At 40.1% G+C, this 72,089-nt stretch overlaps 1 pseudogene; it reads left to right on the top strand.

Annotated features, from left to right (window-relative positions):
* Nucleotides 1-51,934: 51,934 nt before the first annotated feature.
* On the top strand, nucleotides 51,935-71,789 carry LOC101831881 (annotated as a pseudogene).
* Nucleotides 71,790-72,089: the final 300 nt, after the last annotated feature.

The following is a 72,089-nucleotide window of genomic DNA, read 5'->3' as shown; positions in this document are numbered from 1 at the left end:
AGCTATATAGAATAAATGCCAGACCTCCAATGGGCCAATGAACTGACCAGTTGTTCACAAAATAAGAAATATAAATAATCAATAAACACTTGAAAAAGTGTTTAACATCCATAGTGATCAGAGAAATGCAAATTAAAACTACTTTGAGAGTTCATCTCATCCTTGACAGAAGGCTTAGCAAAAGGAAAACAAAAGCAGGTGAGGATATATGGAAATAAGAGTACTTTTTCACTGCTGGTGAGAGTGAAAACTGTTGCAGTCACTATGGAAACCAGCACAAAAGTTTCTCTAAAAACTAAAACATAACTTATCACATGATGGGCTGTCCCTGTATCTGAATATACCCCAAAGTTGCATTGATGTCAATGTTTATTGCTATACAGTTCACTAGATGTTTATTAATTGTCGAATGGATAAGGAAAACATTTTACTTATACACTGGAACATTCTTCAGCTGTAAAACAAAATCATGACATGTAAATGGGAAATAGATGACAGTGGAAGTTATGTTAAGTGGAGCATCCCAGATTCAAGACACAAAATCACATGCTTTCTCTCCTATGCAGATCCTAGAATTTAAATTTCATGTGTTTGTGTATATGCATGTGAATGTTACAAAAGGTTATGTTACTAAAAAGGGGATCCTGCGAGAGGAAAATGAGGTTATAATGGTGGGCTATGAAGGAGACAAAAGGGGTTAGTAGAATACATGAAAGCAGTGAGGCTAACGCCTGAAGAATGGGATCCAGCATGAGAGAGCAAGGGGGTTGGAGAGCATGAAATGCCAGATTGAAATCTATTACTTTGTATACTAATTTAAATATGTTAAATTAAAAACCAAAAACTATATACATTTTCTATATAGCAGAGAAAACAACTGTCACAATGAAGAGATAGCATAGAGACTGGAAGAAAATCTTTGCTAGCTGTACATATGAAAGGAAATTTCTATAATCTCTCTAATTGTGGAGAACATATGTTTCTGTTTATTTGTTTGTTTAGTTGGTTGCTTTTTTGTTTGGGGTTTGGTTTTGATTTTTGTGACAGGGTTTCTCTGTGTAGCCCTGGCTGTCCTGGAACTCGCTCTGTAGACCAGACTGGCCTCAAACTCACAGATCCTCCTTCCTATACCTTCCAAATGCTAGTATTAAAGGAGAATGGCACTATGCCTGGCTTGAAGAACATATCTGAAAGGCAAATTAAGAGAAATGCAGAGTCATACAGACTGACCAACAGGGGTCTAGACACACAAGTTGCAGCATACACTGCTCAATTCCTGATTTACTTGTTGAATAGCAAGGTCTCAAACAATTCTGGAGGTACAGTGCCTTCCAAGGACTGTTTCCTAGCCAGTGAGAGCTATTATCCACCAGAAGCCCTGCAGAGATAACTTTACGTTTTTTATTCCGTAGAAAATGTATTACTGTCTCCCTCAGATGTGGCATTGATTTTTCTGTAAATATCTGGAGTGAATAGAAACCAAAAAAAAAAAGAAGAAAAGAAAGAAAAAGGAAAAAAGAAAAAGCTGCCACAATGTATTGCATCCAAAGTTCTGTGGCTTAATAGAGAATGAGAAGGAGAGTGGGGGCAAGAACGGGAAATAAAGAACACAAATAAAGAAATTGATTAAACACTGACTGGAAGAAGAATAAACCTCAGAGCGTCGAATTCTTTCACAGGTATGCTGAGGGGTCACTCTCAATGATATTTGTGGCTAACTCAAGATGGGAAGGAGGGCACTCTAATTATTGGTCTTTGGTTGAGAATTGTCATGAAGGGGTGCTCTAAACAATTCCAGAGACTCTAGTACCTTTCTCTCTGTGTGTGTCTCTGTCTCTGTCTCTGTCTCTCTGTCTCTGTCTCTCTCTCTCTCCCTCCTCCATCTCTCTCCCTCCCTTCCTTTAATTAGGAAAATTATGGGAATTTTACTTTCAGTTTTCTTCGAATTTGTCTTAGGGTTTCTATTGCTATTATAAAACACACCAACCAAAAAGCAACTTGGGGAGGAGAGGATTTATTTTGACTTATAGCTTGTAGTATAGGAAGTCAGGGCAAGAACTCAAAGTAGGAACCTGAATGTAAAAAGTGGAGCAGAGGCCTTGAGGGATGCTGTTTACTGGCTTGCTTCTTATGGGTTGCTCAACCTGCTTTCTTATGCCATCCAGGACCACCAGTGCAGTGGGACACCACTCACAGAAGATGGAGCCCTTCCACATCAATCATTAATCAAGAAAACATCCTACAAACTCGCTTAAGAGCAATCTTATGGAGGAATTTTCTCAATTAAGGTTCTCCTTTCACATATATATCTAGGATTATGTCAAATTGATAAGAACTAACTAGCACAGACTTATTGCTATGATGTAACCTCAAAAGAGTTATGATAATGCCAGGCAGTGGTGGTGCACACCTCTAATCCCAGCACTTGGGAGGCAGAGGCAGGTGGATCTCTGTGAGTTTGAAGCCAGCCTGGACTACAGAGTGAGTTCCAGGGCATCCAGAGCTACACAGAGACAAACCTTGTCTCAGAAAGAGAGAGAGAGAGAGAGAGAGAGAGAGAGAGAGAGAGAGAGAGAGAGAGAGAGAGAGAGAGAGAGTTAGGGTAAGTCTGGTCCTTAGAACCTAAAGAAAAAGAGGCTAATGTATTACTGCAATGGTCTCTGGCCTCAATTCAAGCTGGGTGGGTGGGGCGGGGGACTGGCCAAATAAAATCTTAAAATATAACCCTATCCTATAGATGAACCTGTTTTGTATATATGAATCAAGGGAAATGACCTAAAGTGCCTTATGTACAGATCTTCATTGTTCTATATCAGGGAAAATGGCTTCACAGATCACAATATGTAGATTCGGCCCCACAGGATGCATTAAGAGTAAAACTATTTTAATAGAGGGAGCCATTAGGGGCTTACCAAGAAACCTGGCACTAGGGAAATTTCCAGGAATCCACAAGGATGACCCCAACTAAAAATCTAAGCAATAGTGGAGAGGCTACCTTAAATGCCCTTCCCCTATGATGAGATTGATGACTACCTTAAATGCCATCCTAGAGCCTTCATCTAGTAGCTGATGGAAGCAGAAGCAGAGATTCACCGCTAAGCACTGAGCTGAACTCCTGGAATCCAGTTGTACAAAGGGAGGAGTGATGAGCAAAGGGGTCAAGACCATACTGAGGAAACCCACAGAAACAGCTGACCTGAGCAAGGGGGACTCAGGGACTCCAGATTGACAGCTGGGGAGCCTTCATAAGACTATACCAGGTCCCTAGAACGTGGGTGTTAGTTGGGGGGCCTGGGCAGTCTATGGGACCTCTGGCAGTGAAACCAGTATTAATCCCTAGTTCATGAATGGGCTTTGGGATCCCATTCCCTATGGAGGGCTACTCTCTCAGCCTAGACCCAGCCCCAAATGATGTGTCAGACTTTGATGATCCTCCATGAGAGGCCTCACCCTCCCTGGGGAGTGTTTGGGGATGGGATAGGGAGATAGTGAGGGGAAAGGGAGGGCAGGAGGGAGAGGGAACTGGGATTGGTGTGTTTTTTATTTAAGTAAAAATTAATAAAAAAGTAAAACTTCCCATTGCCTTCCCACTCCCATGCTTGCAACTCCAAAGGGAAATGCCTAGACCCTCAGGAACAATTAGAGTCCATGTTCATTTTCAATCACAGACCTTCAGCAATAAGAAAAAGAAAGTACAAAAAGACAAACATGGTATGTACTCACTCATATATGGGTTTTAGACATGGATTAGGGGAGTACCAGCCTACATTCCCACTGCCAGAGAGTCTGGGAAACAGAACCTTCATCCAGTGACTGATGAAAGCAGAAGCAGACACCCACAGATAAACACTGAACTCAAGGAACCCAGTGACTGAGAGGGAGGACTGATGAGCATAGGGATCAAGATTGGGCTTGTTTAACCCACAGAAACAGTTGACCTGAACAAAGAGGAGCTCTTGAACCCCAGACTGATGACTGAGAGGCCAGCATGAGACTGATCCACACCCCCCTGAATGTGGTTGTCAGTGAGGAGGCCTAGGCAATCTATGGGGTCTTGGGTAGTAGATCAGTATTTATCCCTGGCATACACGTAGACTTTGGGTGCCCATCCCACAATGAGAGATGCTATTTCAGCCTGGACTCTTGGGGGAGAGCCTAGGCCCTGTCCTGGATGAAATAACAGACTATGGATACCCCCCTTGGAGGGCCTCACCCTCCCTTGGTAAAGGAGTGGGATTGCTGGAGAGGGGATGGGGGGGTTGGTGGGAGGGCATGGGAGGAGGGGAGGGAAAAGGAGCTGGGATTGACATGTGAAGCAACCTTGTTTCTAATTTAAATTTAAAAATAAAATAAAAAATTTAAAAAAAGAAGACAAAGAAAGTTAGGAAGCTGCTGTGGAGACACAAAACAACACTAGCCAAGTAGTAACCACTGGCTACAGCTAAAGGTGTTTCCTTTGTTGATTATCACTTGTCTTAGGGGGGAAATCTCCCTCCTCCACTCACATCAGCATTTCTCTCTCTTGCTATCTCCACCACTCTCTCCCACTTCCCAGTTTTCCTAGCCCTGGCATGTCCAACCTAGTTCTTTCTCTCCTCTGGACTCTTCAAGTTGCCTCTGGATATTTTTTCTCTTATTCACAATAAAAAACCTTCCGCCTATTCACAAAAGTAGACATAGGTACTTTTTACTTCATTAGTATAATTTGGTCATATGTGTTCATATGTTCCCATATAGTTGTAGGTTATTCCATGTTTTGACATCATGAACTATAACTCAGTCTACACTCTAGAAGTGCCCAAAATTACTTAGTTAACAGTGGTCCCTAAGATTTTTTCTTTAATTTTATTCTACATGCTGGATTAAGTTTTTTTTATTTTGCTTACCTTAAAAATATGTATGTATATGCTTAAATGTTACTGTTTTAGATATAAGTTAAAAAACCTTATAACTACATAACTACAAATTAAGGTACTCATTTACCTTCTTAAAACCCATTAAATTATACTTTGTAATCTATTAAATGTTTCATAAAATATTAAAATGTTATTTGCTTCTATAACACATTAACCATTATCATAAAAATACAATTTTAAACTTAACATTTGATACAGAGATTTTAGTAATTATTTTTGCAAAACAAACTCCTTAAAAGCTATTAATTTCAGAGCTAGAGAGATGGCCCAGAAGTCAAGAGCACTGGCTGCTCTTCTGGAGGACATGGGCTTATTTCCCAGAACCCACATGGTATCTCACTGTAGGTCCAGTTTCAGGGAATTTGACACCCTCTTTAAGCCTCCATGAGTGCCAAACATGCACATGGTGCACAGGCAGACATGCAGGCAAAACTCCCCCACACAGAAAAAAAGCTATTAATTTCATTTTGTTTTTGTGATTGTCATGGGTAAAAAAAATAAGACACAAAATTGCTTTATGTTGGTTAGGATGCCTCTGGGTAATGTACACTGTAATAACTATAGACTTCATTTTCAAAAATATTCTTAATATACAAATATTAGATGTATTAGATTTAAGCTGTATTACGTATAAAATGACAAATATACATACACATTGTTCCAATGTGTTTATTCAGTTTCCTTTGTGTGGTAAGGATTATAGCAGATTCAACAATGAATAGTAACATTCAAGACCTAGCTAAGCTTATTTTGTATATGATAAAAATGGCTGTTATTAAAAGATAAGGTAATAATATTTAGTATCCCATTTTTCTAAGATAGAATTTAACTTAAATTTATAATATTATGAAGTAAAAACTGTGGGTTGTTTAACCACATTCTTTTTAAAAATAAATTTTTCCAAGATTCTTATCTTGCTCAATTTAAACTAAAGGAAAAAAGCTAATCTGTTGGTCCTGCTCAACCTGTTTAAAACCTTACCAATAAGATTAATTCTATGTCTTTACTATTAAAGGTCTGGGGGCTAGAAAGTTGACTCAGTGGTTAAGAGAACTTCTGCTCTTACAGAGGACCTGAATTTGAGTTCCAGCACCTAAATGGGTGCTCACAATTGTCTGTAATTCCAGTTCCAGAGGATCCAGTCCTGTGTGAATGTCTGTAGGAGAGTGTTTCAGTGACATTACTGAATGTGGAAAGGCCTGACCCACTGTGGGTAGCACCATTCCCTGAGTTTGGCTTCTGGACTGTATAAAAGTAGAGAGAATTAACTGAGTAATAAACATACAGCATTTATTTCTCTGTTAAGGGCTGTAAATGTGATATCACAAAATATTTTAACTTCTTGCAGCCCTGACTTCCCTATTATGATGGACTATAATTAGAAGCCATAAGCTAAAATAGACCCTTTGTCCCTTAAGTTGATTTTGTCAGGGTATTTTGTCGTAACAGTAGAAAGGAAACTGAGTTCATATCAAGAAGTGGGGCCATTGCCATGATACAATAAATGATATGATTTTTAGATCCTTGTTTTGTGGGAGGAATGTAGAAGTTTTACAAATTTTGGGCTAGAAGAGCCCTTAACTAGTGTTAGGATAATGTAATGGGATGTTCTAGTGAGAGTCTGGAAGACATGAATACTGAGAGAAACTTGAAGAGGGAGACTTTGCTTATGAGGTTTCAGAGGAGCAAGGACTCTACTAAAAACTGGAATAGAGGCCATTCATGTGATATTTCAGTTCAGTCCATGATGCTGGATGATTTGGCTCATCTTCGGTATATGCTGAAATCCTACAGAAGTACTCTTTAATGCCAGTGAAGGAACAAACTTGCTAGCAAGGTATAAGCAAAGAGGCAAAGAGAAAAGGCTTCCTTCTTCATGTTTTTATATAGGATTCTACAGAAAACATGACCTAGATTAGAGGTAGGTTTTTCCAGCTCAAAAGATCTGAAAAAAGTGTGTCTTCCAGGATTGGAGAGATGGTTCAATGGCTAAGAGCACTCATTTCTCTTCTGCAGGATATTTGTATACTGTGGGAAGTTATGTTGCTGATTGGTTTAATGAAGAGCTGAATGGCCAGTAGCTAGGTGGGAGGTATAGGCAGTACTTCTGGTACTTCTGGGCAACTAGAGGAAGTATGAGGAGATGAATTGAGGCTCATAAGTCACCATCAAGATGCAGACTGAGGAGGACACACAAAATGAGAGAGAGGGAAAAGCCACATAGTAGAACTTAGATTAATTAAAAATATGGGTTAAATTATAAGAGCTTGTAGGATAAACCTAAGCTAAGACTGAGCTTTTATAATTAATAGTAAGTCTCCATGTCATTATTTATGAGCTGGCGACCCAAAGGAAAGTCCTATTGCATAACCATCTGATGTTGCCTTCTGGTGTACAGATGTACATATAGATGAAGTATCCACACACATAAAATACATAAGTAAATAAATCTAAAAGTCTGTCTTTCTACCCCATAGATCCAGTTTAGAAATAAGCCTTCTTATTTCAAATTAAGTAAAAGTCCCTCACAGTCATGCCCTCCATTTTGGGATTTTAGTTAATTCCAGATGTAGTCAAGTTGACAACCAAGAATAGCCATCACAATCCACCCTTTGTCAACTTGAACCACAATCATCTCTCTTTATGTTGTGACTAATTTCCAATGTGAACAATTTCCCATTGACTTTAATTGCAGGACATGGTAGGACCAAGTGACACCATAAAGGATCATGTGCACTCCAGACATAAAATTCTTATCTCCATTGTGGAAAACCAATCCAATTTTCCCATGGTAATCTGGATCAATCTTCCCTCCTAACACTGTTATTCATTTCATAGCCTGTTGTCTCAAGGGAAACAGAATCCCAGGCACAAATCTGAGTTTCCAGTTCAATGGAACGTTTGCTATGGGAGAAACTGTACAATATATTGTACACTGATTCAAAGTATATACAGCATTCTGGAAAACCCTTCCCTGAGCCCTTAAGGCTGCTGCCACTTAACTGATATTGTACTGTGTCTTCAAAAGGCCATTCGGTCTTTCTATAAGGCCAGCCACTTCAGGATGGTAGGAACATGGTTAAGACCAGTGGCCATGACCATAGACCCACTGTCACACTTCTCTGGTTATTATGGGGTATTGATGTGACAGATATGACCATTTTGCTTTGTGAAGGATTGTGGGAAGACTTTGGAATGTTGGCCTAGAAAAGCCATTGAGTGCTCAGAGCTTGCTGAGCTGTTCTGTAGGAGCTTGGAAGATAAGAATGTCGCAGGCAGTGCACAGTGATGGAGGCCTGGCTTGTGAAGCTTCAGAGGGAAATTTAAATATTCTACTAGGGCTGTTTGTTATTTTGAATTAAGATTATGTGATTACCCAGAAACAGCTGACCTGACAAGGGTTAACTCTTGAATCCCAGGCTGATACCTGGGAATCCAGCATGGGACTGATCAAGACCCCCTGAATGTCGGTGTCAGTGAGGAGGCCTAGGTAATCTATTGAGCCTTGGGCAGTAGATCAGTATTTATCCCAGGTATACAAATGGACTTTGGACTCCCATCCAACAATGTGAGATGCACTCTCACCCTGAACTCTTGGGGGAGGGTCTAGGCCCTGCCCTGGATGAAATGACAGACTATGGACACCCCCATGGAGGACCTCACCCTCCCTGGGGAAATGAGGGGATATTGGGGGGGGGTTGGGGGGAGGGCACGGGAGGAGGGGAGGGAAACAGAGAGGGACCTGGAACTGACTTGTGAAGCAACCTTGTTTCTAATCTAAATTTAAACTTAAAAATAAAAATAAAAAAGATTATGTGGTTAGCGGAGGCTAAAGAATCAGCTGTGATTAACAAGAGACCAGAACTACTAAAGTGAAACCTTTGCTTTGCTGAAATACTTGATTCTCGTCAGCTGGAGCCGAGAAATTAGCGCTGATTAAGAGGAGACCAGCCTTGTTAGGTGAAATCTTCTGAGAGTCGGTGCCCAGAGGCTGTGTTCCAGAGGTGCCAAGGTTGTACCTTGTGCTGGGAGCTGAACTTGGTGATGCGTAAGAGTCAGCCAGGTGGTACTGGCTTTGAAGGCATGAAGGGGTGATAGACAGCACCTGAGGCTTGGCTCTGTGAGAGGCCAGGAGAGGTCACTGGTGAAGCTGCAGCCTCAGCAGCAGTTGAAGGTCCAGGAATGAAGTGGTCATGCATAGAAGTTGAAGCTTGGCACCATGAAGGGAACAAGCTAGTAAGCAGCACCCTTCCATGGCTTCGGCATTAGCTCCGGACTCCAGGTTCCTGTCCTGCATTGAGTTCCTGCTCTCACTACTTTTGATGATGAACTTTGATATAAAGGTGTGAGAAAAATAAACCCTTTCCTTCCCACAATGATTTGGGTCATGGTGTTTCATAACAACAATAATAACACTGACTAAGACAATATGGCAGGGTAAGAGTCCCCGAAAGGAAGCTCTTCTAGGCCATTGTGTGAAGCAGTGAAGGTGAAGCCTGGCTTGCAATGGAGATTCTCCAACCCCAAGGTGTTGGAGATGCCAGAGCCCTGGGATATCTGTCCAGAAGAGTGAGTGGAATCAGAGGGGGAGCTAGGTAGTAATGCTAGAGGAGCAGAGCCACCTAAGACATTTAAAACTGGAGCTCCAGATATTGGACATGGAACTACAGAATTCAGGGTTTTCTGTGCTTGGTTTTGGTCTTTCTTTGGTCCAGTCTTTTCTCACTACACCCTTCAATCCTTCCTCCATTTTAGAATGAGACTGTATACTATATGACATAGTATATTGAAAGTAAGTCATTTTTAACTTTAAAGGGAGAAGGGCTCGCAGTTCAGAGACTACCTTGAGGCTCAGAAAACTCTTTGAAGGTTTTAAAAGTGTTGAGACCATTAAGGACTATGAGAACGTTTGGAATATGAGAACTATTGGAGTAGGACAAAAAGCTTCTGCATTTCTCATGAGATAGCTATGAGCCTACGGGACCAGAAGTGGAATGTTGTGATTGAATATGACATGACCCTTATAAGATCATGTATGTGAACTCTTGGATCTCAGATGGTGGTTCTGTTTGTGAAGATTATGGAATATTTAGAAGATACAGCCTTGCTGGAAGAAGTGTGCCACTGTGGGAAGGCTTTGACACTTTATAACCTGACCCCACGTGCTACTCTCTCCCTGTTTTTCAGTGCAGAACTCATATGATCTGCTGGATTCCTGCTCTCGCCACCATACTTTTCTGTCTGTTACCATGCCTTCCTCACCATGATGGATTATATCCTTCTGTAATTGTAAACCAAGATAAAACTTTCCCGTCTTAAGTATATTTGTGGGGAGGGAAATCAGGGTATTTTATCATAGCAACAGAAAATAAACAAACACATACTCAATTCTCTTGATCCTTAGAAAGGTACAAATTATGTCAAATGAAGCCTTTCATTGTCAATGTGTGTGTCTTCATCACTGACTTTAGGTCTGTTTTGTTTTCTAACCTCATTATTCCTCTCTGTATATCTATGCTTCTTTATCTGTAACATAAGAAAAATTCCTTCAGAGGTTTCTTAGTGACTTTCTGTAATAAAACTGTAGCATTTCGAGTTTACTTAGAAGCTGCTACAACTACATATGGCTGTCTCATAGCAAATAATATTTTCATCTAAAACTTTTCCTAAAATCAGGAGAAGACTGGTGCAGTTCTCCTTTTCAAAAAAGGTGTGGTATTTTGAATAATTGCTCCCCTGTAGACTCGAGCATTTGACTACTTGGCCCCCAGGTGGCAAAACTGTTTGCAAAGGATTAGGAGGTGTGACCTTGTTGGAGCAGGTGTGCCACTGGAGTGTGCTTTGAGTTTGCCTCATGCTTGCCAATCAAGATGAAACCAAAAAAAAAAAAAAAAGATGTTCACTCTCAGATACTACCTGCCGCTGTGCTCCTTGCCATGGGTGTCATGCGCTTACCTCTGACACTGGAAGTCCCCTTTCTTAAATGAAAAGAAATGAACCCTTTCTTCTTTAAGTCCCCTTGTTCATGCTGTCTTAACACAACAGTAGAAAAGTAACTAAGAAACTAGGACAACAGGCCCAGAGTGATAGCTGCCTTCTTTCTTCAGGAGATTTATGTTCACCTAGAACCAGTTCTGAGATAAAACAAAACTAGACAAGACACTGGTTCTGGGGAGGGACCTCTAATAGAAATCTTCCTGGTGGTTTTAGAGTTATTCTTCAGTGGGAAGAGGAGGGTCTTTATATGAGTATTCCAGCCAATGTGTATGGGGGGAGCCTTTCATGAACTCAGAGATACTAAGATTTTTGCATGCTTTTCAAAAATTAGAAATAGGCAGAAGGTGGGGTCTTTCATGGAATTCATTCATTGGGGTGCCTGAGATGCCAGTAGCTAGAAAAGAAAAGAACCTCCTATGTCAGGGAGTGGTGACGGGAGCTCATATCCTACACTGGGATAACGTTATGATGAAATAGAATATAAAAAGTCGATACCAGCTCAGTGTTACATTTTGATGATGACAATAGCTGAACACAGGCTGATAAGTACGTACACCATCCCTAACTATATTCTGGGGGAGAACAATCTATACATAATACTCCCAGCTTAGAGCTCTTTGGCGATAGCTGTTCCACGTGCCGATAATCCCCATTTTCAAAGCACTCCGAGAATGTTTAATATTACTAGTTAGTGTGTTTTTAGCACCCTCTAGAGACCACATTTCATCAATCCCGTTCCAGCCAGCCAGGCTTTTGTGTCAAATTGATAGATTTTCCCCAGGTGCCTTTCCCCAGGTGCTTTAACTAGCCTTTCTGACACCTTCCAAGCAGGAGATACAGAATCCAAACAATAGAACTTGATTACCTGGTACTTTCTGATTGAGGTTCAGACAAATAGTGACTGAATGAAGCTTATCAATCCTGAGCAAATATGCTATTGTCACTGGAGCTTGATGTCTAAGCAGTAGTCAAAGTGATCAGTTAAGAAAGCATGAACAATGTTTTTAATCAGTAAAATGGCAAGTAATAATTCACATACCCTAGTGTTTCCTATGTCCGGAGTACTATTCTCTCTAGTTAACATCTTATTTAATTATCACAGTACTCTGTTACCTTAACTGTCATCCTCATTTTGCATATGAACAAACTGAAACACAGAGAGGTTACACGACTTACACGTTTGCATGTTAGCTAGGCTGAATCCGATTTAGATGCAGGTGTTTTGACTCATGAGCTCAGTCTAACTGCTATATATAAATCGTACGGAACTGTTACTTAAATGTCTCACTGAATTACTTAAAGAGTCTAATTTTTATTCTGGATTTCCATAACTATCACTAAACTATGCCTTTCTCATTCTGTGTTTGCATAATTAGTTTCTTTTTAAATCCAGGCCCTCCCAATGGCCCGTGGCCTGGGTGGGCACTACCAGGATGTAGTAGAGAAATGGGAGAGAAGGAGAGGCGAGACAGAGTAGCTCATGCACATGGAGAAAAGCAGAGCTAAAGAAAGACATATCATAATGATGAAGAAAGAGCTGAGATAGGTGGCCTAAGCTGCCACCTGGGGCCATGTGATATCCAGGCCTGTACTGCCCTAGAGGACACTACTGAAGCTTGGGCCTATGTTGATATCTGCGGCCTGTGTTATCACTGAAGACCAGCATAAATGTTTGGTGTCCGGGTCACCACCTGAGGCCATGTTGATGTTTGAGGGTCATGCTGCCCCCAGGGCCATACTAATCTGAGTTCCCTGCACTGCCACCCAAGGTGACATCTGAGCCCAAGCTGTATTAAAGGGCCACACCTGGGTTCATGCTCCTACCACAGCTGGGATCTGTGTTGATGTCTGTGGCCCATATTAACATCAGAGGCCATGGGAGAGCTGGCCCCAGTGGCCTGGGCCACAGAGAACTTGTTCTACCCTTTGCCAGCAGCCTCGGTGGGAGAGCTGAACCCCTTCACAGGAAAACTGATCCCAGTGGTGTGGGCATGAGAAAACTGGCTCTGAACATTGCCAGCCCTTGGAGAACTGGCTCCCCCCTCACCAGCCACTGTAACAGGAGAGCTGACCCTGTATGCAAGAGAGCTGGATCCACCCCTCACCATATGTCTGGGAGAGCTGACTCCAATGGTGTGGGCACAGAAGAGATTACCCTTACCCTCACCTGAGTGGGGGTGGTCCTGGTGGAGGCCCAAACTGACCTACTCAACTAGCACCCAGGCCCACCTCCAGACCTTTGAGTTGGCCCACCCCAACATCTACCCCATCTATGAACTTCTGGAGAGTGTGAAGGGACCTGGCGGGCAGAACCATAGTTTCAAGATCTCCATGACTCAGGAAAACATCAGAATAACTGAGAGAAGTTTCAATGAGTGTCCAGTATTGATAAAGTTAGGTCCTTGAACCAGACCAACAACTCATTGCAATGAGCATTTACAAGTAAGCTCTTTGGGCACAAAAATATACTGTGTGACACACCGTAGCTCCCAAGGCTGGTACAACAAAAGAATATATGATGGAGAAGCAGGATAGATAGAGGAGTAAAATGTTTTTCTTTTCAATTTTCTTTTGTCAGGACGGGCGAGGCTATGAAGGTGGAGAACAGACATGGAAGGGCTGGGAAATGAGTGGCCTTTGGGTGTATGATGTGAAACTCCTGAGAATCGGTAAGAAAAATTACATTTAAAAAAGATACATAATAAAAGAAAACCTCGACTTTTATATACACTTTTAGTGGTTTGAAGGAAAATGGCCACCATAGGAAGTGGCACTATTATGAGGTGTGACTTTTTTGGAGTAGGTATGGCTTTGTTGGAGGAAGTGTGTCTCATATATGTTCAAGCTACATGCAATGCGACATGCAGTTACTTCTGCTGACAGTGTATCAAGATGTAGAACTCTCAGTGCCTTCTCCAACACCATGTCTGCCTGTATGCAACCTGCCATAATGATAAAGGACCAAACCTCTGAAACTGTAAGCTAACCCCAATTAAATGTTTTCCTTTATAAGAGTTGCCATGGTCATGGTGTCTTTTCACAGCATCAAAAACCATCACTAAGACACTTCATAATGTATCTAGGTTACAAAATTATTTATAGTAAAGTATTATAAATAAATGATATGCTTAAATGCATGTAAAACACCTTTAAATGATTTCATGTGTAGGAGAGAGACACTCTCAACTTGCATTTGCTCGAAGAATCAGAGCAGCTGTGACTATGGACACACCCTGGAATGCTCACATTTTTTAAAGAATAAAATGTCATTCCAAAAGAATTCTAGACATGAAACAATCTTTATTTAAAAATAAAACAAATTTTAATATACTTAAGACTGGCACAAGCTCAAGTCAGACAAAATTCCAGCAAGGAGGGGGGTGGAAGGTGTCTCCCTTCAGTAAAGAAGTTAGTCACAATTAGCAGGTGCTCGGAGAGAAAGAATCAGTTTTCTTCAATGGAGTGACCCTGGATATATCCATTACACTCCAGGGCAGGCCCCAGGCTCAGGAGTAGCTAACTGCCCAACACAAACCCAACTCCATGTTTGTCTGTTCGTTGTTTTAAGAGAAAGATCATAAAGTTGGGTGGGGAGAAAGGTGGTAGAGAATCTGTGAGAAGTTGGGTGAAAGGAAAGAATATGATTAAAATATATTGTATAATGTTCTCAAAGAATAAATAAAAATTTTAAAAGAAAATAAAAGATTTTACTATACGTCCTTTGGATATCTAATTGCTGGTTTCCATTCTCTTATTGGTCTACTGAACTCTGTTTAGGTACGGTTGTTTGACCAGCTAAATCCAATAGACTTTTGTTTTATCCAGTTAAAGTTTGTTTTCATAGAATTCACAAATATTTTCTGAGAATCATTTGAAAATAAGTAGCAGATATTGTGACAGTTTACTCTAAATAATTTAGTATGAAACTGTTAAAGGTGTGTACATTCTGATATATCATAATCTTGTGACTACAACATAGAAAATTAATTTTCATTAAGTCATATACAGTCTACATTAAATGTTCCCCAAAAGGACCATCCCCAAAGGAAAAAAATTAAGTAGAATACAATGTAAGTTCTCAGGCTATATTTGTTGTGTCTTTTTTATTTAGAAGTGTCCTTTTAATGTTTCTACATTTTCCTGATATTTTGAAGTTTAAATCAGTTGTGTTATAAGGACACTTTATGGGTTTGCTTCATTATTCTCTAAGACTGTCATTTCATTTGTCAAAGGTAATGAAGGAACGTTTTATTTTAGTTTAGTTCAGTAATACAGTTTCCCCTGACTCTGCTCCTCCTAGTTCCTGTCTGCCTCCTCTCATCTCCGGATCCAGGCCCTTTCTATCTGTCATCAGAAAAGAACAGGCTTCCAAGAGATAACAAGCAAACATGACAAAATAAAATATAATAATGAAATAATATAAAACTATAATATTAAAGTTGGATACGTCAACCCAACTGGAGGAAAAGATTCCTAAGAACAGTGTCTTAGTTAGTGTTCCAATTGATGTGAAGGACACCACAACCACAGAAACTCTTATAAAGGAAAACATTTAATTGAGGTTAGCTTACAGTTTCAGAGGTTTAGTCCATTATCATCATCACTGTAGGAATCATGGTGACATGCAGGCAGTCACTGATCTATGACTATAGCAGAACATCATTAGGAATCATTTTATTGATTTTGGCTTTTTTAGACTAGTTGTGTTTGGTATTACTCTAGGTCTCTGTGCTATCTAGTCTCCAGTTCTTGGTTATCCGAGCAGTGTTGGGTATGGATTCCTTCTCATGGAGTTGTCCTTAAGTCAAATCACATATTGGTTGGCTACTCCCACAAGTTCTGTGTTATCATTGCCATAGCATATTTTGCAGGCAGGACAGTTTATATGGGAAAGATTTTGTGGCTAGGTTGATGAGCATGGTTCTCTTTCAGTAGCCTACAGAGTACCTCCCTGCACCAAAGAGACCAGAACAGAAGAGTGAAGGCTCCATGTAGGTACCAGGTTGACTTCTCCATATTCAAAGGGTTGTGGAAATGTCTCTGCAGTGGGGCCCCATTCTCAGTTTGTGGAGAGCAACTCTATCTTGTCACCACCCTGGTTTGTATGAGGATTCCCATGGGATGCCATTGGACAATAACTCAAATGAACTCAGCCTATTCCTGCCACTGGAGCCCTTGCCTTGCTGTAAGAGATGGCCAGTTAAAATTTCATATCCCCAATTACTAGAAGTCCTCATTAAGATCACCTTCATATGTGTACTACTATATCATCTGCAAATATGGAAAGTTTGACTTCTTCCTTTCCAATTTGTATCCTCCTGATCTCCTGTTGTTGTCTTTTTGCTCTAGCTAGAACTTTGAGTACTATATTGAATAGATATGGAGAAAGTGGACAGACATGTATTGTTCCTTATTTTAGTGGAATCACTTTGAGTTTCTCTCCATTTAGTTTGATGTTGGCTGTTGGCTTGTTGTATACTGCCTTTATTATGTTTAGGTATGCTCCTTGTATCCCTGATCCCTCCAAGACATTCATCATGAAAGGGTGTTGGATTTTGTCAAAGTCTTTTTCAGCATCTAGTGAAATGATCATGTGGTTTTTTTTCAGTTTGTTAATATGATGGATTGCATTGACAGATTTTCATATGTTGAATCATCCCTGCATCTCTGGGATGAAGCGTACTTGAGCATGGTGGATGATTTTTTTTTGGTTGTTGGGTTTGGTTTGCCAGTATTCTATTGAGTTTTTTGCATAAACGTTTATGAGAATGACTGGACTGTATTTTTCTTTGTTGCATCTTTGTGTGGATTGGATATCAGGGTAGATGTTGCCTCATAAAAAGAGCTTGCCAGTATTTCTTCTAATTCTATTGTGTGGGACAATTTGAGGAGTATTGATATTAGCTCTTCTTTGAACTGCTGAAATTCCCAAAACTTCTACCAGGGAACTCTGACAGCTGATAAACACCTTCAGTAATGTCCGGGATACAAGATTAGCTCAAAAATATCAGTAGCCTTCTTATATACAAATTAAAAGTAGGCTAAGAAAGAAATCAGAGAAATAGCATCCTTTACAATAGTCACAAATAACATAAAATATCTTGGGGGTGACTCTAGCCAAACAAGTGAAAGACCCGTATGACAAGAACTTTAAGTCCCTAGAGAAAGAAAATGAAAAAGACATCAAACATTGGAAAGATCTCCCATGCTCTTGGAAAGGTAGGATCAATATAGTAAAAATGGCAATCCTACCAAAAGCAATCTACAGATTCAATGCAATCCCCTTCAAAATCCCACCACAATTCTTTACAGACCTCGAGAGAAAAAATACTCAATTTTATACGGAAAAAAAAGGATAGCCCAAACAATCCTGTAAAATAAAGGAACTTCTGGAGGTATCAACATCCCTGACTTCAAGCTCTACTATAGAGCTATAGTAATAAGATCAGCTTGGCATTGTCATAAAAACAGACACATGGATCAATGGAATCAAATTGAAGATGCTGACATTAATCCATACAATATAAACATCTGAATTTTGACAAAGAAGCCAAAATTGTACAATGGGGAAAAAGCATTTTCAACAAATGGTGCTGACATAACTGGATGTCAACATGTAGAAGCATGCAAATAGATCCGTATCTATCACCCTGTACAAAATTTAAGTCCAAGTGGATCAAAGATCTCAATATAAATCCAATTTTACTGATGCTGATAGAAGAGAAAGTAAGAAGTAGCCTCGAAAGCATTGGCACAAGAGACCACTTCCTAAATATAACAGCAGTAGCATAAACACTGAGTACAATAATTAATAAATGGGACTTCCTCCTGAAACAGAGAAGCTTCTGTAAGGGAAAGGACACAGTAAATAAGACAAAATGGCAGCCTTCAGAATGGGAAAAGGTCATCACCAATCCCACATCCTACAAAGGACTGATCTCCAAAATATATATAAAGAACTCAAGAAACTAGACATCAAAATACCAAATAACACAATTAAAAATGGGGAACAGATCTAAACAGAGAATTCCTAACAGAAGAGTCTCAAATGGCCAAAAGACATTTGGGAATTGCTCAACATCCTTAGTCATCAGGGAAATGCAAATCAAAACAACTCTGAGATACCGTCTTACACCTGTCAAAATGACTAAAAAAAACCACCAATGACAGCTTATGCTGGAGAAGATGTGGAGTCAGGGGAACACTCCTCCACTGCTGGTGGGAGTCCAAACTTGTACAGCCACTTTGGAAATCAGTGTGGCATTTTCTCAGAAAATTGGAATCAATCTACTTCAAGACCCAGCAATACCACTCTTGGATATATACCCAAAGGATGCCCAATTATACCACAAGGACACGGGTTCATAGCAGCATTATTCATAAAAGCTGAATGTGGAAACAACCTAGATGCCCCCTCAACTAAAGAATGGGTGAGGAAAATGTGATGCATTTACACAATGGAGTACTACTCAGCTGTAAAAAATGATGATCCCAGCTGGGCGGTGGTGGCACACACCTTTAATCCCAGCACTCGGGAGGCAGAGGCAGGCAGATCTCTGTGAGTCCGAGGCCAGGCTGGACCGACAGCCTCCAAAACAATACAGAGATACCCTGTCTCATAAAGACCAAAAAAAAAAAAATGATGATCTCGTGAAATTTGCAGACAAACGGTTGGAACTAGAAAAAAAAATATCCTGAGTGAGGTAATCCAGACTCAGAAGACAAACATGATGTATTAACTCATAAGTGGGTATTATCTCTGAAGCAAAAAATAACCAGATTACAATCCACAGCTCCAGAGAAGCTAGGTAACAAAGAGGACCCTAACAGGGTCACATGGATCTCCCTGGAAACTGGGGATGTGATAGGTGGTAAGGCAGAGGGAAGGGGAATGAGGGCACAGGATGGTCAAGGGAAGAGGGATGCAGTGGAAGAGCAATGAAAGAGATATCTTGATATTGAGGGTCACTATGGTTTAGCGAGAAACCAGGATAATTCCCAAGAATCTACAAGGAGGACCCCAGCTAAAACTCCTAACAATAGGAGAGAGGGTGCCTGAACAGGGATACTCCTGTAATCAGATTGATGAATACCCCATCTATCATCATAGAGCCTTCATCCAGTAATTGATGAAACCAGATGCAGAGATCCATAAGCAAGAACCAGCCCAAGCTCCAGGAATCCAGTCAAGAGAGGGAGGAGGGAATATATGAGCAATGGTCATCAAAATCATGATGGAGAAATCTACAGAGATAGTTGAACCAAGCTCATGAAAACTCATGAACTCTAGACTGACAACTGTGGAGACTCCAGGGGACCAAACTAGTCCTTCCCTATATGGTGGACATTTGTGAAGCTTGGACTGTGTTAAGAGAAGCTTTTTCTTTGTGAGGAGCCGTTCCGCCCGCCTGGTTCTAGATCCGCATCAGTCCCAAATAAACACACAGGAGGCTATATTAATTATGAAGCTGTTGGCCTTGCTTGTCTCTTACTGGCTAGCTCTGCCTTAAGTAATTACCCCATAATTGTTAATCTAAGTATGTCTCTTACCGGAGAATAGTTCCCGGCTTCCTACCCCTATGGCGTCACATGTCGACTCTCTTGTGTTTCCCCTTCCCAGAATCCTCCTCGACTCCTAGTCCCTCCTATCTAGGTTTTCTATTGGCCAGACAGTACTTTATTGACAAATGCACAGGCAAATAACAGGACTTCCCCAACAGGACTGAATGTCCCCTGACAGTAGAACCATGATATAAACCTGGTACATGCGCTAACTTGTTGAAGCCCGCTTCCTATGGTGAGATCCTATGCTTGGCCTTAAAGAATTGGAGAGGTGCTTAGCCCTGTCCCAACCTATTGTGTCAGGCTTTGTTGACTCCTCATGGGAGCCCTTACCTATGCGGAGCAGTGAACTGGAGGTGGGCTAGGGGGCAGGTCAGAGGAGATGGGTGGAGGGGTGGAATGTGAAATGAAATTTAAAATAATAAATACATTATAAAAAAGAAAATGCACTTGGGAGGCAGAGGCAGAAGGAGTTCGAGGCCAGTCTGATCTACAAAGTGAGTTCCAGAACAGGCTCCAAAGCTTCACAGAGAAACCCTGTCTCAAAAAACAAAGAAAGAAAGAAAATGATCACCATAGGAAGTGGCATTATTAGAGGGTGTGGCATGGTTGGAGTAGATGTGGCCTTATTGTTTGAAGTGCATCACTGCACCTGTGGGTTTTGAAGTCTCCTATACTCAAGCTATATCTAGTGTAGAATATAGTTCACTTCCTGTTGCCTGTGGATCAAGATGTAGAATCCTCATCTCCTTCTCCAGCACCATGTCTACCTGCACACCCCCATGATGATAATGAACTAAACTGAAATTGTAAGCTTACCCCAATTAAATGTTTTCCTTTACAAGAGTTGCCATGGTCATGGTGTCTCCTCACAGCAATAGAAACCCCAACTAACACAATATTGAAGCCCTCTATATATTAATGTCATTTTCACTTCTAAAACAAAATATAGAATCTTCAGCTTGGTAGGATTAATCATCAATAAAATTGACAACTAAAATTTTAGAACTCTTACAAAATCAAGAACAGTGTCATTTGTTGCAAATATATTTTAATAAAAAAGTGTCAGAGCTTCAAATATAATACAGAACTGATTCCACTCATAGAGGTCCTTTCTTTGACATTTTGTGGGGGCTAGTTTTTATGTCAACTTGACACATGCTAGAGTCGTTTTGAAAGAAAGAACATCAGTTAAAAAAAATCACCACCAGATCAACATGTGAGCAAGCCTGTGGTGCAATTTTTCATTGACAATTGGCATTAGAGGGCCCAGATGTGTGGTAATATATTATTTATGATTTATTAAAGCTTGCCTGAGGATTCAGAAAGCAAAGTCAGCCTCAAGATATATCGATCAGGCAGTGGTGGTACACACCTTTAATCCCAGGACTCAGGATTAAGAGGCAGATGATGCTTTATTTTTTCCATTGTATAATCTTAGCTTCTTTGTCAAAAATCGAGTGTTCATAGGTATGTGGGTTAAAATCAGGGTTTTCAATTTGATTCCATTGGTCTACCTGTCTATTTTTGTGCCAATCCCAAGCTGTTTTCAGGACTATAGCTCTATAATAGAGCTTAAAGTCAGGGATGGTGATGCCTCTGGAAGTTCCTTTATTATATAGGGTTGTTTTGGCTATCCTGGGTCTTTTGTTTTTCCATATAAAGTTGATTATTGTTCTTTCAAGGTCTGTGAAGAATTGTGCTATTATTTTGATGGGGATTGCGTTGAATCTGTAGATTGCTTATGGCAAGATTGTCATGTTTACTATGTTGATCCTACCAATCCAAGAGCATGGGAGATCTTTCCATTTTCTGGTATCTTCTTTAATTTCTTTCTTTAGAGGCTCAAAGTTCTTGCTATGCAGGTCTTTCACTTGTTTGGTTAGCGTTATTCCCAGATATTTAATGTTGGGATTGACATGTGAGGCAAGCTTTTTTTCTAAAAAAAATGTAATAAGAATCAATAAAATTATAAAAGTAAGAGGCAGATGGATCTCTCTGAGTTTAAGACCACCCAGGGCTACATGAGATTGAATCAGTCTAAAAGAGTAACATAGCTCATGTCTTTAATCTCAGGACTCATGAGAGGTATTTAAAACAGGAACAGGGTCTCAGAGCAGGCATTTCTTCTCCAGCCACATTGAGAATAGGAAGACATTGAAGTCTCAGGATTCTCCAGCCACATTGATTATAGCATAACAGTCTGAGGCTTGGTGGAGCCAGGATCAGCCCTTTCAGACAAGGTAATGGTAAGATGTACTGGCTTGACTGCTTTGCTTTTCTGAGCTTCAGCTTGAACTCCAATATCTGCCGTGGGTCTTTTATTTATCGTGCTACAAAGATGATTGTGGTTGGGGCCACCTCTGGCTGTTGGTCCTAGATGCTATAAGAAAGCAGACTGAGCAAGTCAGTAAGCATCACTCCACCTTGGTCTCTGCAGCAGCTCCTGCCTCCAGGTTCCTGCCTTGAGTTCTTGAGCTGACTGCTCTGGATAATGTCCTATTACTTGGAAGTATAAGATGAAATAATCCCTTTTCTTTCCAAGTTGATTTTTGGCTATGGATCTTTGTCACAGCTATAGAAGTCCTAAGACATAAGCCAAATATTTTGATGTAAGTTTAATTTAATATAATATAATGTTGATATAAATGTTATGGGAGTAAAATTTACATAGCATAAAATTTTCCAATGTAACCATTTTAAGTGTATAGTATTGACATACATTCATAATGGTATGAATTATCAGTAACCATTTTTAGAACTATTGTATCATTTAAAGTAAAAATTTTCTTCCCATAAAATAATTAATTCCCCATTTACCTTTACACGTTGATTTTGGTAATATTTGTTTTTAAATTTTTATTAGTTCTTTGAGAATTTTGGTGGGGGTTGTTCGAGACAGGGTTTCTCTGTATTGTTTCGGAGGTTGTCCTGGAACTCACTCTGTAAACCAGGCTGGCCTGGAACTCACAAAGATCCGCCTGCCTCTGCCTCCTGAGTGCTGGCATTAAAGGTGTAAGTCACCTGGCTTGTACTATGTATTTTGATCACACTCATCTAGCCAACTCTCCCCAAATCTACTTCCACTTCTTTACATGCCCCAATTTTTTCCAAAATTTCTTCAAGACCAATTTGTGCTGCCCAAGTATTATTGGATGTATGGTCTGCCTAAAAGTGGATGACTTACCAGAGGCTACACTCTCAGTGAAACCAGCTTACTCCTCTTCCAGAAGTTAAATATTGTGAACAGCTCTAGGGCTGGGAATGGGATTGTGAGCTGAAGTCCCATATCAGTGCTGAGATTTAGCCTAGCTTGGGCTTGCACAGGTTTTGTTCATGCTGTCACAATTATTCTGAATTTATATATGCAATCGTCCAAATGTCTCCAAAGGGTACTGTTTTTGTTGTTTTGCAGTCATCTAGTGCCTCAGGCTCTTGTATTCTTTTTGCTCCTCTTCTGTAATGATTGCTAAGTCTTGGGAGGATAAATTGTAGTATATGATCCGTTTAGGGCTGAGAATCCTATAATCTCTTATTCTCTTCACCTTGACAAGTTGTGGCTGTCTGTGTTAAACATTGTTTCAGGCGTTTTGAGTAGCATGGCTTAAATAGGTAACGCTTTATGTCTTGTAAATTAAGACAAGTAGCAGCAAGATAAAGATGCCATGTGACAGGGTTCAAACAGAGGGTATTTTTTATTAGGGAGGGGGATCATAAAAGGGGAAAGGGAAGGGTGGAGACCAGCCTCCGGTGACAGGAGCAAAAGGAGAGTCGAAAGGGGCAGGGGGGTAGGAAGGAGGGAGGGAGAGAGGGAGGGGGAAGAGAGGGGAACAGAGAGGGGGGAGAGAAAGACAGGAGGATGGGAGGGGGGCAGGGCTTTTAAAAAGGGAACATAGTGAATAGGCACAGGTGGTGCTCTTAATGGCTGCAGTTGAGGGTTTATCCTGTAAGAAGCCCCACGGACAGGCCAGTACAGATGCCTGACTACTAACACTATGGGGCTCACTGATCTCTAGGGTCAAAGATGGAGTCTGAATTATTCCCTCTGTCTTAGAACTCACCAGTGCAGGAACTGAGTGTGTCACATGCCTTTGTGTCAATGAAGGTTTATAGAAATCAACTCTGTTCTAACTACTACAATGTGACTTTTTAATGCTAATGAGGCACTTGAAGTAGGGTATTCACTTTCTTAGCATTTATTTATCTATTTATAACATCTCTGTGAAGTATTTATGATTATTAGTTCCTTTTATTAATAGTATGATAATTTATTATTACTAATGATATGGCAATTTATTAGCGATAAAATGAACTCCTCAAGGATATCAAGTCATTAAGTGTCAGAGGAGAGATTTCAATCTGTTTATGTCCATATGTTACAAAAAAGGCATTTAATCCCCTTAGAATTCAGACATATTTGTATATGTAAGGACCAAATAAATGACAGAAATTTGTGTCAAAAGAACTTTTGGAGTGATTAGAATTTTCTAGTCTAAGGTAGTTCAAGAAGACATTTTATAGAAGTGGTATCACTCAAGTATCCTGTATTTATTTAGAACTGTGTTATTATTTATAAAGTACTTTCACATATGACCTTCTGTGATATTTTCAGTCTATCTCTACTGGAAGCTTAGAACTTCATATTCCCCAAAGGTTAGCTGTTGTGGGACATTTGTACGCTGTGTGAAGATATATTGCTGTGACTGGTTTAATATAGAGCTGAATGGAAAATTGATAGGCAGGAGGTATAGGTGGGACTTCTGGGCAGAGAGAGAGGGGAAGGAAGAGATAATTGAGGCACAGGGATACACCAACCAGACATGGAGGGATTCAGACAAACAGAATGAAAGAAAGGTAAAAAGCCACTTGGTAAAACATAGATTAATACAAGCAGATTAATTTAAGTTATAAGAGCTTAGGCTTGCCTAAGCTAAGGCCAAGCTTTCATAATTACTAATAAGTCTCTCTGTCATTATTTGTGAGCTGGAGACGCAAAGAAAAATCCAACTGCAGTTAGTGATGAGTCCGAGATCACCAAGACTAGTATAGAATTTAGGTTTCTTGTCTTCTATCTCACTGTTTTTGCCATTTAGAAATACCCACAAGCCAAATATTATGGTGTGTTGCTGAGATTTCAGAACTTGGGAGGTGAAGGAAAAGGGAACAAGAGTTTAGGGCCAGACTGGAATGCATACTTAACTCAAGGTCATCCTGAAATATTGGAGAACTTAGTCAAAGAACAAACTCCCAAACCAACCAAACAAAAACAATTAGGAAAAGAGTATGCAGAACTTGGATTGGGAGCTAAGGAGAATTTGTAACCTGAACAAAAACTGCAGAGGAGCCTGGAAACCGACAACGGAATATGGAGGGTCTGGCTGTAGTCGAGGGTTGAAGAAAAGTCTGTCAGGAAGAAATACTGAATTGCTTTTCTGAGAGTTAGCATGAAGTTTTCCATGGAAACTTAATCACATGATATGCTAGTTGCTATTGTTAGAGACAACTTTAGCATCTGTGACCTGCAGTTCCAGACTTATCCATTGGGTAGCACTGCTGTGTTATTTTGAAACTATTGCAGTTAAAGGCTAGGAGACAGGAAACTGTTGCAATTCATTCCTCAAAAGTTTAAGTAGGTTATTCAAAGAGCTCCCTCCTCATCCTTGCCTACCTAACAGTCATTATATTTTTACTTTGTCCAAGAAATATCAGACCCACCGTGTAACTCTTTTCCCTCAAGCCTTCCCCCAAGTAGAAACATAAAGTCGTTTTGATGGGCCCCATCAGAATGACTCTAGCCCCACGGAAAGTCATTCTTGATCTTCTTTTACTATGTTGTCTCCGAGAAATGTACAATCTCACTCCTTTCTTATGGCAATTATTGTTATATCTATCCAACAACCCCTCCTTTCTTCTGCTTATCTCTTTTTTTTTCTTAAAATGCTCAGGCTACGTATAAAATGAACTCATGTGGAGGAAGATAAGCTTAACAATGGCAGTAGAGACACAGAGTGTTGATATCTGAAGTGGCATGACACTGTAAGAGTATATATTCCATTTAATGTGAATATTTATATATGTTACTGCAGAAAATTAATTCCTGGAGGAAAATAGCATTTGTTATTTTCACCTAAAATTCTGAAAAAATTATTATGAGAAACCAAATGTGGGGTCTGGAGAGGTAATTCAGCAGTTAAGAATATTTATATGGTGCACATAAACTCATGCAGGCACACACACATATACCTTAGACAAATAAATAAACCTTAAAAAATAACAGCAAAATCTCAAGTCTGATTTCTGGGGATTTTTGGTCCTATGTTATTTAATTTTAATTATGAATAAATGAGTAAACATATAAAATAATTCAAAACAGTGTTTTGTTGTAAAAGATTTAAAATATGTTAAGATTTATTTTAATTTTGATAAGTTTATACAAGACAGTCAATTTAGGGGTTATGATTTTTATATGTATGGATCTGATGAATTTTTTGTTCACTTCCTGAACTTTACTAAAGGAATTTCAGAATTCACTTATTGGCTCTTTATTGTGGAGAAGGCAAAAGTGCTCCAACCTTGATACCCCTTTATACTCTCTCATTTTCTTGGGGTGTTTGAATGGGATATTTCTGCTTTCTATTGCCATATTTATCTGAAGTCACACTTTCTTGCTCAGGGTAAAAGGAAGTATATTAGTTTTTATCACTATGTCTAAAATCCTGACTAATAACTTAAGACAGGAATTCTTTACTTTGTTTATAGTTTCTTTGAGTTCAGTCAAGCCCAGAAGGAATGATGGAGAAAAGTAGGTTACACGATATCAGGGCAGAAAGCAGAGAAAGCAAGATGTTCACATTCAGCTGAATTCTCCTTTTCCTCCTTTGATTCTATCGAAGTCCCTAACCTCTAGCATGGGAATGTCCATATTCAGTGTGTGTCTTCCCCTTAGTTAATTCTCTCTATAAATACCATTGCACACACTCAAAAAGCAGCCAAGTCACCAATGAATATTAATCATTACTTCCAAACGGGTCCTCCATATGGGGGTCTCTAAGTTTTCTTTCTTTAATGGTTAAACATTAAAGAGAAAGCTTAGCAAAGAAAAGACATTTCACATCTATGCTAACAAGATAGAAAAGGATGTGGAGTCTGGAAGAGTTCAGAGGATAATTTGAAGGCTCTGATACTTTATGGAAAGTTGGGAATACTCTGCTTCTGTCAGAAAGCCACCGACAAGCTATCATTAGAATGAAATTATATGTTCATGCATTTGTCTTATAAAAACAAGCTGAGTGGCTTGGAGGGAAAGAGGAGAAATCCTTAAACCTTGTAAAGGATCCATAAACAATTATATAAATGAAGTAATTTTGAAGCATACACTAAGGTTTTTAAATTATTAATAATCTCCTTCTGATCCCTGTTAACCATTTCCTCTTTCCCCACAAGTCTCTTTCCATATTCAGGATTTTTCTTTTTGTTTTTAGATCCACTGGATTTTAGCAGGATCATCTATGTCACCACAGGGTTAGAACAATTCATTAGAATCTGGTGGACCTCTCAGTACACCATAGACATTTATCTTTGTTTTTGTAACCATTTTGTGGTGTAGTGAGGGCCCAATGTTGCTTTATTTTTCCTGACTTCAATTGCAAATAACAAAGTTAGAGTGGTTGACTGTCCTGTTAGGAAGTCCAAGAGAAAATTAAAGGGTAAAGTTGAGACTCGGTTTCAAACATTTTAAATTTTATTAATATTTTGAATGTCCCCAGATATTAAAATGGGTCTGAAGTTGATTACCACCACTCCCCAAGGAGAAATAGGCAGATGGCACTAGTCACCTAGGTGAAAACTACTACCATGAAAGTTATTTTGACTTTCACTCCCTAAAAGACTTGGAAATCATGGCTATTGTGCTGAAATGTACTTCCCTGGGTCCACTCTACTGAATATGAACCTCCTCATTTTTGACCAAGTAGGCTGAAAGACTTCCATGAAGTTCTGGTTGTACATAGATGTAAGCCTCTGTCTTTTCTATTATTTACTAACCAAATATTGAGTGCTTAAAAGGCAATACTTCTCTAGAGCCTGGGGAATATCAGTAATAAGAAAGACAGTGCCCTTTCTTTTGACAGAGCCCATTGTTGTGAGATTGGAAGTCTTCAGATCTTGATGGCTGATACTTATATGGGCAGAGAGAGAGATGGCCGGTATTCTATGAGGCTCATAATGAGGTCAAGAAATATCTTTAAAAATGTTTGACATCCTTAAGAACCACAAAATGCAACTGAGAGATACTTTGATATTTCTCTTAGCCAAGTTAGAATGGCTAAGAGCAAGAAAACAACTGACAACAAATGCTGATAAGGATGTGGGAAAAGCAGAACATTCAGACACTGCTGGAGGGATTGCAACCCTGTGTAACCAATATGAGCAATTTTCAAAAAGTTAAAAACAGATCTAGCTTGGCATGTGACACACACCTTTAATTCCAGCACTCAGGAGGCACAGGTAGAGGCAAGTGGATCTTTGTGAGTTCAAAGCTATCTTTTTTATTCCAAGTTCTTTTTTATTTAAATTAGAAACAAGCTTGCTTCACATGTCAATCCCAGTTCCTTCTTCTTCCCCTTCTCCCCTAGCCCCACAACCCCCCCCCAACTCGCCACCCATTCCCCACTCCACTCTCCAAGGAGGATGAGGCCCTTCATGGGGGATCTCCAAAGTCTGTCTTATCATTCGGGGCAGAGCCTAAGCCATTCGCCATGTGTCCAAGCTGAGAGAGCACTCCTCCATGTGGAATGGGCTCCCAAAGTCCATTTGGATGCCAGGGATAAATACTGGTCTAGCACCTGAGTCCCCAAAGATTGCCGAGGCCTCCTCACTGACACCCATGTTCAGGGGGTCTGGATCAGTCCCATGCTGGCCTCTCAGCCACCAGTCTGCAGTCCAAGAGCTCCCCCTTGTTCAGGTCAACAAAGCCTGCCAGTCCCATCTATCCTTTCTCCTGCCTAGCTATAGGTCATTCAGCTCTTTATTAGACCAATCAGGTTTTTAGACAGGCAAAGAACCACAGGTTCACAGAGCTAAACATGTGCAACACATATTTGCATCATTAACAAATATTTCACAACATAAACAAATGTAACCCATCTTCAACTCATATTCCAGGACACCCCAGTTTTCTCCATATGCCCAAAGGACTAGGAACTTACTACAGAGATACTTGCCTGGTCATGTTTATTGTTGCTTTACTCATGATAAATCTAGTACTTAAGTTTGTCATTCATAACAAAAATCTGTCATTCAACAATACCTTAACATACATTTTTGCCTATTTTGTGGGGAGGCAATTTTTAACTCAAAGCATTCACGTGTCCCATTTGTAAGGGTTCAAATAGGGATGTCCTTGATAAGCTCATATGTTTTGTTGCTGGGTTCACTGTTGGTGGAACTTTTGGGGAAGGATTAGGCACAACATTTTTGGAGTTGTGCACTTAGGAATGTGTTTGAGGTCTAAAAAGCCCATTTCACCATTTCATTCCCAGTTGGTTCTCTCTCTCTCTTTCTCTCTTTCTCTCTCTCTCTCTCTCTCTCTCTCTCTCTCTCTCTCTCTCTCTCTCTCTCTCTCTCTCTCTCTCTCTCTCTCTCTCTCTCTCTCTCTCTCTCTCTCTCTCTCTCTCTCTCTCTCTCTCTCTCTCTCTCTCTCTCTCTCTCTCTCTCTGCCTCATACTTGTGGATCAGATATAGACTCTCAGCTATTGCTCCAGTTCCGTGACTGTTTAGTTCATGCCATGCTCCCCGTCATGATTCATGATGGTCATGTACCATGAGCCTGAAATTAAATGCTTTTATAGGTTGCTTGGGTCATGGTGTCTCTTGGCAACAATAGAAAAGTAAATAAGACAGAGTGAGCTACTGAGTTAACACCACTATGGACTGTGCCTGGTAAACAAGCCAACTAAAGATGATTTTTTTGTTTTATGTTTGAGCAGGTAAAATATATATCACCTGTCCTGCAGTTATTCTAAGTTTGTCTTTTAGTATCTGTATCCCGGATTTCCAGGGGGTCTTCTCTTATTAAACCTGATCTCTATCAACCTTGAATTAATTCACAGCCTTTTGTTTCCTCTTCCCCAAAGCAATGCATTGTTTGGCTTCCAGTTTAAGACATCTCTAAATTATCTTGGTTAGTTTATTTCAACAGTTCTTGTTACAATCCAATGTCTCTCAACACCTGTTGTTTGCTTATCAGCATTCAAAAACAACACAATAACCTGCAGGATCCTGACTCCCTGTATGTTTTCCCATTTCTATGTGGCTTATTATTTTAAACTGTTTTCTGTGACTGCCTATATCCTCTTTTCTTTCTTAAGCCTATACATATTTTTTTAAACCCTGGAACCTGTTTAGAGGGTTTTTTCCCCATTTGAACCTGCCTTACTGTATATCTCTAAACTTTTATTTTCTGCATGAGCAAAAAAACTGCTAAGTGGCTTTGCTCTTGTGGCTCTGGCAGGTGTCCATGAGACAAGATCTATGCTGGAAGGCCTGACTAAGATTCATTTTTTAAACTGGAAACTGCATTCAATTGCCCCAGTAGGGGCACCTGTGGCAGGTAATTTTATTTAGTTTACTGTTTCTATTTAGCATGAAAAAAGGCTGTTTAAGTGCTCTACTGTACAGCTGAATTTCTTAAAGGAGCTGTATCTTTTTTTCTTTTTTGTTTTTACAGCTTTCTCAGGCCCTATATGAAAATATGGGCTCCACATTGGAATACCAAAAATATACCAGGCTCTTTCTTTTAGGCCACCAACCAGCTCCCAAATCATGACACAGAGACTTAATATTAGTTATGAATGCTTGGCTTTATCTTAGCTCTCATTTTAATCTGTTTCTCCTATCTACATTTTGTCTTGGGTCTCGTTACCTTCTCTCTCTCTCTCTCTCTCTCTCTCTCTCTCTCTCTCTCTCTCTCTCTCTCTCTCTCTCTCCTGTCTGTCTCTGTCTCTCTCTCCCTCTCTGTCTCTCCCTCTCTCTCTCTCTGTCTGTCTCTCTCTCTCTCCCTGTCTGTCTCTGTCTCTCTCTCTCCCCTCTCTTTATTCTCTTTATTTCCTTCTTTCTGTCTCTATGTCTGGTTTCCTGGCTTCTGCCTGGCTTCTTGCCCCAGGTGTGTCCCTCATTCTCTCATCCTTCTTCTCGAATTACTCTTTTTTCTTTCTCAAGCCTAGATTTCTTCTCTTATTTCTTCTCTGTCTGCCAGCCCTGCCTATCCTTTCTCTGCCTAGTTTTTGGCCATTCATCTTTTTATTAGATCAATCAAGTGCCTTAGGCAAAATGAAACAAATGCAACATATGTTTACAGAATTAAAACACACATCTTTACATCATTAAAAAAATGCAGCACAAGCAAAAGTAACATACCTTTACCCAGTTAAAGTAATATTCTGCAGTGTAAACAAATGTAACATATCTTTTCCTAGTTAAAATAATCTACAACAGAGTTGCTGCCAGGGGACATGTTTGGGCCAATGGCCTTTTAGCAGACAGGGTCTGTGTTGATGTCCATGACTCCTAATACCACTGAAGGCCATGCTGACGCTAGAGGTCTAAGTCACCACCTGGGACCATATTGATGTCCAGGAGCCAGTTTGCCATGGGGTCCATGCTGACCTGAATAGCCTGAGCTGCCATCTCAGGCCATGGTGACATCTGAGCCTGAGCTACTGTCTGGGTCCTTGGTCCTACCACAGCCAGTAGGATTGAGGACTTTGATATAATGTCCATGGCCCATGATGCCACTACAGGCCACATGGATGCTGAGAGTCTAGATCACAACCTGTGGCCCTGTTGATGTCTCAGGACCAGGTCACCATTGGGGTCATGCCAATCTGGTTGGTCTGTGCTGCCACAGAGAGCCATGACGTCATTTAGGCCTGGGCTAATGCCTAGGAAAATTTCTGTGTCTGTGGCCCTTCTACAACCAGGATCTGACTTAATGTCCATAGCTCCTGTTACCATGGAGGGCTTTGTGGATGCCCAGGGTCTTGTCCCACCTGAGACCATGTTGATCTGAATGCCTTGCTGCTCCTGGGACTATACTGATATTGGTGGCCTGTGATGCCACTGCAGTCATGGTGATATTCAGGCCTGAACTGCTCCTGAGGGCCATGTCTGGGTCTGTGCTACTGCTGCAGCTGGGGTCTATGTTGATGTCCATGGCCTGTATTACCACAGGGGGCCATAGGAACCATGAGTAATGAAATCTCAGGACCATGGTGAGGCAGTCCTGCCCCTCACTAGCCCTGGAATAGATAGCTCTACCCCCTTGCTGGACACTGTAGCAAGAGAGTTAGTCCTACCCCTCATGAGAGAGCTGGCCCCAACACGCAGGAGAGATGGTCCTACCCTTTACCATGTATGTGGGAGAACTGGCCCCTGTGGCATGGGCCTAGGAGGGATGGCTCATCCCCTTACCCAAGGGGAGCAATCTCAGTGTCTAAACTAAGCACTTCAGCTACCACCCAGACCAACATCCTGGGCCTTGAGTTGGCCCAACCTAACATCTACCACATTTATAACCTGCTAGAGGATATAACGACAGTTGTAGGACCTTTATGACTTGGGCAACAGGCAACAGCAGGCTATTTGAGAGGAGTTTCAGTGAGGGTCCAGGGATGATAGTGTGCCAGAGGCCTTGAACCAGACCAATGACTTAGTGAAGTGAACATTTTGTAGGTGGAACTGATTGGACAAAAGGGTATACTGCATGACACACCTCAGATCTCAGTGCTAGTAGGATGAAGAGGTATTGCAAAGATGGAGAAGCAAAGTGTTTTCTGTTAGTTTTGCTTTGTTTTTAGTTAATTTGGGGGAATTCATTTGAGGGAGATTCTGCAAGCAGGAGGGATAGATATGGAGGGACTGGAAGGGGAGCAGAATTTGGGTGCATGATGTGACAATTCCTAAAGAATCAATAAAGAATTATATTATTAAAAAGAAAAGAAAACACAATTTGAGGGAATTCTGGGAATGGAAAATCTGGGTAAGCAGACAGCAACTACAGACATAAGTATGATCAACAGAATACAACAGATGGAAGAGAGAATCTCAGGCATTTAAGATATGATAGAAGAAACAGAATTATTGCTCAGACAAAATGTTAAAATATAAAAAATCCCTAATAGCAAAAAAATCAGAAAATCTGGGACACTATGAGAAGTCTGAACATAAGGATAATAGGAATAGAAGAAGGAGAAGAATTCCAACTCAAAACCCCAGAAAACATATTTAACAAAACCATAGAAATAAAAGTTTCTTAACCTAAAGGAGATACCTATAAAGGTACAAAAAGCTTGCAAAACACCAGATAGATGGGATCAGAAAAGAAAGTCCCCATGCCACATGATAATAAAAACACAAAACATACAGAACAAAGGAAAAAAGTTCCAAGAGAAAAAGGTTAAGTAACATATAAAGGAAGTAACATATGACTTCTCAATGGATACTACAAAAGCCAGAAGAGCCTAGATAGATGCTTTACAGACTCTAAGAAACCACGGATGCCAGATCAGGATACTATACCCGGCAAAATTTTCAATCACCATAGATGGAGAAAACAAGATATTTCATGACAAAGACAATGTTAATCAATATCTATTCACAAATCTAGCCAAACAGAAAGTACTAAAAGGAAAAATCTACATCCACAAAAGTACAGGCAGTAAATAATCTCACATCTCCAAAACCCAAAGACAAGAAACACACACACACACCCCACCACCACCAGCACCACCACCACCACCACCACCACCAAACACAAAGTAATAGGAATTAACAATAATTGGTCATTAATATTTCTCACTATCAATGGACTCAATGCTTCATGCAAGAAATACACCTCAATACCAAAGATAGACATAGCCTCAGAGTGAAGTTTTGGAAAAAGATTTTTCAGTCAAATAGAATCAAAATGCAAGCTGGTGTAAGCTAGTCTAATATTTAACAAAATAGACTTCAAACCAAAATTAATCAAAAGAGATGGAGAAGGACATGTCATACTCATCAAATGAATAATCAACTAAGATGACACTTCAATTCTGAACATTTATGCCTCAAATGCAAGGGCACCCAGATTTGTAAAAGAAACATTGTTACAGCTTAAATCACACATCAAACCTCAATGGTTAATAGTGGGAGACTTTTATATCCCACTTTCCCAATAGATAGGTCATCCAGACAGAAACTTGTAGGAGGAAGCCTGTATGCCGCCATTAGCCATGTGACTTACTAGAGGCACATACAGATGAGATAATAAAAGAGCCGTTTACCACACCACTAACCACACCCACTTTAGGCATGACTAAAGACGTATACAGACAGACATAAAGACGTATACATACGTAGGCGGTGAACTACGTCACTAGCCAGGCCCACTTTTGGGCATGGCTAGGGGGTGTTACGGGGGAAGGCATAAAAGACAGCACACAGGAAGTCTTGGTCTCTTTTTCCTGGATTTCGGCTTCTGGTTCGACAGCAGAAAACTACTTGGCTCATGTCGGTTACTTGTTTGGTATCTTGTGAGTAATTTCTACAATAAATACTTAGTTTTACTTTCAGTAAGTGTGTCGCTTATCGTTACAGCGTCATTTGGAGCCTCATTCGTTAAAGGTACAATAATTTCAGCTGGGGCTTTCCCAGTCAGTTGACGAAGCCTTAATTTACCTTTTAATATCAAATCAGAGATCTTTTCTATATATGTTTTCAATTTTTTATTCTGTTTATGTGGCAGAAATACCCATTCTAGAATGATGTCTTCCCTCTGCATTAATATTCCTGAGGGGTATTCTCTAGATGGTAAAATAACCAGAATACAGTCCAGATTTGGATTCACACGGTCCACATGTGCTTCTAATATTCTCTTTTCTACCCATTCTAATTCTTTTTCAGCCTCAGCTGATAGTACTCGTGGTCTGTTTAGGTCTTTATCTCCTTTTAAAGCCATTTTCAGGTGTTTTAAATCATGCCCTTCTACACCAATAATCGTCTGTAATTGAGAGATTTCTCCTAATAGTTTTTGAAGATCATTAAGAGTCCGGTAACGATCTCTTCTGATCTGTACTTTCTGCGGTCTAATTTTCTGAGCATCTATTTTATAACCTAAATAGTTAATAGAATCTCCTCTTTGTATTTTTTCTGGGGCAATTTGTAATCCCCAGCGAGGCAAAGTTTCCTTTACTGCTTCAAACATCTTTCCCAAAGTATCCTTATTTGAATCAGACAATAATATGTCATCCATATTATGATACATTAACGAATGTGGAATTTTTTTTACGAATTATTTCTAGAGGTTTATTCACAAAATATTGACACAAAGTTGGGCTGTTTAACATACCTTGAGGTAGTACCTTCCACCGGAATCTCTGTACCGGACGGGAATTATTATAGGTAGGTACCGTGAAGGCGAACTTTTCTCTGTCGTTTTCTTGTAATGGTATGGTGAAGAAGCAATCTTTTATGTCTATAACTATAATTGGCCAATCCTTAGGAATTAGAGAAGGTAACGGCATCCCAGGTTGTAGAGACCCCATAGGCTGAATTACCTTGTTGATGGCTCTAAGATCAGTAACCATTCTCCACTTACCAGACTTCTTGACAACAAAAACAGGTGAATTCCATGCACTAGTTGATTCCTCAATATGTCCAGCATCTAGCTGTCATAGGCCATTGACCCACCCAGACGGGTTCATCTGTCAGCCATTTTAAGGGTAGAGCTTTTGGTTGCTCTGTAGGTTTGGCACTAGCATCCTGCTTCTGTACAGCCTGTACATTTGGCATCTGTTTTCTGTACTGCCTTACTATATTCTTTCTACCACTAAGCTTGTCTATAATTCCTATCTGATACAGGAGGAATGTTAATCTGTGTATTCCATTGCTGGAGTAGATCACGACCCCAGAGGTTTATAGCAATATCTGCAACATATGGCTTTAACCTTCCTCTCTGTCCTTCTGGCCCAATAAAGTCAATCCATCTAACACTCTGTTTAACTTCAGATAGGGTTCCAATCCCTAAGAATTGCAAATTAACCTCTTTTAAAGCCCAATTGGGGGGCCGGGACTTCTGATTAATGATAGTGACTGGAAGTGGCAGTGACCACATCTCTGAGCTGGCAGCTTTTGCTGGATGTCAGACTGAGACAGTAAGCTGGAGTCACGCTTACGCCCGCCATCTTGAAAAAAAAAAACATCAGCTTAAAACAGCCTCGGTTTTACAGATAAGACACATGGCCAGAAAAACAAAGATTTACAGTAAAGTCAAACTTGCATGAAGAAAACCTCTAAAGGTTTACACTGTGTTTAAAAATATACGTGAGATTGAGAGAGAAAATAAAACGACAAAGTGATAAATAAATAGAAAAGCCGGCGTTGTCGCAGCGCATGCCGGTAGGATTTACTCCAGAGGCAGAGGCAGGCGGATTTCCAAAGAGAAACCCTGTCTCAGAGAAAAATAAATAAAGTAAAATAAATGAAGTAATAATAGATAAATAAATAAGCCACGCAAAGATGGAAAATACACAGAGAGTCTGGATACTGTACGCTATTGTGTTTTTCAGTTTTTTGATTGCTCAGGAAGGAACAGCTGCTAAAGTACACTTGATTATAAATGCTGCTGAATTAATCTAACTTCTATCTTTTGAAAATGCCTTGACTTCAAAATTTAAGTATAAGGATATGTTACTTGGAAAAGGAGTTTTCATTTATGTTTCTACAGAAAATGAAAAGCTGAGGATTCCTTCCAGGCTTCTGTGGTTTGACGAACCAAGACCCCCGGAAGCAGTGGACCAGGTGGTCCAACAACTGAAACAGCTAAGATGATGCAGCTTTACAGGCCCTGAAAATAAGGACTTATATAGGTTTCTGAGTTTTGTCATGATCCCCATGGTATGAACGGCGCCCCCCTTCCAGCACGAAGCAGTTTGGAATGAGGCTCCAAATGACACTGTAACGATAAGCGACACACTTACTGAAAGTAAAACTAAGTATTTATTGTAGAAATTACTCACAAGATACCAAACAAGTAACCCAGATGAGCCAAGTAGTTTTCTGCTGCTGAACCGGAAGCCGAAATCCTGGAAAAAGAGACCAAGACTTCCTGTGTGCTGTCTTTTATGCCTTCCCCCATAACGCCCCCCCTAGTCATGCCCAAAAGTGGGCCTGGCTAGTGACGTAGTTCACCGCCTACGTATGTATACGTCTTTACGTCTGTCCGTATACGTCTTTAGTCATGCCTAAAGTGGGTGTGGTTAGTGGTGTGGTAAACGGCTCTTTTATTACCTCATCTGTATGTGCCTCTAGTAAGTCACATGGCTAATGGCGGCATACAGGTTTCCTCCTACAGAAACTAAATGGAGATATAATGGAACTAACAGATGTTATGAACCAAACGGACCTAACAGATGTCTACAGAATATTTCACCCAAACACAAGAGAATATTCCTTCTTCACAGCTCCTCGTAGAGCCTTCTCCAAAACTGACCATATACCTGGTCAGAAAGCAAGTCTCAACAGATACAAGAAAATTGAAATAACCCTCTGTACCTAATCAGACCACCATGAATTAAAGTTCTATTCAACAACAATAGAAGCAATAGAAAGCCTACAACCTCATCGAAACTGGACAAGTCCATTTTTAATGACTGCTATGTCAAGGCAGAAAAAAATTAAAGACTTCCTAGAATTCAATGAAAATTAATGCACAACATACACAAACTTATGGGACACAATGAAAGTAGTTCTAAGAGGAAAGTTTATAGCACTAAGGGCATTTATAAAGAAATTGCAGAGATCTAATGTGTACTGGCTGGTTTTGTGTGCCAACTTGACAAAAGCTAGTCATCAGAAAGGAAGGGGCCTCTGTTGAGGAACTGCTTCCATGAAACACAGCTATAAAGCATTTTCTCAATTAGTGATTAGTTGGGGAGGACCAAGCCCATGGTGAATGGTGCTGTCCCTTGGCGGTTTATCCGGGGTTCTGTAAGAAAGCAGGCTGAGCAAGCCAGGGGAAGCAAGCCAGTAAGCAGCCCCCCACTCCATTGCCTCTGCATCACCTCCTGACTCCAAAATGCCACCCTATGGATCGAGTACATGTAACACTGTCCTGTTTGAGTTCCTGTCCTGACTTTCTTCAGTGATGAATAACAAAGTGGAAGTGTAAACCTAATAAACCCTTTCCTCCCCAACTTGCTTTTTGGTCATGGTGTTTCATTACAGCAATGGAAACCCTAACTAAGACACCCTAGCCTAGACTCATTGTAATGGGGGACAGCCTGAACTAGCCATCTTTTGTAACTAGGTAAGGCCTCAAGTGGAGGGATTGGGACACCAACCCACCAAAAAAACTCTTCAACCTACAGTTGTTACTGCCTGCAGAGTGTACTAGGACCAGAACCTAGCATAATAGCATAATTCTCATCAGAGAAACTAGAGAAACTCCATACAGCAACTGACAGTGTAGAAGCAGAGTCCCACAAAAAAAATTAGGTGGAACTGGGGGAGTCCTGCATAGGAACCAGAGATGTCAGGAACAGCACAAGAACATGGCCCTCAGAATCAACTGGCTAGGACTGAATGGGGCTTGGAGATTGGGGATCTTACAGGGTCTGACCTAGGCCCTCTGCATATATGTTATAGCTCAGTAGCTTGGTGTTCTTGTGGGACTCCTAACAGGGGAAACAGGGTCAGTCATTGACTCTTTTGCCTACTTATGGGAACCTTTTACTCCTACTGGGTTTTCTTGTCCAGCCTTGATGTGATCATATGTACCTGGTCTTATTGTAGCATAGTATGTCATGTTTGGTTGATGTCTGTGGGAGACCTGCTTTTTTTCTGAGGGGAAATGGAGGGGTCTTTGATATGGGGAGAAGGAATATGGGGGAGAGAGACTGGTGGAGGGGAGGGGAAGAGAAAATGTGGTCTGGATGAATATATGAGAAAAGGATAATAAAAAAGAAAAAAATTGGAAGCAGAAAACTGGTTAAAATGTAATTAAATGAGGGGTCCATTTTCCAACCACAGCAAGCAACAGAACTTGGCTGCTTTGGCTATGTGGTTCTGGTTTAGAGTCAAGTATAACAGAAAGGGCTTATGGAGTCTCCCTCCATTACTAAGTAAACGTGCTGAATCCAAGAGTGTGTCATGAGCGTCCCTTCATGGAGGCCTAGTAGAAAGATCATTGAGTGCAGATGTGGAGGTGAATTCTAGATTGCCTGGGAAGTCCTAAGATGTTGAATATGCCAGAGCTGTGGCATACCTGCTGAGGAAAGACGCTGACAGGGAGTGGAAGCAACCCAAGAGAGAGAAGTGTGTTGCAGTTAACAAAGCTGGAAGAAATTGGAGATCTGAAGAGAATTTTGACATCAGAAATGGAGTTGCAGAATTTGGAGTTTGTCCAACTAGGATTCAGTCTTGCTTTTGTTCAGTTTTTTTCTCACTATGCTCAATTTCCTACATTATGGAATAGTAATGTATATCCTGTGCCATTCCATGTTTGAAGCATGTGATCTGCTTTTTCATTTTGCATTTACAGGAGGATTACAGTTAAGAGATTGCCATAATTTGAGTGGGAGAGAGATGCCCTCCCCCTACCCATCAATGCCTGAGGCAGGTGGGAGAGCTGCCCCTACCTGCCACTGGCTGCAACGCTTGGGAGAGCAGGCCTGGCATCTCGAGTGTTCAGCCCAATAGAGCCAACCATGTTGATGGAGAAGTGGGTGAGCCAGTCCTGAAGTTGTGAGCATGGGAGAGTTGTCCCTATCACCCACCTGTCCTGTGGCAGCATGGGTGGGGAAGATACGCGTGTAAAAGATACAAAGAAAAAATAAAAAGAAAACAAAGAGATTGCCATGAGTCTTGGAAAAGCCTTCGGGATTTTAAACAATGTTGAGACTGTTATAGACTTCTGAAATTGAACTAAATGTGTTTTGCATTATGATGTGGCTATGAGCCTATGGGGGCCAGAGAGCAGAATGTGGTGGTGTGAATGAAATGGCCCTTATAGGCTCGTACACTTGAATGCCTGCTCCACAGTTGGTGGAACTGTGTGGGAAGGATTGGATTAGAAAATGTGGTCTTTTTGGAGATGATGTGTCACTTCGAGGAGACTTTGAGATTTCAAAAGCCCATGCCAATCCTAGTCTCTCTCTCTCTCTCTCTCTCTCTCTCTCTCTCTCTCTCTCTCTCTCTCTCTCTCTCTCTCTCTCTCTCTCTCTCTCCCTTCATTTTTGTGACTCAGATGCACACTTTGAGCTATTGCTCCACTGTCATTCCTGTCTGCCTGCTGCCATTCTCCCCTCCATGATGGTCATGGACTCACCCTCTGAAACTGTAAAGTCCCCATTAAACTCTTTCTTCTTTAAGTTGTCATTCCCAAAGCTCACCTGTATCCCCATTTCTCTGTACTTAGTATGTTTTAAGCCTCATATGCTCTAGTTCTTACTCTCTACCCTATTCTCTGTGTTCTTGTATACAGTGTGTGGTCCTTAAAACAACCTATCCCATAGTTCAAACACTCCATGAGATTGTCACAGTCCTATCTCTTTTACAACTTGCTTAAAACTGTGGTCTATGTGTTGTAGATCTTCCTTTAGTGACCACTTACCATGAATAGCCCCTTGGGGCTCAAAAATGCTCAATTTATGTCATTTAAAATCCAGAAACTTTCCACTTAAGTCCTTAATTATGTCACAGAACTTTAGAATGTTTCCTTCCAACTGAGCTATTTGTCATGCTCTTTTCATTCACAATCTATTCCACTTTTGAAAGAAATATTGGGTGACTGGGCTTGTACACATCCTACCTCATCTTTAATCCTTTTTGCAACATAATTTGTATGAATGCTAATTTTGCTTAGAATTTTATACGATTATTTTCCAAATTCTATAAATGTTCCGGAAGCTCTGGACCCACCTTCCCCTGTTCTAAGATTCTCTCAACCTCAAAATCCTTGTAGCTGCATGGAACCTACTCCTCCCATCTTTTCCTTTACACTCATCTGTGCAAAACATATATGATGCTTTGGTTCAGTTCATTTCTAACGCTAATTTCTTCTCAGCATTTTAGGAAGGTAGGAACCAAAAATGTTGGATCTTTTATAACAATTCTTTCAGAAATCCACTGAAGTTAGGGAGATAGTAAAAAGAAGAAAGAAAACCCTTCTGTAAAAACTAGAAGGGTTTTAAAGGCCTGAGGGATCCTCTTATTTTATGCATGAGGAAATAGATGCAAAGAGATTGAGATTTGTCCAAGGTCAGACATCAGTTCATAGCATAGTGAACAAAGTCTTCAATCTCCTGACTTTCCACCATGCCCTAATACTATTTAACTCCAATTCTAAACATATTCTGAAGTATTCAGAAGCAGAATGCTATTTGCAACTAAACTCACCTTCAGTGGCATTACTGCAGGTTCTGATTATTAATAAGCCATATTTTCTAAGTCACTTGACTTGGGCTCGCTCATATCATGCCTGGGATACCAAGTAGGATAGGAGGGTCTAATGCAATGAAAGTTGTCTCAGGTGTTGCTATTCTCTCTCCCTTTTAGGAAGAGACAACCCCTGATAATTCTGAGTCTTTTGAAAGTTCAGAGGCTACGTATATCAGATACCCTCAGCCTCTGTCTGATTGTTTGAAGCAGATGAAACTCCCTCAGGGGAAGGATCAGCTGAGACAGAGTTAGTATACCCTATCCTGGGGGCTGATCTGTGTTTATTTATAGGTCAAGTGTGGGAAAGCATACTCCTGAGATTGGTTCACATCTTACCACACCTTTGCAGTCACTCTCACCTTTGAGATATAAGTGGATCCCATATCACGGCTCTGCTTTTTGAGGTTCAAATCAGATACTTGGGGCTAAATATATAGAAGGGTGACATCAGGACCCCAAATGGGAAGCTAATTGTCATCCAGCTCCTATTATAGCTCGAACTCAGCTGATGACAGTCTCTAAGAACCATATTCAAATTGTCATTAGTATCCCTCTAGTCTATCTCCAACTAGCTCAGATCCTGAGGACTTCAGTTCATTGTGTATTTCACAGCTGCTGCCCTTACATCATAATAAACATGGACTCCTACCAGCTCCTTCTCAGTTTCTTTCTATTCTAGAGGTTTCTGGGACAAGCCAATATAGTGGAAAGAATTAACTTTAGAGTGGGATAAGCTAAACTCCAAATTTTTCTTCTGCTATCTTGAGGGGTTTGTAGAACATGCATTGTCCTCAATTTCCCATATGGGAAATGGAATGCTGGATAACATTTGTCTCAGGATTATTGTAAAGATTTATTAAAAATCAAATTTAAGGATGTCCCCATCCCAGTTCCTAGCACACACGGATGCTCATAAATCCTAAATTCCTTCTTCTTCCCATGTCCCTCTACCCATTCTATATGTCTCTCATTCACTCAGGCACTCATTTGCTCATTCAACAAATGTTTATTGATAGAAATAGAAAAGTCAGTGGATTTTGTTTCCTGACAACCCAATGTGATGAAAGTGACATCTCTTTTAAATCAAACACACTTGAATTGAAATGTTGGCTGCCCACTTACTACTCTAAAATCCAGAGTAAATAATTTTACCTGTTTGAGTATCAGTTTTCATATCTGAAACCTTGGGGTAACTACAAATGATAATAATGGCAATAACAATAAACTAATTGGATTGGAAATATGTATTTTCTCTAAGACTGTTACTGATTATCTGTAAATATTTGTTGATATTAATATGAGAATCCAAAATTCATTTTCCAAATGAAGTACAGGGTTTTTTTTTTGCTTCAGCAAGGTGGTATCCTAGAAACAGTGCCACTGCAGGTGTAGCCACATAAATGCCACTCATCCCACATTTTGCCTGAGTTGTGTTCAAACCTCTTAAGGTTGGAATGGCTTGTAAACCTGTTTTGGCAGTATTACTCTAGACGGCTATAGGATATAGCTAGGAGAACTTAATATTACTTGAGGAATGATTGGAATCTTAAGGAAGACTCTAGTTTCTGAGCAAGTAAGAATAAACTGATGTACAACTATTCATTATTTGGTTATTTCTGTGGTGAGAACAGCATTTAGCCATGTGTGATAACTGAAGCAGGCATCGGGAAACTTTTGTTCTGCTCCTGGGTTTCTGAGTATGCTTGTGCATAGTCTGTTACAATTATTGGCCTCCAGAGGGTCTTAGTATCTTCATCTCGGAAACAAAACATTTCTGTTTAGCTGTTTTGAGAATTAAGGTTTTACTTAGTAATTGGATCTGATTAGATACATGATTGCTTTCATTCTTATTTCATGGGTTTGGACTCATCCTCTGCTCACGTTTCTCATTAAAAAGGTGACTTGCATAGATGGATACAGAGTTAAAACTGTTTGTGCTGTGCTATGGCAATGTGGGAGAGGTTAAAAAAGTATAACTATTGGTAGAATGAAGGACTTGAAAATGTCTGTCTTAACTAAACTCTGCATGCCATTTAAGAGTTCAAGTATGAAAGAATTGTTCATACCTAGAATTCTTTGTAATTCTAGACAAGCATTAATGATTTTTTCCAACGTATTCTCTGAAAAGCTCCTAATATGATTCAGTGTACTTTGGGTATGGGATTTAGATTTCTTGACTAATTTCTGCTATCTTTTTTCTGTCCCTGGTCTTGTATGAACCTACAAAACCTGCCTTTCTTCCTATAACCCCTCTACAGCAATCCAGATGGTTCTTAAAGGTGGACCAGGATGACCAACAACTAGTCTTCCCCAAAGGGATCTAGGGTTTTGACTCAGTCTTAAAGGTATTTTATCACCACTGGGAACTTGGATGGAAGTTCCCAGATACTTAGAATCCTTAAAAACACATTGGTGGGCCGGGCGGTGGTGGCACACGCCTTTAATCCCAGCACTCAGGAGGCAGAGGCAGGCGGATCTCTGTGAGTTCGAGGCTGGGCTGGACCGACAGCCTCGAAAACAATACAGAGAAACCCTGTCTCGTAAAAACAAAACACACACACACACACACACACACACACACACACACACACACACACACACACACACACATTGGTGGGATACTAGAAGCACCAGAGAACTTAAAACAATCCAATAAGTGAAATAAAACTCCTTTCTTAGTTTCTTTGGAATCCAATAATGGGTTCTTGGCCAAATTTATAGAACCAGACATGACTTTCCAGTTATGGAGCAAATCTAAAATACAATCAGAAATCAGTTGGTTACCCCCACAACATTAGTTTCATTATTGTAGTCATGGGCATATCTTCCATGCCAGTCATTATTATCATTCACAGGGTCCACAGTTGAGTAAGACTACTGATGATTTTCACAGCCTGTGTGGTACATTCTAGTACTTATGAAAGCTAGTCAGTAGAGACAAAGCTTCCTTGTCGGTACCGATTTAATTTCTTCATGTTCTATGGCCAAGGAGTGTGGGGTTTTCAGCAATAGGGATGTTGCTATCAAGGTATGGTGGACAACCAAGAAAGGAAATACCCTGTATTGTTTTGTGAGTCAGACATTTTTGACCAACAGTTTGTGGGAAGTTATCCTATATCAGGCACTGTGCTTTTTCTTTGGCTATCTATTACTTCTGGAGTGAACAGCCTTCTGTGTACAGTAACCTTAGTCAAACTCGTGTGTGTGTGTGTGTGTGTGTGTGTGTGTACGTGCGTGTGTGTGTGTGTGCGTGCGTGCGTGTGTGTGTGTGTGTGTGTGTGTGTGTGTGTGTGCCTTATAAAAGTAGTAGGTTTCCATATGGCCTTTGCAAACATCTTTAGTGTTAGTTGTCTTCCCCAAGCCCCTCTCCTTCTCTACCTTCTAAGCCCTCTTTCTCCTTAAACCTCCCACCCCATCATTCCCCCTTTCCCCTTCATGTCACCTCTTCTACTATTCCCCGCTCCTTAAGATCTTTCTTCCCCTTCCCCAACAATGGTCCCTTTCTAGTTTCCTGGATTATATAGGTACTTCAAATTAAATACAAGATTCAACACTAAGTCCACACAAGAATGAGAAGATGTAACATTTGTCTTTTGGGTGTCTGCATTATCTCACTCAGTATATTTTTCAGTTCCAACCATTCACCTTGGCAGGATGTGTTATCTCCCTTTGCAGCCAAGTCTGCTAGATAGTTGCATGAAGCTTTACATAACATACATCTATGTATATGCATGTCTGTCCATATGTTGTTGTATTCATCTTTGCCCATTACATGCCCATTAAAATATTTATTTGGCCTCTGTATAGCATAATTATAATGCGTTTCTGTTCATTAGATGCTCTGAAATGTGGTGTTTTTCTGTATGTGCTCACGTTGTGGGCCTTCCTACTTAAATGCTTTTGCTTGGAGGCTGTATACAACTATGTGTTCCCATGTGTTTGTCTTTCTGCATCATCAGTTTAGGAGCAAGTAAGTTTGGATATAGGCAACAATTCTATGCAATTAGTAGGCTAGTGCCCCATGGCAAACCCTAGAGCCCAATAATTACAATATATGTAACCCCAAGAGAAATCTGATCTAGTGACTTAGCTTCTACCACCACTATCCAACAGATTTAACAGTCATACTCAGAAATAGGATTTTTCTTTCTTTTGGCGGGGGTAGCATCCATACAAATTATTTTTATTATTTTTTCATTTGTTTTACATCCCTGTCAGTTTCCCCTTCCTACCCTCCTTCCATCTATGTTCCCCCATCCTCTCGTTGTTCCTCTACCATACCCCATTCACTCCTCATCTGCTTCCATTCAGAAATGGGTAGGCCTGCCATGGGAGTCAACAAAGCATGGCACATCAAGTTAAGGTGGTACCAAGTTCCTCCCTCTTTTTCAAGGCTGGGCAAGGCAACCCATCATGGGGAATAGGTTCCTAAAAGCCAGTTTAATTTCCAGGGACAGGTCCTGATCCTGCTGCTCTGAGTCCTACAAACTGACCATGCTACATAACTGTCACACTCATGCAGAGGGCCTACGTGAGTCCCATGCAGGTTCCCTACCTGTCAGTCCAGTCTGTGAGCTCCCACAAGCTCAGGTCAGCTGTCTCTGTGGGTTCTCCCATCATGACCTTGACCTCCCTGGCTCTTGTAATCCCTCCTTCCTCTCTTCAGCAGGACTACCAGAGCTTGGCCTAGTGCTTGGCTGTGGATCTCTTCATCTGCTTCCATTAGTTACTGGATGAAGACTGTCTGATAACAACAGAGACTTCAGGCATCCTCTCCACTATTGCTAGGAGTCTTAGCTGAGGTCATCCTTGTGGATTCCTGGGAGTTTTCCTGACACCAGGTTTCTACCTAACCCAGAAATGTCCCTGCATCAAGATACCACTTTCATTTCTCTCCTCTTCTGTCCTGTCCCCAACCCATCCAACCTGATCCCTCATATTCCCACCACTAACACCCACTCCCAGTTTACCCAGGAGATTGGGTCTATTTCCCCTGGAAATCCATGTGTCCTTCTTGGGGTCCTCCTTGGTACCTAGCGTCTCTAGGACTGTGGATTGTAGCCTGGTTAGATGACTCAGAGATTAAGAGCACTGGCTGCTCTCTTCTGGATGTCCTGAGTTCAATTCCCAGCAACCACATGGTGGTTCACAAACATCTATAATGAGATCTGTTGCCCTCTTTGACATGGAAGCACACACTGTATACAGAAATAGGTTTTTGTTCAGAGTAGTTTAGGGCTGCTTCACTGTTTAGAAGTTCTTAGCCTGGGAAAATGTTCTATAAAATTGAGATCCTTTTCTTTTTTATTTTTAACTTTGAGAGTTGCAAAGAGAGACCAGCAGGAAAAGTTTGATGGCATTTGGCTTTCCTTCTCTCTAGATCTACACACTGGTCAAGTTGACCTTTTTCCAACCTTTCATTTGGTTTCCTTGGTCCTGACACAGGTTGGTCCATTCACTTTGAGTCAATGTGAACAGTCAGATAAGACCATGTATTTTTATCTTAGACCATTCATTCTTCATGAGGAACCGCCTTTTACTTAGAAAACAAGATTAACTTCCTTCTAATCAGAAATCTGTGTAGGCTCAAAGATAGAAGTCTGTCATTTGTGAGAAAATAGTTTCCCCTGCAAAATCAGCCTTTATAAAGGCCTAAGAAGTAAAATCCAGGGAGATGTTTCTAGTGAGATAAAGTGTTCAGGTTCAATGAATTAAGATGGAAACCAGGAAACCATCAGGTCTCTGATGGGACATTCTGAAGGCAAAATTAACGTTCAGACCACCAGCCATTTGAGACATGAATGTTACTATTTTGGCCTTTTGCTGCATTTCACTTCTGCAACCTTCCTGTGTCACCTGTCACAACTGTAGTCAGACTTTCTCCCAGAAGTTAAATTTAGCCCAAGGCTGCACTGATAAAACATTTATTAATCATCTGATGAAGAGCAATTGCTTTGGAGGAGTTGGGGCTTGTGAGTCCTGAGATTCAGTATTCAATTTATTCCCTTTGACCCTGTTCTAGGCAAAACATTCTCTATAGCTGATAAAAATCCAACTGTACAGAACACACAGTCTCGTCACTATAACAAAGGTGATAAACATTTTATAGTACGACTACATTTGTTATCTCAGTGTGTCCTAATATACTATAAATAAATAATATAAATAAAATCATTTCTATTTAATAGAGGCACAAAGACTTTATTTAACATAGCTATTTCTAAAATCAGAATTGGAAACTAGTGCCTCAAGTACTGAACCTGTAGGGTGGTGTTATTTTGTTTTGCTTTTTACAGCATCCACTTAGAATACCTTCGTATCTTTGATTTAAAATTTCTGTTTGTTCTCATATAAAAATTCACCAACTTTAAGTGAGGAATCTGAGACATTTTGATAAATTTATATAGTCATGTAATGGCTAACACAGTTCTGATAGAGAACATAGTCATTCAGCATGCCCCTTTATCCGGTCTTCTTCACATAATCATGGGCAAGCAATATTCTTCTGTCTATCTTTATACCTGTTAATTTTTTTAATTTGCAAAATTATTGTGTTGTACAGAGTTTTATTTTGAGTATTGCCTACTTGGTGTTCTCTATGCTTTTGTGCCTTGATATACATGCCTTTGTCTTTTTTTTTTTTTTAATCATTTTTTATTTTAATTTTAAATAGCTTGTTTCACATGTCAATCCCAGTTCCCTCTCCCTCCCCTCCTCCCGCACTCCCCTTCCACCCTCCCTCCCACCCTATTGCCAAATCCCTCCACATAGGGGATGTCTAAAGTCTATCATTTCACTCTTGGTAGGGTCAAGGCACTCCCCTAAGAGTCCAGGCTGAGAGAGCATCTCTCTTTGTGCCATAGGCACATGAAGACAGATTGTATACCAGGGATAGACACTGATCCACAGCTCAGAGCCCCATAGGTTGCCCAGGCCTTCTCACTGACACTCACATTTGGGGGTCCAGATCAGTCCCATTCTGGCCTCCCCACTGTCGGTCTGGGGTCCAAGAGCACTCCCCTGTTCAGATCAGCTGTCTCTGCTGGTTTTGCCAGCCCATTCCTTGCCAATTTGCTCATCACTCCTCTCTCTCTGTCACTGGGTTCCTTGGGTTCAGTTCAGTGCTTAGTTGGGTGTTTGCCTCTGCTTCCATCAGTCCCAGGATGAAGGCTCCCGGATAGTTATAGACATCAAGTTCATTATCAGGAATGGGCATTCGAGGTGGTCCTTCCACTATTGCTTAGCTTGCCAATTGATGTTATACCTTTAGATCACTCGAGGTCACTCTGGTGCCTGATCTGTCTTCGATCCTATGATTCCCTCTTCCCCCTATTTTACCCCCACCCCCTCAACTTCCTGTTCCCCCATGACCAACTCCCTTCCTCTTTACCCCCTCTACTCTTATAATGGGGAAATTTTCTTCTATGATTTCTTTAAAAATATTTTCTGTACTTTTGACCTGGTTTTCTTCTCCTTCCTCTATACATATTATTTGTAGGTTTTGCCTTTTCATGGGTCCCAAATCTCCTGAATATTTTTTGCCTGGATACTTTTTTATTTAACATTTTCTTTGACTGAGAAAATTTTTTCTGCCTTGTTTTCAAGACCTGAAATTGTCCCTTTCATGTGTTTGAATCTGTTCATTGATGAGGCTTACCTTAGGATTCATTTGACATTAAGAGTTTGTCATTTCCAGTTTTATTTCAGCTTTGGTTTTCTTAAGTGGCTCTATTTCTGTGTATTGAACTGTTTGCATTACTTGATTCAAGTGTCTGTGTTTCACTGCATTCATTAAGGCATAAATTCATATCCTCTTTGATGTACATTTCTTGGGCTTCTTTAGAACAGAGTTTATTTTTATAATGATTTTTTCCTTTTATTGAAATAGAATTGTATTGCTATTTTGCCCATCTGTATATCTGCACCACATATACATAGTACACCCAGAGGTCATAGAAGGCATCAGATACCCAGGAAATGGAGTTATGAATGGCTGCATAATAGTGCCATATGAGTGCTGGCAATTGAACCATGATCCCCCTCAAAGAGTGAACAGTGCTTATAAATGTTGGGTCATCTCTTCAACCTCTTTAATGTGGAATTTCTAAAGTGAAAATGACGAAGTCATTTCTCTCCAGTATAAACTGTCTGATGTCAAAGATTGGAGGAACAAATACTTGGTCCCAATCTTCATATTTCTCCCTTTTGTTTTCATTATTATTTTATTTTTCTAGGTTGAATAAGAAAATATTCTTATGAAAGATTTTCCTACTATGTTACATTTGCTGAATTCTTCAGTATAAGTTCTTGATGTTTTATAAGATTTACTTATTCATTAAAGGCTTTCATAAGTTTCTTTTGTTCATGATGTTTCTCTCTAGACTGGATCCTGCTGTGGTTTGTAATTCGAGAATGCTGAGTAACTGATTTTTCAAATTCTGTACATTTATAAGGGTTCTATCCAATTTGAATTTTCTGGTATCATCTAAGATTTTAGTAGAAGGCACAGTATTTGCCACATCCATTGCATTTGTAAGCTTTCTTTCCAGTATGGACTTTGAAATGTTCTTTAAGTTGTGACAACTAATGGAGACCTATCATATTCTGTACTTTTGTAGATTTTCTTTCCTCCATGAACTTTTTAATGTCCTAAGGTTAAAGCACTTATTAAATGATTTGTCACATTCCTTACATTTGTAAGGTTTCTCTCCAGCATGAATTTTTGGACGGTTTATAAGCACCGAGCACTTGGAAAAGATTTGTCACAATCATTGCATTTGCTTTCTCTTATGAATTTCCCAATGTGTTCTGAGACTCGAGCAACTGGTAAATGGTTTGTCACATCCCTTACATTTATAAGGTTTCACTTATAGTATTTATTCTGTAATGGATTTAAGGTGTTCCAACTAATAAAAGGACTTACCACATTCTTTGCATTTCCACGTTTCTCTCCACCATAAATTCTTTGATGTTTCTGGTGGCTTGAGCTGTTTCTGAAGCATTTTCCATGTTTCCTACATGTTGTGACTTCTCTCCACTATGTATTCAGTGTTACACAAATTTGTGGGTAGATCCAAAATATGTATTACTTTCCTCAGATTTGCACTGTTTTATGTGGATTCTCTGATTTTGATTAATGTTGGAACACAAATTTGAATATTTGTTACAGTCTTTATATTTCCTGGGTTCTTTTGCAGTATGCATGCTTTTATATTTATTGCGGTTTGATGATTCAAATGAGGCATTCCTGTGGCTACCACATCTGTATTTGTTGCAGTTTTCTGCAGTATTACTTGTGTTATAAAACGTACAACTGCAAGTTTCATGAAACAGTTTGTTGAGTTCATTATATTTGTAATACTTACCTTCGCTATTGACATAGTGATGGACAAAATGCTTTGAGTATTGAGCCAATAATTTCCCTGTTTAATCATGCAAGCAGTGGTTCTACAGACCAGACTGCTGTAATTCCCCAACATCACTTTGATACACAAAGCCCTATAATCAGAGTCCAGTTGTTCTCACTCCTCCAGGGAAACATCTATAGCCACATCCCTGAACATAAACAGACCCTAGCACACATTTAACAAAGAAGTAGGCATTTCTCCCAGTTGCTCTTCTGTGAGTTTGTACCACAGAAATGATCAGATGTCTTCTTGCCCTGGTACCTCTCCCTTCATCTTCCAGGGTTTGTTGTTTTGCTTCACAGGTGAACGAGTCTGGCCTTTCACTGCGAGACAGTAATTAAATTGCTGTAATTCTTCAATATTCAGTCTCCCTAAAAAGCCCTCTTAGCAGGGTCTAGGCTTTTTGTATTGTTTTTCAAAATATAATCTGCATAATCCAACAAAAGCTATCTTCATGCTGGGGAGACTGAGTACCTATCAGTCTGGTTGCCTCTGAAGAAGACTCCCAGAGAGGAGATGGTTTGCAGTCCACATTGGAAGGATTAAAACGCTGGCCTCAGATGTCAGCAAAGAATGGCAACAGCAGCGGCAGCAGCAACAATAAGATAATTGCATTTGCAACCAGGAAGCAATGATAAGCAGACCAAAAACCAAAACTTGTCCCTCATAGCTACATACATCTGGGACACTGCCAAAAGATGCCTCTCACATTTCAGATAAGTCTTCCTACTTCAATTAAAACTCTTCAAAACCATGTGCAGATGTTAATCTAATCTAGAAAAGCCCTCACAGTTATGTCGAGAGTATTGTCTCATCAGTAGTTCTAGATCATGCCAAGTTTACAGTCAATAGTGAGCATAACATAAACCATGTATACAATGCAATGATGCCTAATGATTCCAATTTTTCTTTCCTTATTTCTTTCCCTTTTTTGCTCTATATGACTGGCCTGTATTTATTCTTTGAAACTGATAGCCCAAGCCTACTTCAACTGTCTTTGAAGTATAAGAATTCAGGTTTTCTTCTTGCTCAGCATTATCTGAGGAAAGCATTAACTGCATGAACAGAGAAAAGGAATTACCAACCTTCCCTCCTGGCAACATCAGGAAATGGGGAAGAGTAGAGCATGCAGTATCACAAACATAACCTCTTACTCTTGTAGGAAAATACTCATGCAAGGGAAAATCTTATGTGAGTATAATTGAACATAGTATATTGGTTCATGTTTTATATTCCCTTGTAGCTTAGAATATAATAATGTAATCAGTAGTTTTTGCATTTAAGGGGTCTCTGGTCTACACTGATTTCTCTGAAGAAAACAGGAAGAGCCTCAGAATAAGAGCACCTGTGAGCATATTACCTCAATCTATGAATCAATGAATGCCATATGGATGTGTCGTATCCTTTGTATACAAATTCTTTAATGACTTTTATTGAATATTTGGGAATCTCATATCATGCACCCTGATAATGCTCACCTCTCAGTCTTCTGGTATCCACCCCCTCCCCCATGACCTCCCCACCAAATAAAAAAAAAGACAAAAGTCCATTCTGTGTTGTCCATATATTCACTGGAGCATGGTCAAATTCCTAGTGGCCAGCCCCCTAAGGGACTATGAGTCTTTCTCCACCTGTATCCATACCGGAAGTCATCAACTGAGGAAAGTCCATGCAGTGCCTGGTGAAGGGCTGGCCTGGCTTTTCGACACCCAAGCCACCACCAATACTGCCCTGCCACTGCTCGTAAGGGGCAGAGCCAGCTCTCGTACAAGGGCCAGCTCTCCTGCACTCATGCCACCACCTGTGCCTATTCTATCACCATGCTCTGGGCCAGCAAGGTGCAGGCCAGCTCTCCACACCCACGGACACTAACATGGCTTCAAGCAGCTTGGGCTTTGGTGCTAACACTGCCCATAGGCATCAACACAACCCTTGGCAGTATTAGAATCACTGACACACTCATGACCCTCAGCAGCCTTGTCATGGCTTCAGGTGCTTACATAGGCCACTCGCCTATGCCTCCCCACCACCAGGCAGCAAAGCTTGAGAACATCACCAAGGCATGAGACAGCAACATACACTACCTATGTCCATATGGATCTCAGGCTTCTTTGCAACCTGGGGCATGAACCACAGACACCAGCACGGCCTCTGGTAGCATCTCAGGTCACGGTGGTCCTTTGAAGAGGTACAATCCAGAAAGTGAACTTTTCCTCATCTCGGGCCTCAATTATTGCCCAGAGCCAGGGGATCTGGTGGCTTGGGGTCAGGTGTGGAGACTGACTCCGCATCTGCATGAGCTCCAGGTATACATGAGCTCTTATGTACAATATACCACTGACCCTGCTGAGCAATGATAGCATGTCAACCTCAGTCTTCTCTCTCACCTGTCACCTCAATCACTTCTCTAGTTTCACCTGCTCCATAGTACACACACCACTCTGTTTTTCTATCTCTCCCACATGTACATCACATATTTGTGAGGATGGGGCAGCACTTGGGTTGTATATGTTTTCTGGTGAGTTTGTTTTCAAAACATAGTTTGTGTCAGTGAACTATAATTTACATTTGTTGCTTTCCATTTTCTTGATCTTGCTCATACTTTCATGTCAATATTTACAGATGTATCACATTCTTTTTAAAAATCTGTACAAAGTTCTGTATTATAGATACATTGTATTTTCTCCAGATTTAGTTGGTGGCTATTTACATTTTTCAGTAATTTGCCATTCAAAAATAACAGTAGTTCAGATAATACCAAAAATTTGGAAGAAAACAGTGAAAATCTTACTTAACATTTTCTTTGGAAACAATTTCTTGAATATGACACCAAGAACAAATGTAATAAGGTATGAGGAAATCAAAGGCTTTTGTACACTGAATAACATAGAGAATAAGTCAATATTTTCAAATAGTATATCTAATAAGGTATTATTATTTACAGTATAAAAATGTCTAAAACTCAAAAGCTATAAAAACCCCTACTAAAATAGGCTGAAATGGGCAAAGAATTGAAGACTCAAATGCTGAAAGCTTCTGGAAAGATCTTGAGTATCATTGCAGAAATGCAAGTAAAATCTCAACTGAGATACTGTATAATAGCCTTAGCAAGGGTATTATTAAAAGCTAGACAATCTTAATACTACTGGGTATGTAGAGAAATTGGGCCTATATTGCACTGTTGATAAAAATACAAAATGATCTAGTCAATAGTGAAAACAAGTTTGGGAATGGGTTTGTATACCCAGAAATCAGAGGTGGTAGCATGTTTGTAATCCAAGCACCCCTACAAGATTCTTGCAATCACAACAGCAAATAAGAAAAGTACTGGTCTTTAAGGTAGAAGGAGAGGATTGAAAATTGAAGCTGTCCTCTGATCTCCATTTGTATGAACACACTCACACACACAAAAGTGCGCACCCATACATATCATGCACACACAAAATGATCCCATATGAAGTTCCTGAATAATACTACATTTTTATCATTAGGCAAATACACCAAAATTTCAAGTACGGAAATGTGAACGCTTATATATGTCTATTAAGAAATCACAAGATAGAAATAACCTAGGTATTCATCAAATGATGACTGCATGAAAGAATGTAGTGTATAAACATACAATGAAATATTATTCAGTTGTAAATGGAATGGAATTCTAATACCAGCTACAACATAGATGAACTTTGAAAATGTTTTGCTCATGAGAAGAATACCCAAAGGCCTGAAAATATTTTCAACAAAATCACAGAAAAAAATTTCCTCATCTAAAGAAGATGCCTGTAAATGTGCATAAAGCATACAGAACACCAAACATATTAGACCAGAAAAGAAAATTCCCTCACCACATGTTGTGGAATATTAGTTTAAGCTGTGTTACATTTTTTTACGTTGTGTACTATTTAATGATACAAAGATGTGTTGCATTATTTTATGTTACATTTGTTTAACTCTGTGAAGTTGTGTTACTTTGCCTGTCTAAAACAACTGATTGGTTAATAAAGAGCTGAATGGCAGGAGAAGAGTTATAGGAAGGGCTGCCAGGCAGAGAGCATAAATAGGAGAAAGGGCAAAATTGAGGAGAAATCCAGGTTCGAGAGTGATGAGCAAGGAGTGAGAAAAGGAGAGGTGGACAATAGAGGTCAGTCACACAGTCACACAACCAGCCACAGAGTAAGAAGTAAACAAAGATATATAGAATAAGAAAGGCAAAAAGCCCAGAGGCAAAACATAGTTAAAGATAAACAGGATAATTTAAGTTAGAAAAGCTGGCTAGAAACAAGCCAAAATAAACCTGGGCATTCATAAGTAAGAATAAGTCTCCATGTATTTATTTGGGAGCTGGTTCATGGGTCCCCAATGAACAAAATGTAACAAAACAAAACAAAACAACTATAGCTATATAACAATCAATACACTAAACATACAGAAAAAAGAAAAATACAAAAAGCTGATGGGGGAAGTCCTTCTGTGTACATGACTTTTTTATTGTTTAATGAATAAAACACTGTTGATCAATTGGGAAGCAACATAGGTGGGACTAATAGAGAAGGAGGATTCTGGGAAATGTAGTAGTAGAGTCACCATGTGATCCCTGGAAGAGAGGACGCATGAGTCTGGCATCCTCAGTAAGATAAGCCCTTGTGAAAATATGCATATTAGTATTTATGGATTAATATTTAAGACAGAACTATCCAATGAGAAGCCCTGGACATTGGCCGACAGCATTGTAACTAATAGAGTCTCTGTGTGTTTTTTGGGGTCGATGTGATACTGGGACCAGCCTGGCAGCAAGAGTTATCATAACAAAAATGTACATGGGAAAAAGACCAACTAACATGTAAGACAGACCTATGCAAATTACACCTGAATTCTCAATGGATACCCTAAAAAGCCAGAAGAACCTGGACAGATGGCTTGCAGACTCTAAGAGACCACAGATGCCAGTCAAGACTACTATATCCAGTATAACTTTTCATCACCATAGATGGAGAAAGCAATATATTCCATGACAAAGCCAAATTTACACAATATCTATCCACAAATCCAGCCTTGCAGAGGTACTAGAGGGAAGTCTCAAACCTAAGGAAGATACCTACACCCATGAAAATAAGGAAATAAATAATCTAGCAAGATTAAAACCAAAAGAAAGGAAACACACACACCACCACAACCACCATAAACAACAACAAAATTTTAAAAATTAACAATCATTGGTCGTTGATATTTTTCAATATCAAGGGTCTGTATATTCCCTTAATAAAAAGGCTTGGATAAAAACAACAACAAGAAGATCCATCCTTTTGGAAAACAAAACATATGGGAAGCAAAGTGATGCTAAGAAGAAAAATCATAGCACTTAGTGTCTCATAAAGAAATTGGAGACATCTTATACTAACAACCTAACTGCACATCTGAAAGCTCTAGAACAAAAAGAAGTAAGCACATCCAAGAGGAGTAGATGGAAAGAAATAACCTGTGGTCTGAAATCAATAAAATAGAAACAAAGACAACAATACAGAGAACCAACAAAACGAAGGGTTGGTTCTCTGAGAAAATCAACAAGATAGAGAGGCCCTTATCCAAACTAAGTGAAAGACACAGAAAGAATATTCAAATTAACAAAATCATAAATGAAAATGGTGGCACAAAAACAGACATCAATGAAATCCAGAAAATCATAAGGACATGCTTTCAAAACCCATACTCAAACAAATTGGAAAATCTAAAAGAAATGGACAATTTGCTCGATAGGTACCATTAAATCAAGATCAGAGAAACAATGTAAATAGGCCTATAACTCCTATGGATAGAAGCAGTTATTAAAAGTCTCCCAAACAAAACTCAGTGCCAGATGGTTTTAGCAAAGAATTCTACCATACTTTCAAACAAGAGTTAATGCCAATACTCTTCAAATTATTCCACAAAATGGAAGCAGAAATAGCATTGCCCAAGGCATTTTGTGCAGCTACAGTTACCCTGAAATGCAACTACATAAAGACTCAAAAAAGACAGAGAATTACAGACCAATTTCCCTTATGAACATGCAAAAATACTCAATAAAATACGTGTAAACTAAATCAAAGAACACATCAAGAAAATCATTCCCCATCATCAAGTAGGCTTCATTCCAGAGATGAAATGATAGTTCCATATATGAAAATCAGTTAGTGTAATCCACCATACAAACAAACTGAAAGAAAAAAGCACCTAATTATCTCATTAGTTGCTGGAAAAGGCTTTGACAAAAATCAAACACCCCTTCATGATAAACGTCTTGGAGAGATCACGTATAGTAGGGACATGCGTAAACATAATGAAGGCAATTTACAGCAAACCTATAGCCAACATAAAATTAAATGAAGAGAAAGTAGTCATTCTAAAATCAGGAACAAAACAAGACTGTCCACTCTCTTCATATCGATCCAATATAGTAATTGAAGTTTTAGCTAGAGCAATAAGAAAACAAAAGGAGATCAAAGGGATACAAATGGGAAAAGAAGAAATCAAAATATCCCTATTTGCAAATGATATAATAGTACACATAAGTGACTCCAAAAATTCTACCAAGAAATTCCAACAGCTGATAAACAACATTAAGTCAAGTGGCTGGATGCAAGACTGGCTAAAAAAATGGAGCACTATTGTATACAAATGATAAATGGGCTGAGAAGAAATCAGGGATGTAATACCCTTCACAATATACTTAAATAATCTAAAATATATTGGGAAACCCTAACCAATCAAGTTAAAGACTTGTATGATAAAACTTCATGACTTTGGCATGGCTCTGCTTCAGCCAAGGGCTGTGTTTATGTCAGTTACCATGATGTTGTCCATGGTCCATGCTGTAGCTGAGGACCCAGTTGATGCCCTTGGTCTGTATTACCGTCTAAGACAATGGGAATGTCAGTGGTCTGTGCTGTGACCTGGAGCCATGTTGAAATCCAAGATTCCTGATGTGACTAGAGGACATGTGGATGTTTGTGGTCTGAGTTCTTGCTAGAGACTATGTTGATTTCTGAGTTGAATGTTATCGCAGAAAGTCATGTGTATGTTAGTGATATGTGCTGCTACCTGAAGCTATGTTGACATCTGTGGCTGAGCTGCTGCCAAAAGCCATGTTGACATGTGTGTCCTGGGCTTCAGCCTGAAACGATGTTGATGTCTGTGGTCCATTGCCACCAGGGACCATGTTTGTGTCCATTGCCCTTCCGTAGCAGAGGGCCATGTTGCTGTCTATGACCCAAGTTACTACCAAAGACCATAGGGATGTCTGTGGTATGTGCTGCCTCCTGAAGCTATGTTGGTGTTCGTGCCCCGTGGTATAGCCAGAAACCCTGTGGAAATCCATGATCTGTGCTTCCACTGATTATGAAGAACAAGGGAGCTTCTTTTTTAGTGGAATCAATGAATACTTACTCATAGACATCATCCTGATGTGACATGACATCCTGCAGGCAGACATGGTGTTGGAGAAGTAGTTGAGAGTCCTATGCCTTGACTTGAAGGCAACAGGAAGTGGTCGATCTCATTGGGATGTGGCTTGAGCATATACGAGACCTCAAAGCCTATCTCCACAGTGACACACTTCCTCCATTAAAGTCATATCTGCTCCAAAAAAAAGCCACATCTAATAATTCTACTCCCCAGTGAGCTTATGAGAGGCAATTACATTCAAACTAGCAAACCAACCCAGCCACAAATCCCTCAACCAATAATCTGTCCTTCCTGAAAGATGTACTGGGACAATGGTGGCACAGAACATGTGTGAGTAGCCAATTAATATTTGGTTTAACTTGAGACCTATACCACAATAGAGAGCCCATGCCCTACACTGCCTGGGTGGGCAGAAACTGAAGACTGGATAGTCGAGAAACTTAGGGTAGAACCAAACACAACTGGAAAAATAGATGAAATAATTCCTAATGATATTATGCTGTACTCATAGGTCTGTAGTTTGTTCAGTTGTCACCAGAAAGCCTTCCTCTGGCAGCAGATGGAAGTGGTGTAAAACCCACAGGCAGACATTATGTAGACAGAGGAATACTAAATTGGAGGTCTTTATTGTGTCTCTCCTTTCAGAGATCTGGGAACCCCATGGAAGATATGAAAGAAACATTGTAGGAGTCAGAGGAGATGGAGGATAGCAGGAGTACGTGGCCCACCAAATCCACTAAGCAGGGCTCATATGGGCCCACAGAGACTATAGCAGTAAGCATAGGGCCTACAAGGGTCTGCACTAGATCCTCTGCATATATATTATGGCTGTTAATTTGATGTTTTTGTAGGAGTCCTAACAGTGGGTGTGGGTTTATCTCTGACTCTTTTGCCTGCTCTTGAGACTCTTTTCATCCTATTAGGTTGCCTTGTGCCTTGATATGAGGGCTTTTGCCTTGTCTTATTGTATCTTATTTTGTCCTGTTTGTCTGTTGTCTCTTAGAGGCCTGCTTTTTTCTGAAGAGGAAAAAGATAGGGAGTGAATCTAGAGGAGAGTGGAGAGGGTGGCACTAGGAGATATTGAAGGATGGAAATTGTGGTTAGGATGTATTGTATGTGGGAAGAATCTATTTTCAATTTTTAAAAAGTTAATTTTTAAAAAGAATTTGATCTTTGTCATGGAGGTCAGATAAAGCTTTTGTTAAAATTCTAAGAAAAAGAAAAACAAGAAAAATGTTTTGCTCAGTGTAATAACCCAGACATAGTAGAAAATACAGTATACTGTTACACTTATATTACGTATTTTTAAAAGATAAATTTGTATGGATAGAAATGAGAATAGACCTCCCGCAGAGTGTGATAATAAGAAGTTATTAATGAATGGGTACAGCATGTCTGTTTAGGATGATGAAAGTGTTCTGAATTCAGATAATGGTAATGATTAGATAATATCATGAATATAATTATTACTTAAAATGATTAAGGTGGTAAACTTATTTTGTGTATATTTTAACACAATGGAAAAGACAAGTGCTTCAATAAAAATCCACATTCATTTTTGCAGCTGACACAATAGATTTATAGGCACATGATTGACATAGAAGAATAATCACAATGGGGATTGGAGTAAGCTTGGGAATGATTATGAGTGAGACTAAGGCTGATTTTTTTTTGGTTTTTCGAGACAGGGTTTCTCTGTATTGTTTTGGAGGCTATCCTGGAACTCACTCATTAGACCAGGCTGGCCTCGAACTCACAGAGATCCTCCTGCCTCTGCCTCCCGAGTGCTGGGATTAAAGGCGTGCGCCACCAACGCCCGGCTAGGCTGATTTTTTTGACATGTTGAGTTTGAAGTGGTCATATCATATCTGTGTGAAAAGTATGTACTCACTCATATATGAATTTTAGACATGAATCATGGGAGTGCCTGTCTACAATCCCACTGCCAGAGAGGCAGAGAAACAGGAAGGACCCTAACAGAGATATACATGGTACCCAAGAGAAGGTGGAATGAGGCAAGATCTCCAGAGCAGATTGGGAGCACAAGGTGGGGAAGGGGAAAGGGAGCCAGGAAAAAGAGAGGGAGACAAGAGGAAGGGAGAGGAGGACATGGGGGAGCAGGAAAGTCGAGTTGGGGGAAGAATAGAGGAGAGCAGGATGAAAGATACCATAATAGAAGGAGCCATTCTAGGTCTGAGGGGAGATCTGGCACTAATGAGAACTCCAGAGATGTACAAGGATGACACCAACTGGCAAACTAAGCAGTAGTGGAGAGACTACTTTCAATGCCCCTCCCTAATAATGATTTTGATGACTATCTTACATACCATCCTAGAACCTCCATCCAGTGACAGACGGAATCAGAGGCAGACACCCACAGCTAAACACTGAACTGAACTTCTGGAACCCAGTGACAGAGAGGGAGGAGTGATGAGCAATGGGGTCAAGACTGGACTGGTGAATCCCAGAGAAACAGCTGACCTGAACAAGGGGGAGATCTTGGACCCCAGCCTGATGGCTGAGAGGCCAGCATGGGACTGATCCAGACCCACTGAATGTGGATGTCAGTGAGGAGACAGGCAATCTATGGGGTGTGGGGGTAGTAGATCAATATTTATCCCTAGCACACAAATGGACTTTGGGGGCCCATCTCACAATGAGGGATGCTTCCTCAATTTGGCCCTCCCCAGAACAAAATGACAGACTCTAGAGATTCTCCCAGGGAGGGTAAGGAGTGGGGATTGGGTGGGGGACTGGAGGGGCGGGGGGGGAGTGGTCATGGAGGGAGGGAGAGGGAGCTGGGACTGATATGGGAAGCAAGCTTGTTTCTAATTTAAATATACAATAAAAATGTGTAAAAAAGGAAAAATTAATAATATTCTTGTAAAAAAAGAGTCTCAGGAGGCTCCAACAGTTTGATTCTAGATCTTTGGGGAAAGAGTAGAATATAAAAGTAGAACCTTGAGGGCCTACCACATCCAGATGCTTGAGAAACATAAAAATGTAAGTTTCAATAACATTAACATTGCCCAAGCAGAATATAAAGCCTTAGAACCCAGAAATTGAAAGCAGCAGTACATACAGACTGGAAAGTATTGGTCAGAGTAACAGGAATAAAATCAGAGCAGAGTAGTACCACAGATGCCACAGAAGAGGAAGTTTACAGAGTACAAAGTACCTACTAACATAAGAGTTTAGAAAAACCAAGTCTGAATAACAGCAGTTTACTTTGGCTAGTATGCGAGTTTACTAATCTTAGGAATTAGTAAGTCACAGTGTGACTTTGTGGTCTTTGTGAATGAGCAGCCCTGTTTCAAAATCTAGCCCCTGGTACTTATGAACTGTTTGCCAGTGGCTAAGACACTGAACTTCTTTGAGCCTTGGTTTTCTTTCAGTCTAATGAGGATAGCGCTATCTTCTGTCTGGGCTGTCTTAGGAGTTGCAGGAAGCAATGCACTAACAAACAACTAGCGTAGTGCTCGATACACTGAGGCTGAGTCGATCGCTCTTCCTTTGTCCCCGCATAGTCCTCTACAATGGAATAAATTCACTGTCTATCCGACTGTTGGACCTTCTGGACAATGTTTTAACTCAGGAATAGACTTTTTCCTACCTTTTTTGGTTTTTTTCGAGACAGGGTTTCTCTGTATTGTTTTGGAGGCTGTCCTGGAACTCATCGGTAGACCAGGCTTGGTCTCGGACTCACAGAGATCCACCTGCCTCTGCCTCCCGAGTGCTGGGATTAAAGGCGTGCACCACCACTGCCCGGCAGGAATAGACTTTTTAAAGACCAATTCTTGCTAATTTCTTAGGTACACAGAGCCAAAGGACAAGTGCTTGCCTTTTAGAAATGTAAAGTCCCTATGAGAACGCAATGGGAAGCAGCCCACTTTTAATCATGGACAAACTATGGAACAGAGCATTCCATAGCAGAGGACAGGAGAAATTGGAGGGCTATTCACTGACCCCAAATTGTGTTTTATTTTAATTAGCCAACACCTGTACTGAGATGAACATTAGAGGTGTTAATTACCTGAGTTTTTAAAAGTAATATATAATTTGAAATTATTCAGGTTAAACTAATTTAAACAATTACATCTCACCAGAACAATGCTGGCAAATTAATGTGACAGAAAAACAACTTTATGACAAGCATTCACACACATACACACACACACACACACACACACACACACACACTTTCCTTTATAGAAAAACTACCTAGAGAAAATTAGCCTTTTTATACTCTGTTGTTCAAATTGAAGCAGAATCCCACACTGCTGTCCTGGCGCTAGACAGAAATGCGTTCTCCAGTTCCTAGCCTGGCAACAGCAACTTCATTAGGAAAAATACTGCAGTTTAGGGATGGCCCACAAAAGACTGGGAGTGAGGCTTTAGATATGAAGTGAGACTGGATCCATAGAACTTAATTAGGATTAGGTTCTAATCTCCCTAGGAGACCATTCAGGATGACCTCAGGAGAGGTTGGGTCTCTAGGGTAGAAAGAAATAAAAACTGAATGTACAGATAGGTTTACCAAGAGTAGCCAACTCCATTTTCTAGAAGATCATATCTAAAGGGAATGAATCCCAAAACAAAAATTAATTTCAAAATGTGCAAGTGAGCATTTTTCTGTCTCTGTCTTCATGACAAAAAGTTCCAGACTTTCTAAGCTCCTTTCCGCTTCACTTACCTTTAACTGCCCCCTCAACTTGCCCTAGTTGTCACAGTTTAAGGTGTGCCACGAATATCACAGGTTCTGTTCTACACTTGCTTGTCAAGGCAATAGTTCTGACAGGTGTCAAGTGTAATCCTATTTTGAAGCTAGCAAAAATGGCTTAATGCCAGGTAAGAAATAGACTAGCTAGGGTTCTGGTAATTTTGTCCTTTCCCAAACAAGATGTTTGGCCATCTTTGTTCTTAGGCTCTCATTCCCCCGGCATCAAAGGCCTAATGCTACTTGCACCTTTTGTTTTTCTTTAACCTGTTCTTTCCTTTCTCTTGTTCTTACATTCTTTCAGCCAGTCTTTCTCTGGTCTTTTCCCTCATACTTCCTGGCTCACCCTTTCTCCCCTGCTGGATTTTCCCCCATTTTTTTCTTGCATTATTTCTGTAATCCGTGGGGGTTGTTCTAAATGTTTTTCCAAGTATTTCATTATGTTGTGCTCCCTCTCTACCGCGTCTGTTTGTGGTTAGAGTGGTAGGATTCTGAACAGCCTTTCAAGAGCTGCTCTTCCTGCTTCTGCTAGGCTGCTTTTGCTCCAGTCTGCTGAAAAGTCAGCCCACACACTGGCCTCATGGAAGGGGGAGTAGAGTTGGGATTTATTAAACTGTCAGTTAAAGGGCAGCATGAATCCTCTCATTACATGACCAGAAGATAAATACAGCAGTGAAGACACACATCAGAAAATTATTATGTCTAGAGCATAACACTTCATTTTTATACATGTTATTAAATTAAAATATTCTGACACTGTATAGATCATCTTTAGTCCTCTGCTTTCATTTAAAGCCTTGCCTCGAGAATCCATTGTTATACCATCCTACACTTGTCATCTGTCAGTGGAAGAAGGGCAATTTGGGGAAATGTATGTTGTTTTAATCTGGGGGAGGAAGAATTGGGAGTAAAATGGTAGGTTCTGAATATTATGGGGGTGGTAGGCATGGAGCAGCATATTAAAGCTCCGGAATTTCCAGGGGTCAGGGGTAGACCCGAAAGCAAGTAAGGATTTGAAATCATGCTTTTGCAGCAGTCTTGATCTCTAAGAAATTTCTTGCAGTGGAGCAGATTTGCTTCATTTTTTGAGACTTATATAATATCCTGCATCAAGGTTGCTGGTGCTGCCAGGTGCAAGCAAAACATTTAAAGAATCACTCCTTTTCCATCCCACAAATATCTAGAAAGGCAAACACTTTCTGATCTGAATATTCCCATACTGAAACACATTTCTTACTAATAAGCAGTTATGACCTCCTTTCACTCAATTGCTGGTTATTGAACATGCCTATTATGTGCTGGCTAGTCTTACCTGTGTCTTCATTTCATAGCCAAAAATAACAAATGTTTTAATAACTTGTTCAACATCATATAGCTAGCAAATTATTGAACCAGTGTTCCTTAATTTAGCAGGAATATTAATTTAAGCCAATGAAAATGGGTAAAAGGAGGTGAAAGAAGGAATTAGACTGTTGGGTCTAGGTTCAAAGAAGTGGTACTCAAACCTACTTTGCTTCTCTAACAGGGGTACAAAATACAGTTTCTTCTTGGGCTTTGCTAATAAGAAGTGATTTCTATGGAATGATCAAATAAGTTACTGCTACTAACCAAGTCACAATAATCATTTTTATACTTCCTTTCTGAAGCAGGTTGGGTGTTAACATGCATTTCTTTATGCTAAATGAGCACAGTGTATAGTTGTCAGATCTCATCATCCTGACTGTAAATTCACACTTGACAGTAGTTTACCATGCTCAGTACTCTTCTCAAACTGTCAAAAATATAGCTTTGGTTTTAGAGTGCTATTTATTAAAATTGACAAGGTTAAAACCACTTTGATATTCAAAATTACTAATAAAGTACAGCCTTATAAGACTACATTACAGTTGTCTTGGAAAACGACCAACTTGACATGATTAGAAAATTTAAAAGCCTAATTTGGATCAATGCTATCCAAATACACATATACATACATACATACATACATATTTACTTTAAATAGACCTGTTCTATAATGGGGCGATGATATTACTACCATAGACTAATAAATATAAAGAGGGGTGTCTTGGTTACTTCTTTTGGAGTTGTTATCTGGGGAGGTTCCATAAATACTCAAATAGTACAGGTTATTACCAATATTCTTCCCTCCAGGACATCATATTAAGACTCATTTCTGATGATCCCACACATTTAAGACTGGTATTGACCTGGAAGCTTCATTTGGCAGGGGAAAAAAGTAATCACCAATAATATCTAGCTGTGAACCCTATGAGCTATAGTGGTCACTAACCTGGCAAGACATTCCCACTGGTACAATAGTGGCATGGAAATAACCAACCTTTTTTGAAATTGGATTTAAGTACCACTCTACATACTCTTTCCTTTCTCTCGATCTTGCATTTTTCTGACTAGTCTTTCTCTGCTCTTTTCTTTTATGGCTTTTTTCTGTCCTACTGGATTTTTATCTATTTTTTCTTTTTACCTTTTCTATAATCCATGTCCCACACCCAAAACCTTTATTGGACTAAGAAGCAAGACACGACATGTCATAGAGGAGAAATTACTACTATTATTTTGCTAAGCAAACATAGTATTAAACTGATTCCTAATGACATCATTACACCCATAGATTGATGCATCTATCAGTCTTCATCAGAAAACCTTCCACTTGTAATAGGTTGTGATATCCACAGAGACCCACATCTGGCCAAATCACAGAAAACATGAACTTGAAGAATGATCAGCTCTAAATGTAATATAATGTTATACCCTTCTTCCTAAGGCTTGGTGAATCACTGTGAAAGATAGGGCAGAAAGCATGTAAAACCCAGAAGTAGTGGATGACCACAAGGAAACAGTGTCTTTCAGCAGGGCAGTTATACACGTGAATTCAGTTCACAGTAATTATGACAGCATGCACAAGACCTATGCAACTCCAAGCCAGTTCAAATCTAAGCATGAAGTTGGGCATGAAATCCCACCCCTATCCACAGTGCTGTTGGCAATTATTGCCTGTTAGGAAAGGGAAAATCAATTTTGTTTAAGAGTGTAGCCCCTGATAAGTTCATGCTCCAATGGAGGTCACACATTTGAAAATATCTTGGTAGCACAAATTGATCTTATTGGGGAAAAATAAAGGATTTAAGGATGAATGGATGAGATAGTGGGGTTACGTTCAGGATGACTTTGGAAGGGATGAATATGATCAAAACACATGATATGAAAGTCTCAAAAATCAACAAAAAGTTTAAAAAAATATTTTATAACTGCTTTCTGATTAGAATTAAGGTTTGCTCCACCCATGCCTGGTATAAGAATCTATGTCTTGATGGATCATAGGTCCTACGGGAGAACCTAAAACTATTCTTCTGCTAAATGGACATAGTACTAAACTTCTCATTGAGTTCCTGTCTTTATACCCAGAAAGCCATGCATCTCCAAGCCTTCATGAGGAAAGCTTCATTTTGCAGTAGGTGGCAATTATGACAGAGACCCACAACTGTTCAATATTCAGAATAAGAGACTGTAGAGTGCTCAGCCTTAAATGGGACATCCATATCACACCCTTTTCCCCCAAGGACGGTCAAGAACCGTCATGGAAGAGGAGACACAAAGAGTATAAGAACAAAAAGTTGCAGAGGACTGCTGTGAAACAGGGTTTCCAGACATGACTGGCTCGTTACATTCATGAAGTTCCAGCATCTGGGATTACCGTACAAGATCAAGCCCGTCAAAATTCCAGCTAGGATGAGGGAGGAGTGCATGCCACCCACATTCTTTCTGAGGAGCTATTGTCAGTTGATGGATGCCAGGGGAGAGTGGATTCATTTTCTTCATGGATGCAGATCCTGATAGGCTCCTGAAAATGTAGTGGATGGCCCTATATCCATACACATACCAGAAAGCACTAAGAGGATACGATATGATGAGCTTAAAAACTAAAAAGAGGACATGAAGTTGGAAGGAGGGAGGCCAGGGCACAGCAGGAGCCACAGGGGTGGTAGAGCCAGGGTGAATTTGATCAAAACACATTGTGAAATTCTCAAACAGTGAAGTTTTAAAGTTACAGTTTAAAAAAAGATAGCCTTGATTTCTTTGGAAAAACCAATGCAGAACTCTTTCTCTTTATCCTGTTTTAAAGAGAAAGGGCCAATTCTCATCCAGACACATTGAAGACACAGACAAAAACCCTGAATTTGAAAGCTTAACTTGAGCTCTGGTTGTTTTCTCACCAGTTGATCTTTATTTTTTATTAAAGGAATTTTGTTTGTCCTTTCCTCTTTGTTTCTAGGCAATGAATGGTATGATAAACAAATTAACAGATATGACCGTTATTTCCTTTCAAGGCATGTTCAGAGTTCTTCTATATCTCTTCAGGACATTACTTAGCACACTTTGGAGTTCATACTCTCTTCTAAAACTAAGGTGATTTTTTTTCCGAGACAGGGTTCTCCGTATTGCTTTGGAGCCTGTCCTGGCACCCACTCTGTAGACCAGGCAGGCCTTGAACTCACAGTGATCTGCCTGCCTCTGCCTACCAAGTGCTGGGATTAAAGGTGTGTGCCACCAACGCCTGGCTTAAAACTGAGTTTCTTAAATACAACCGTTATATAGCTTTGTCTCTCTTTCCCTACAGTTCATAACTTAGATACTTTTATCCAGTAGACTTGTTACCTGCCAGCCTTATCCCAGGTGCTGAATTCCAGTTGTCTGGTGTCAGGCGTATTAGGTAAGGATCTCTAGAGAAACGGAGTCAATAGATTGTGTGTATACATGCAGAAATTGGCAATAGGCACATATATACATACCTACACACATACATAGTTGGAAAGATAGATTTACATGATAGGAGCTTGGTAGTTTAAAGTGGCTGCTGGCACATTAAAGAGGTGAAGAACTCGGTGGATGTGGTCAGGTCTAGAATCAGGATGCCTTAGCAGTCCCAATCTTGTGCTGAAGTTCTGTCCTTGCTGATATTGAATTCATATTGGAAGCCCATAAAAAGGGAGAAAGACAAGCAAAAAAAAGAACAACAAAAAGCAGAGTTTGATTTCAACAATAGACACACTCAGGAAGTAAAAGTGAAGACAGTCAGGTACACACTGCTTTTCTTTTGACCTCATTAAGTGTGGGCCACACATCGGAAGACTGGCCACTCTCTGTACAAGTCTTCTCCTTCAGTTAATTCTCCTCGAAAATGCCTTCTCAGACATTCCCTGTGATGTGTTTCCTAGGTTATTGCTACTCAGTCTGATAACTAAGACTAACTATCACATAGAATATTGGTGTGACAGACAAAATGAATATTCTGCTCTGGTGGCATACTGAATTCTTATACCAAGCTTCTGTCTTATCTGTCAAAATGCAAAAATATTTTAAAAAGCCAGTTTCAGGTAATAAACTCCAGAATAGTGAATTGGAGGAAAATACAAGAACTATATAGATCCTGTTGTGCTCAAGATTTTCTGAATGCTATGCATAGATCTTTCTTTTCACGGTAACTTAGTTCCTTCACCAATAATAACCAACACTTATTGATGGCTTCATTTGTGTAAAATAGTACTCATGTTACTATACTGATTCCACCAAATACCAAATGAAGTTATCTCTACATATGACAAGCTTGACACCGACAAAATTTTGCTCAGGGAAATATAGCGAAGAAAGAATTGAGTTAGGATCTAAGTAAAATTCTACAACCAAGCTATTTGACCTGTGTTCTGAGCTGTTTCCTTGAGAAAGGTGAGGCTAAGTGAATCATTTATACCTTCCTCACACATTACTTTTGAGGAAAGTCTGAATTTATAGATGTGGAAAGAGCTACATAAATTCAAAAGCACTATCTAGGTAGAAGCCATATTGTTTCTATTGTTAGCTTTAGCATCAATTTAGACCTTTTCCATCTTGCTTTGCTGCTGTATCTAACCCAATACTTAGAAATACAGTATATTTTTGTGGTTAAGACATGAACTCTGGCCTGCAGAGATGACTCAGCGATTAAGAATGCTTACTACTCTTGGAAATGAAGACACAAGTTTGGTTTCCAGAATCCACATGAATATCCAACACATTATTTTGTCCTCCACAGTCACCTGTGCTCACATTCACACACACACACACACACACACACACACACACAACAACAACAACAACAACAACAACAACAACAACAAAAAACATAAACATGTACAGGTAATTTTTTGAATAAAATATATTTTTAAAACAACAAGAACTCAGAACATGAGGGATCAAGGAAGTTGTGTTGGGGGAAGGACAGAGAGGGAGAGCAAAGAAAGAGATGCTTTGATGGAAGGATCCATTATGGGGTTAATGAGAAACCTGGCATGAGGGAAATCCCCAGGAATCCACAAAGGTGACCCAAACTAAGAATCTAAGCAATAGTGGAGAGGCTACCTTAACTTCACTTCCCCTATAATCAGATTGATGACTACATTAATTACCATCATAGCACCTTCATCCAGAAGCTGATGGAAGCAAAAGCAAAGATTCACAGCTAAGCACAGTGCCGAAATCCTGGAATCCAGTTATGGAGAGGAAGGAGTGATATACTAAACTAGGCTCTCTGAATGTGGGTGACAGTTGGGGGAAGCTTGGGTAATTTATGGGGCCACTGGCAGTGGGACCACTATTTATCCCTAGTGCATGAACTGAGTGTTTGAAGCCCATTCCCTATAGCAGGATAATTTGCTCACCCTAGATACAAGGGGAAGAGCCTTGATCCTGCCCCAAATGATGTGCTAGACTTTGATGATTACCCATGGGGGGGCTCACCCACTCTGAGGAGTGGATGGGGTGGGGTGGGGATATGGTGAGGGGAAAGGGAGGATGAGAAGGACAGAGAACTCTGATTGGTATATAAAATAAGATTATTTTTAAAATTAATAAATTAATTAAAAAACAAGAACTCATGCATACTTGCCCCAGTGCAGATTTCTGTTATACCCCTAAGGCTGTATTCCTCACAAATAAAAAGAACAAAGTGGCTATGCACTTAAAAATATGTCTGGCACAGAAAACTTTGAGAAATCTGTGATTTATGCTAGCCCCAAGGCTCAACCCAGATTAACTTATGTTAGCAAAGAAGATGGTGATTGTTGCAGAATATTTGTTTAATCATGGAAAGATGTGCTACATTTGTTTATGGAGAGATGTGTTTCATTTGTTTAATGATGTGGAGATGTGTTGCTGTTTTTATCTTGCCTGCCTAAGACATCTGATTGGTCTAATAAAGAGCTGAATGGGCAATAGCAAGGGAGGAGGTATAGCAGGAAGGCAGGAATAGTAAGTGGTAGAAGGAATCTAGGCTCAAAAGGGGGACAAAAGAAGATGAGATGACAGGGAGATCCCAGGGGCCAGACAGACAAGCATGGAAGAAGCAGGAAAGTAGGATATACAGAATGAAAGAAAGGCAAAAATCCCTGAGGAAAACATAGATGAATAGAAATGGGTTAAATTAAGTTTAAAAAGCTAATAGGACAGCCAGGCATTGGTGGTTCAAGCCTGTAGTCCCAGCACTCGAGAAGCAGAGGCAGGCGGATTTCTGTGAGTTCAAGGCCAGCCTGGTCTACACAGCAAGTTCCAGGACAGACTCCAAAGCAATACAGAGAAACCCTGTCTCAAAAAACCAATAAAAGAAAAAAAAAACTAGTAGAACAAGCCTAAGCTAAGGCCAAGCATTCATAATTAATAATAAGTCTCCATGTCTTTATTTGGAAGTTGGTTGGCAGCCCAAAGAAAATTCCAATTCCAGGTGATGGTGAAAAGGGAGACAAAGGCTAGGCATGAAAGAGGAGATGTGGTTAGGCATAGGGCTAGAGGCACGACTCTGGGCTGCATATAAAAGCCAAACCCTTTCAGAATCCTCAGGCTAGGAAAGAGTATATTGTCAGCTTAGTCATTTTCACTTTCCTACCTTGGTTTTCTACTTTGAAGTGTCAGTTTTCTGCCTTCTAGAAGATAGGTTTGCGATGAGAATCAAAGGAAGCACTTGTCTATGATTTTTCTGTGATCCTGGAACAGGTCATTAACTTGAAGGAGGTTTATATCCTATATGATGAAGAGGCCTGAATTTTGGGGGCTGGAAGATATAGATTTGAACATCTGCCAGTCATCATTTTTGTGACCTTAAGAAATTCCTTTAACTCTTCTGTTTGTCCTCTTTAGAAGATTGGATGATACTGGTAATTGACATAGATAGGCTGACTGGCAGATTGTAGATATCCAATAAATGCTAACTCTTCATTTCTACCGCAACCTTCTGCTTTCACCTAAAAACTGAAATAGTCAAGTACTAATAGACTGAGAAGCATAAAACTCTTGGGTCATTAGAATTAGAGACACAGTAGAACAGAAAATGTTCTGATTCTTGGATTTGACCAGAATTTAGGATTTAATCTGAACCTTTCCTTAATTAACTTTACCACCATGACTTTCTTTAAGCCTGTATTTTTCTTACCTTGTACTTAGAGATTTGTGTTATTACAAAGTTAGCATGAGGTAGTGCTGCAGGGAGTGCCCACAAGGGAGGACACGCAGCCGCTTCCGTGCTACTCAAGTTGCGAGCCCAGTATGGAGGAGAAACCAAGGTTTATGTTGGTAACCTGGGAACTGGTGCTGGTAAAGGCAAGTTAGAAAGGGCATTCAGTGACTATAGACCCTGAAGCACTGTATGGATTGCCAGAAATCCTCCAGGATTTGATTATGTAGAATTTGAAGATCCTAGAGATGCAGAAGATGCAGTACGAGGATTGGATGGGAAGGTGATTTGTGGTTTTTGAATGAGAGTTGAATTATCGACAGGCATGCCTCGGAGATCTCGTTTTGATAGGCCACCTGCCCGACATCCCTTTGATCCTAATAATAGATGCTATGAGTGTGGTGAAAATGGGCATTATGCTTATGACTGTCATTACTATAACTGTCGAAGAAGCAGGTCACGATCTAGATCACATTCTCAATCTAGGGGAAGGCGATACTCTTCACTCACGAAGCAAGAGCCGGGGAAGGAGGTCAAGGTCAGCATTCCCTCAAAGATCAAGGTCTGTGTCTCTTCGTAGATCAAGATCAGCTTCACTCAGAAGATCTAGGTCTGGTTCTATAAGAGGATTGAGATCGCGTTCCAGGTCAAGATCAAGATCCATGTCTATTTCACAGCCAAGAAGCAACCGATCAAAATCCAGATCCGCATCTCCTAAAAGAAGTCGTTCCCCATCAGGAAGTTCACAAAGAAGTGCAAGTACCGAAAGAATGGACTGAAGTTCTCAAATTCACCCTTTAGGGAAAAGTCTTGTTTACATTATTATAAGGGATTTGTCTGTCTGTAAAGTGTAACCTCGGAAGGGTCATCAACCGTCTAATCAAAATGGATCTGGGTTATTATACTGCTCTGTAAAATTCACAGCACTTAAATGTGCTTTTGTTGAATATATTAACATCTTATGGTCTGAAAATGTGGGTTTTTACTTGGCACTTTTAAATAAAATGTTTCTAACTAGAAAAAAAAGATAGGATGAAGGGATGTCCCTGAAACATGCTTATTCTGGGCACATTGTAATT

This window comes from Mesocricetus auratus, unplaced genomic scaffold (assembly GCF_017639785.1).
Source record: "Mesocricetus auratus isolate SY011 unplaced genomic scaffold, BCM_Maur_2.0 Super-Scaffold_100003, whole genome shotgun sequence".
Classification (NCBI taxonomy): Eukaryota; Metazoa; Chordata; class Mammalia; order Rodentia; family Cricetidae; genus Mesocricetus; species Mesocricetus auratus.
Note: the sequence above shows the minus strand (reverse complement) of the source record. Positions and strands in the feature narration are given on the sequence as shown.